The 72089-nt window shown below is 41.4% G+C and overlaps 4 protein-coding genes across 7 annotated transcripts in view; 1 reads left to right on the forward strand and 3 right to left on the reverse strand.

Moving 5' to 3' along the window:
* Nucleotides 1-8523: 8523 nt before the first annotated feature.
* On the reverse strand, nt 8524-33948 carry pax3b (paired box 3b). 4 transcript variants are annotated; one of them, XM_044355195.1, is made up of 9 exons: nt 33494-33948; nt 32656-32891; nt 32410-32467; nt 31754-31897; nt 17819-18018; nt 16644-16809; nt 15647-15861; nt 12213-12492; nt 8524-9126 (listed from the first exon to the last, which is right to left on the reverse strand). In XM_044355195.1, the coding sequence occupies exons 1-9, from the start codon at nt 33576-33578 to the stop codon at nt 9092-9094; spliced, it is 1419 nt and encodes a 472-aa protein (XP_044211130.1). In that variant the 5' UTR covers nt 33579-33948; the 3' UTR covers nt 8524-9091. The 4 variants fall into 4 exon arrangements, with proteins under 4 accessions (XP_044211130.1, XP_044211131.1, XP_044211128.1 ...); XM_044355196.1 differs by having other exon boundaries at nt 12208-12492; XM_044355193.1 differs by having other exon boundaries at nt 32338-32467.
* A 5062-nt stretch (nt 33949-39010) lies between these two features.
* LOC122983441 (E3 ubiquitin-protein ligase rnf152-B) lies at nt 39011-42361 on the reverse strand. The gene has a single exon (XM_044353159.1). The coding sequence runs from the start codon at nt 42002-42004 to the stop codon at nt 41234-41236; it is 771 nt and encodes a 256-aa protein (XP_044209094.1). The 5' UTR covers nt 42005-42361; the 3' UTR covers nt 39011-41233.
* Nucleotides 42362-45530: 3169 nt separating this feature from the next.
* sgpp2 (sphingosine-1-phosphate phosphatase 2) lies at nt 45531-58708 on the forward strand. Its single transcript, XM_044354053.1, has 5 exons — nt 45531-45934; nt 47993-48154; nt 53498-53677; nt 56300-56389; nt 57967-58708. Exons 1-5 carry the CDS (start codon nt 45710-45712, stop codon nt 58510-58512), a joined length of 1203 nt encoding a protein of 400 aa, XP_044209988.1. The 5' UTR covers nt 45531-45709; the 3' UTR covers nt 58513-58708.
* Nucleotides 58709-59361: 653 nt separating this feature from the next.
* Nucleotides 59362-72089, reverse strand: part of farsb (phenylalanyl-tRNA synthetase subunit beta) — a 16305-nt gene continuing 3577 nt past the window's right edge. The window contains exons 9-18 of the mRNA XM_044354052.1: nt 71956-72017; nt 71211-71262; nt 71046-71107; nt 70174-70381; nt 69992-70072; nt 69806-69898; nt 69416-69533; nt 68800-68952; nt 60740-60887; nt 59362-60318 (exon numbers count right to left, since the gene is read on the reverse strand). Of these exons, the coding sequence (XP_044209987.1) occupies nt 59541-60318; nt 60740-60887; nt 68800-68952; nt 69416-69533; nt 69806-69898; nt 69992-70072; nt 70174-70381; nt 71046-71107; nt 71211-71262; nt 71956-72017 (1755 nt within the window). The 3' untranslated portion in view covers nt 59362-59540. The remainder of the gene's footprint in view (nt 60319-60739; nt 60888-68799; nt 68953-69415; nt 69534-69805; nt 69899-69991; nt 70073-70173; nt 70382-71045; nt 71108-71210; nt 71263-71955; nt 72018-72089) is intronic.

Consider the following 72089-nt stretch of genomic DNA (forward strand, 5'->3'; position numbering starts at 1 on the left):
TAATCATTGATGGTGGTTATAATGAATATTTATAAATATAAATTGTAAGAAGTAAAAATGGAAGTTTTGACAACAGTTCAAAATAGTCTATTGCTTCAAGTGGATGAGTTCTGATACCTTACAGTCTTCAATTGTGATTCATCACAAAGTCAGAAGGTTCTTTAGTAGTGGAGTGTAGGAAAACCAACTTTCAGACTTCACTCCATGTCAACTTTAAATTAAACTCTTCTACACCGTTAAATCACATATTCAGTTATATTTTAAAAAACAGTTTTTTTATTGTGAACTCAGTTTAATTAGATCAGTTTGTCAGTTTCACACCAGGTCAGCTTTCATTCAAAGTCTTCCTTCACTCAAAAATATGTTTTTCCTCTTGCTCCTACTGTTGGATGTTTGAGCTTCACTGTGTAGAATGATGTATGTGCAGAGTTTGTTTTCACATAATTTTCATCATAATTTTAAATATTTTTTTGTGAAAAAAAAACTGTATCAGAAATAAATTATTATTCAGATTAGAGTATTTAACATACATCTTAAAACATGTCTGGAGGGGATCTAAATGATCCAGAAAGACTTCTGTCTTCTAATATGAAGACAGTGATGGAGGCTTGTTACTCGTCTCTTTTTACATGTGCTTCAGATTAAAATTATAATTATGCAAACCATAATGAAGACCAGTATCCATTTTAACTACTCCCCACACTCTCTCTGTAGTATTTAAAGGCTTTAAAGCCAAAATGTTATGTTTATCAGGACTGATACAAGTCCAAATATGGCTCAAAGCTGTTACAATCAAATACTACAGCTCATGAGGGATGAGACTGACCCTGTTTTACTATCAAAAACAAATCCAACAGAAACTGAAAATCAAAACATCAAAAATCAAATTAATTAAAAACTGAAAGTTACAGATTAGAGTTAGACTTAGAGTAAACTTTGGGTAAATTAGCACAATGTGTGACCATGTAAAATTTTAAGTTATCTTAATTTTAAGTTACTAAACTGAAGTAAAAATTCTAAGTTGGACAAACTTAAAGGTAAAACTTATGTGAAGCATTTTTTAAATTACCTCAGCTTTTTCTTTTTACAATGCAATTGTTTCTTATTCATTTCATTTTCCCATGTAGTTTGGCAGGGGAACACAGACATGACAAGGAGATTTGAAAGCACTCATATGCAGTGCAGACTTCATAATTAAATACTTACATACAATCGCTTTCTAAAAGAAGTTTCCTTTCTTTGTAAAAGGAAAGCTTCCATTACTATGCTCCTGGGACAGTATCCATCTCATAACCAGAATTTGCTGCTGCTGCTAAGCCTGCAAGCCAAACTCTGTTTTTGCGTATAGGTAAGTTTACGGATGATTTACCATTTTGGAACAAAATTTGTGGTAGATGCAATAGAGCTATCCACTATGTCAGAGAGGATGGAAGCAACTTGAACAGAAAAGGAATCCTAAGCACTCCAACATAAGTACCAACTGATTTCTGAGCACTTATAGGATATGAGATTAGGGGTCATTAGTAGTTTGGTATTTTTTATTCTGCATTGGGTTAAATCTTTGAATTAACATATAATGTATTTGATGATTATAATGTGGGAAGTAGTGCAAGATTATTCAATACTTCTGCCGATTTACACATACATCATAGTCTTTTAAATCAAGATTTTATACTCTGCTGTTAGTAGTAGCTTTTTCCACATCAGGTCAGCAGTGAAAATAAAATTCTTTCACTCTTTTGGAGATCTGGAGAGTGCCTTACATACTTTTATCACTTTGTGTCTTAACTACTCTCTTTACTCTCTTTATCTCACCCACAGGTGGTTCAAAATGTAGCAGCGAGGCTCCTCACGGTTAGGAAGAATAGAAACCATATCTCCCCGTTACTGGCCTCCATTCACTGGTTAACATTATCTGGTTGTCTTCTAAATTTCTCTACACTTAAACCTAAAGGGCTCTTTAATTTCTCTGTTCTTTGATGCTGCTGCTGATACCCTTAGAGTTTCTCTCTGTCTGCTTTAACACAGTGACTGTTACTGTTCAATCCCAACAAATCCCCGTCATAAAATCCATCACTTCCTGTGACCCAGCAGATTTTTTTTTTCCAGGAAAGACCTACCAGTAACAAACAAAGATGATCTGTGTATTGAGCAGTGATTGGCAGTAGGAGATGAAGTAAAAAAAAAACAACATATATGCATTGTTGCCGATTTTTTGTTTTAAGCTGAGTGAAAAGTCTATAAGTAGAAGCCGTGGGTAAAGTCTTCTTAGGCAGAAGTAAATTCACATGAGCAGGGTTTGCCGACAGATGTCTCTATGTTAGTCCAGATGACTGTCAAGAGAGATTATAAAGAAATGAGCCCTGCCAGGAAGTCTGTTTTAACTTCTAATGTTTTCAGTGCTTTCCTGTTTGTGTTTGCAATCAACGCTCAATAACATTAGTCATATTAAAATTGTTTATGGCATGTTATTGTATCATGATATTAACTTTGTTCCTCTAAGTCAGGAGTCATGCTGTACACAGGAGGCCCTGAAGCCACTACTGTCCAGCCTCTGACAGTTTGAGCACCCACAACACTGAAACGCACACACACACACACACACACACACACACACATGCACACACACACACACACACACACACACACACACACAGGACATGTGATGTTCTCTGGGCAATGTAAGCCCCTATAAGAGCAGTGCCAGTGAGTGGCTGAAGAGCGGCACAGCGGTTGTATTGATGCAGTCACGTTGCTCTTGTTTTGCTAGCCGTCATTTCCTAGAAATTCCTGTCTGACTTCATTCTTCCAGCCCTTTCCCTCTGATCTGCGTCACTGTCTGCCGATTGTCTTTTGCCTTTACAGAAAAACACATGCAAGCTGCAACACACACACACACACACACAAACACACACACACTAACACATACTGTATATCACTTCCGCTGACACACATAAAAAAAAACACTGTTCATATTGTGGGTTGCGATCCTCTGCTCTCTCTCCTCCTCTCACGTCATGTCTTTTCTCATCATGTGATTCCATAAAAAGAATGAATCAGTCAGCTCCTCTTTTCTGTTGGTATTTTTGCTCGGCTCCACTGCTGTCAGAACAGTCTCTTGGCTGCTGCGGTTTACCCTTAAAGTGATACTCCACCCAAAATCAGTCATTTGAGTATCAAACTCTTGAATAGTGGCTGTAAAAGGTATGTGGTTTTACATAGAGCAGCAACTGTGGTCGTAGGGTCAGGGCAAGTCATTCCAACATTGACAAGGTTTCATGATGAAAAAAGCTCTCAAAAACATCCTTAGAAACTTTTCAAACTATTACTACAGTATAATTTGCTTCTCCACTGTCCATCCACTGTGTTCAGCATGTTCCAAACACCAATAGTTTTGCCACAATATGGCTAAATTTACAGCTGCCAGCAGCACATTGAGTTTCCAAATGGGCAACAGTTTGAGAAGGAATGCTTTATGGTCAAACACTTAAAGTATGTGTATTTAAAACAGCTATTATCCATACTTTTATATTAACAATGGAACACATAACCACTTTGACCCTATGTGGAAGGGGTCACTCGTAGCATGAATCCACAGAGAATTATCACCTGACTCTGCTGTTCCCATCGGCTTTGCAGAGCGTTTTAGCTCTTTTCAGCTCATTTTTTGGTTTTACTGTTTTGGTTCACTCTAACCAGTGTCAGCCTGGTATGAAATCACAATCCAGACTCTTTTCATTTGTGGTTCTGCAATGGTGGAATAAGCTACCCAGCTCCATACGGTCTGCTGACTCTCTTGGTGCATTCAAGAAACACCTGAAAACTCAGCACTTCCCTGAACATCTCAACACTTGAGGCCTTTTAACCTTTTGTTGATTGTTGAACTTCTTTTATTGTTGCTCATGATATTTCTTATGCACTTTGGCTACTTCTAGTTGTTTCTTACTTTAATTTAAAGAAAAGAAAAATCATAATTCTGGAGGTGTTCGGGGCATATCCAACTGGTAGGAGACCCTGGGGCAGACCCAGAACATGCTGGAGGGACCACATATCTCCTCTAGCCTGGCAACACCTTGGGATCCCCCAGGAGGAACTGGAGGGCGTTGCCAGGGTGAAGGATGTCTGGGTTCCCTTACTAAGTCTGATTCCCGGTGTGGGATAAGTGGCGGAAAATGAATGAATGGATGGAGAAAAATCATCTCATTGCACTTGTACCCATTCAGCTACTTGAGAATTTGTACTACAGGGCACTTTCTAGTCACTGGCCTCTAATGCTTAATTACCTCGACTTGCTTGTAAGTCAATTTGGATAAAAGCGTCTGCCAAATGACAAAATTTAAATGATAAAAATGTTGCTGGAAAAGAGTCAGATATTTCTCTCAGGAGTTCCTGGACACCATAAACAGAGCTAAAAGTAGAGGGAATATTGGACTTACATTCACCAAGTGGACAGAAGCACGACTCCATATCTGCTAGATGTATAAATAAACAACTATTTGCTGACAAGTTCTTCTGATCAACTTAAAAGGTGGTAGTTGTGTTTACAGCTTGTTTTTCATACTTCGCACTGATGGCCCCAATAAAAGTGAGGTTCTATGGGTGCCATTTCTCTCAGTGGACCTAATAAAGATGAGTCCTCTGTCTTCTAGTGTCCCCAATTTTTTTTAGTTATGATCAAATTAATCATAAATCATGATGAGACTTTATTGACAGGGTTAGACTGAATAGAAGTTAAAAAATGTACAACCCAATCTAATGGATCAAAACATGAAACATATTACTGTCGTTGGCTGAAAACCTTATAACTCCTAAATGCCAACTTCTTTCAGTGTCACCTTAGTGAAACAGTGTTGTTTGAAACTTTACCACCATGTTTTTTTGTTTTCATCTAATGGGATCTGAAAGGTTTCCCTAAGCCCGGGAGTAATACAGTTAACCCCATAGGAAGCCAAAACAAAAATGTAAGGAGATAGAATATTTAAGAAATGAGGGCAATGTGTCAGTTTACAGTTGTGTGTTGTCTGTAGGCGACTAGTCACGCACACACCTCCTCCTCCTCGGATGTCCTCCCACTCCTCCGTCGATGTGTTTTTCCATCCGGAGGTCCAGAGGTTAAGTTCTCTCAGCATGTGTTAGTGCTCAGGGCAGCAGCAGCCAGGACCTGTGATGACAGAGTGTGTGAACGCTGGGTAGTGTCAGGGGTTAAGTGTGTGTACAGGGGGTTGTATGGCAAGTTGGGGTAGAGGAGACACCCCGAAACACTTCCTTCCAGACGCTTACCTTACTGATCTGATGTTCTGAGGAGTAACGCATGTCTAGATAAGTAGAGCAAAGAGTAATCAATGAAATGATGCTTGACACACATAAATGCAAACACATTCACATCTACAGAGTTTTCCACTTCACCTAACCTGTAAGTCTTTGGACTGGGGAAGGAAACCGGAGCATCTGGGGGAAACCCACACAGGCTAACTCCAGTCAACTGGTCATCAGATTCAAACTAAAAACCTACTGTGCCAATCATTGAGCCAATGTGCCACCTTCAACTGTTAATATGGTGGGAAAAATTGAGATTAAGTGCTTTTCTCTCTTATTTTAAGCTTTTGTACTGTGTGCACTCATACGATGTAACAAAGAGGCACAGCGCACATGGTAGACATAGAGACAATAAGAACATTTAGGGTTCACACACAAACACACACAAACACACACACACATTGTGAGAATGACAGAAGCAGCTGCTGGCGTGATCTGGAGGTCATGTTAGATCACAACACTGAGGAAAAAAACAAATTCTTTAACCCAGGGGGTTGTCTAAGATGTGAGTTACTGGATCACATGGTTACACAAGGATATGAATGTTTCTGTGTCTCTACAACTATCAACTCACACTATGAAGAGCATAAAAATTAATTATCACCTTGGTAAATAATTGCACTGTAAGGTATAGAACCTTCTTGCTCTTTTGTGTATTACTATAAATAAAATAACAAAATAAGGTAAATGTAATACTTTTGCAATACTAACATTTGACATTTGACAATACCAGCTCCAATAATGGTAGAGAAAAAAGTTTAGCTGCATTTTTTTGTGATTTTGGAAGATATATGAATTTTTCCAATGTGAAATTAAGAGAAAAAATCTGATTATTTAATTTGGATTTATTTGAATGTAGCTGTATGAGGAGCAAAATGATCTGTTGGCAGTTCTACTGCCAGACATATGGCCAACAATCCAAAAATTTGTCATTATCTGGCAGTATGAAATGCCATTAAAATAGTTTCATTTAACTACACTCTGGGGTGTATTAAAGAAATAATAGCCTTTTCAGTGCAGGGGAGGGTTCATTAATAAAAGTAATGTCTTAGCTTTGGAATTTTGCAGGTGTGATTTGTCTTCATCTTTAATGGTATGGACTGATTAAGAAAGCAAACACAGTATGTGTGCGAGTGTGTAGGTGTGTGTCCACTGTACCCACATGTACATGCACTGTGCGCACATCTGTACGCCAAAGTGTGTATCCGCAGTAGTGTTTGTGCGCACCACAGGTGATTAGCGCACCACTGCTTGTACTTTTTCAGAGTGTGTGGGTGTGTGTTTGTTGGCGTGTGTGTCTCAGTGTCCTCTCATTGGATGAATTATTCAGGCTTAGCAAACAGAGCTGACAAGACTATGAGTGATCCTTAACGTTGTTATTGACTTAGACTTTATTTATAGAGTGTGTGGTCCTGCTGCACGAGCTGCACACAGTGCCACCCCTCCGAGGCCTGCGAGCAGACACGATTAATCAGAAGAATGTTATAATTAGGCTTAATACCCTCAGGCTGCATGAACACACACACACACACACACACACACACATATACACACACAGAAACAACACTATATGTGAACATGAACATAATGTATGAATGCATGTGGTGCACAAACACACATACACACACACACAGAGGGGGCCCTGTGTGTGTAAGCAGGGTGGATGGGTTGCAGAGGTTTTTGGAGGGGCTGGGTGTTCTGTTTGTCCAAAACGCTTTAAGGCTTGTTCTCTTCATCGGAGAGGTTGTTAAACAAAAGTCAGTTTGTTACAGTAGCGGGGGTCAGCGGGGGTATTAATACACACCAATGCAGATGTCTGAGCATTTACAGCCATCCATAAGAAAGGCTGTTGTGTTCAGTGTCAAATCGAATGTCTGGTGATCCCCATTTGGCTGGGCCTATTTTGGTTAGAGGGTTCACATGAGCGCCTTCAAAATGTTTGTCTCCGAGTGCACTTGTATTCTTCCACAGAGTGAATCACAGTCACTCGCTTTCTTTTTCTCAAGTCGTGACCAAAATAAACACAAAGACTCCATTTAGTGATTACCACTGGGTGAACAACAAACTGACTAAAACAGCAGTTATTTTCAGAATTTTTATTTCATTATAAATAGTAGTGATAATGCGCTTGTACACATGACATTATGTCATATCGCTTTGTCAGATAATACAAAAAAATATATCAAAGGACTGAAAGGACTGGTTCATTCTAACATAGACAGATGTACAGAACAACAGGGTGCTTGTATGAAGGCAACCTGTTATTCTGAATTAGATCGATAAAGTATTCTTGTTTCTATCACACCCATCACTTGTACAATGTGGAAAGGTTTACAATTACACTTGTGACAATAAATATGTCCGGAATGCATTAGACACCTAATCAATATTTCCTGCTTATGCAAAATGGAAACAAAAAAAAAGGTCCCAAGCAACACAACAAAATAAAATACAATTTTGGCTTTGTCATTCCTGGTAATTGGCTGTTTACGTTGGCATTCCCTTCATTCATTCTTTTCCCCATGACATGTGTGCTAGTACAGCAATTTTAACAATGTTTCCTATTTGTTTTGGACCCAAAAGCCTTCAAAGGCACATGTGTTGCTCCTTTAAGTCCCAAACTAGATCCAGAGTTTAAATCCAAAGGGTTTTGTAAGACTTTCAGAGGCACGTTTTCTTTTTATTGTTTGAATGGTGAGGTTGACTCTTAAGATACATGATATTGCACTTCTGGTCAGCTGGGAGAATGGCTGTCTTTAGTCTAAACTCTCTTGGTCTGTCGGTTTCTCAAGTGTCTCTCGGTCATGACTTGTGACCCGGTGGCTTTCTCTCGCTGGGAGAGGATCTTTAAAGGGTTTTCAGCCTGTGATCGATCTTGCCTATCCCCTCCCCTTTAAAGATACTTCTCCGCCACCGCCCTCTTCTACTGCTCTCTCATCTGTCACTTTCCCTAAAGTCACCCCCTGACCTCCACCAAGTCCTCTCTAAAACTACAAAAGGCAGGGATCCCTGCCTCACCGTCCAAAACATCAATGAGACGGAGGGAGTAGGACAGAAAGGCGAGCAGAGACAGAGGGGGAGGAGGTTTGAATGAACTTTCTCTGCTGAACAGCTGTGGTGTACATTAGAGTTTCTGGTACAATAAAACCCACAGATTCATTCACTTACGTTTGTTTTCTTTGCGTCTGGAATTTTTCTCCATGTGTGGGATGCAGAAATCGCAAATAAATGCCATGTCCAAAAAAATCAACAAAGCCCTTTTCTTTTCCCCTTCAGCAGATACAATTTAGGGATTAATTTGGCGATACATGTAATTTCATATGTACTCATGTGGCCCTAAGATATGTAAACACGTTCCTTCAAGCATCAGCTCATAGGCTGGTAGTCTGTGATGATAGATTTGGGTTTGCTGTCATAACAAAGACCCCACAGACAGAGTCCACGGTTGGTGTTTGGTCACTGGATTCGCTCGCGGCCTGTGGAAAGTGAAGATGGTCGGAGCTCCACGTGTGCTGAACCAACTGAATTAAGCGCTGGTATCTCTGCCATTCATCTGCAATACTGATGCAGCAATGTTCACAGTAAATCAACAGTTTTTGGTCTGATATTCCTTCTTGTGGTCCCTTCTTTTATTTGTCCATTTCTCCACCAAGAATGAATAATGAAATGTCCTGCAGTAGAGAATGTCCTGGTAAATGCAAATTTTGGTCCAGATAATGAATGATTTCCACCGCTGTACACACAAATGTCCCTCTGTGAAGTCTGAAGCTTCTGATCAGGTGATTTCAGGCCTCAGATAAGAAAGGGCACCTGTGAAACAAAAGGATGAGACAGTTGTTAAATTATGACCAGTGAAAAGGGATTTTAAAAAACCAAAGTGAAAAGAGGATAAAGGAGATTTATGGTTGCAATAAATTTTGGGCATATGCTTTAGCATGCCATTCCGCAAACATATGGCTATTGTTAGCATAGCATGTGCTAACAGTAGTTTTGGGTGTAAGGTCAGGAGATGTGAGAACAGAAGCATGCGGACGCCCTTAACAAATACAGCCAAAAGGTTTCTCTCTCAGAGGGAAAAATGCAAGATTACAGTGAAAAATACAAACTTATATCCTATTAATGATGTAGGATATATGCAGTATCAAAGTTTTTGAATATACAACGGTTATGTATTCAATTCCCATCCTCCACATCCAGCAAATTTTGATCACACTCCAAAAACAGTCTCTCAGTATTTATTTGGATTTATAGTCATATTTTATTCATTCAGTTAACTGTTTAATTAGATTTTTGGTAAGTTTTTAATTTACAACATGCTGGTTTAAAGTCTTCTGCACACTGCCAACAATAAAATTCTAGTGGGGTAATTCAAAATGTTTATTTATTTATTGGTTAGCCTTAAATTTGTAAAATCAAAAAAGTACTAGTCTAAAAATATAAATCATCCAATAAAATACCCATTATGTATTTTTTTTCTTTTTTTACTGTAGAAAGTAACTCCCTCCAGGTTGCGTGTCCTCTCTGGCTATGACCCTGATCCCGACAAAAATATAACATTGTAATGATTAAAAAAATGCATGTTATGGTCTCTGTCACCGATTGTTGTTACAGCTCTTTGCTCTAAATGGCTCAGGAATTTGTGTGTATTATGTCTCTGGTTTCTGGAAATCTTGAGTAATTAATGAAAGCCACCGTGGCCAAACAGGTAAAGAAAATTCCACAACAGAAAATGCGGAGAGAAAGACTCTACAGTATTGGGAACGCTGATCGACAGGTGACCTCTGCAAAGTGAAGTGCACAAACACGATGTCTGCTTAGCAACAGAGACATTTACCTAAATAAAAACAAACAAGTAATTCATGGATTACCACTGTTATTTCCGTGAGGCTGTCCAGTGAAAGCTACATGTAGTCAAAATGTACCGCAGTATGGATCAATCCACAGTCTCTTACGCTGCACTGGAACCTGGAGCAGCACTGTTCAACACTGCTTCCCCAGCTGACCTCAGTCCTAGCACCTGTTTCTAATAGCCGCCCTGCCAGAGGCTATTAGGATCCGTCCACCCCCAGAAAGGACCTTTCCTCTGCAGCTCCCAAACCCAACCGCACACCGGCTATCCAGTCGCACTGATTAATCACATCAAGATGGACTGCTCCGGCTTGTAACGGTGTGGAGGTGTAGTGTATGTGAGCGCATGTGTTGTCCTGGTGGCTGCCTTTTGTCCCTGTGTGTGTGTACATGCACAGTGCCACATGCTAGAGGTGGTTCATGTGTGTCGCTCTAATTCTTTATTCTGTCCACTTTGAGATATTTCACCGAGATATTTCATTAGACATTTGCTGCTCTCGGATATTAAGTTAGATATTCATTTGATACCTGCCGCCCAGCAGAGTTACATGCAGTCAGACTCATTGGACCGCTGCCACGCTCTTTGAAGGGCCCGGTTGTCTCGAGGTTGCCACAAGGTCAGTGGATGAACCTGATTGGTCAACCCCCTGCGGACCAAAATTGGAAACGGCGGCCGCTGCAATCACGCTGTGACGGAAAACGACGTTGCCTTCCAAAGTTAGATGGAGATTTGTTTGAAGTTGAGTGTAACCCTTTAGCTAACAGTAATGTAAAGTGAAAAGACCCTCTCATGGCTGGACAGGTAGGTATTCTCTGAGGGCAAACAGTCTGAGGAGGGCTATCACACACTACTGCAGCTACACTTTACCCTGATGGGAGCTGACTCTACAATATACCTGACCACAGATCTCAGTATCACACAGATGGAATCATATCTGCACAATTAACCCCAACACTTGAGACTGCATGCTTGGACCCAGAAAAATGTCAGCGGCCTAAACAAGCAGTACTGCGGCTACCTGTCTGTTGTCAGCCCCATGTTCAAGAGCTTGTGAGTAATTTGTGGTTACAGGGTATGACTCGACCACTGGAATACCAGCACGCTTGATGATCATACACTGTATCGCCTGATTTGGTTCAGACATTTTCAATTTGAATTGAGAGAAAAAAAAACAAAACAACAAAAGACCAGTCAGTGTTTTACTCTAGGAAATGGAAAGTTCTTCCAATTTCTGAATCAGATTTTAAAGAAACAAGTGTTGTGTGGTCACAAGTACACACACGCATGCTGCAGTTGACTATACAAGTTACACAAGCATGTCTTTTACAACTACTGTAATGCTTTGCTACATCATTAACATCATTACAGATCATGCTATTCATCGCTGAATCAAGCTGCAACAACAACAGTGTTGTTTTTCAAAAATGGTCAGATGGCAATTACTTGGGGAAAAAAAAGCCCACTTTATCTGTACAGGACACTCACCAGCCTCCCATAATCAATATGTAGTTGAGTTTCATGCTGGGAGCAGGACACCAACTGTTAAAAATCCTGCCTACATTCTTAAAAGCATGTCAATATCCACTAAAGATTAATACAATACAATTGCACTCACACAGTGAGGACAGAGTCACAGTGGTGGCCAAAAGTCAAATATCAGGCTTTGCTTTCAGATGTCTTAAAATATAGAATATGGATGTATTTTGTAGCATCTTTTTAAAAAAAAAAAGTATTTTATAAAAACATAAATTTGTATAGGCTTACTTTAATGTATGCAGATTTTTAAGTTTAGTTTAAACTTAAAAACTCATTATTTTCACTCCTTTTATGCTGGTGTTTGATTATCTGCATTTGTTTTTGCTTACTTCTCTGTAAAGCTCTTGCTAATTGTTCTATGAGAGTGAAAATGTGCAGGCAAAGATAATAACGATAATAATTTTGCATTTCTTTGCATTTCAAACTATGCCATAACAATCACATGCTTACTCTGGGTATTGAGTGTAGTAATGAAAGGAGAGAATAAAAAGATGAAGTCTATTGACCTTACTTTGTCCGTACTGGCCGTACTGGTAGGACGCCACGTGGTCGACTGTGTAGCCCGGTGAGCTGTAGGAGGGGGGACAGTAGGACTGGGAGCTGGGCAGGGAAGGCAGAGCTGACATGGAGGGAACGCTGGTCAGACCCTCCAGACCCTTGATGTGATCCATGCGCTGGCTGCAGCTGGCAGCCATGCCAGCAGGGGGCTCGAGACCGCCCGTCAGAGGGGAGATGGCGTAGTCGCTTTGTGGCTGATGTGGCACGCCACCCGGGTTCAGCAGACCCATCACCTGATTGGAGGAAAGATGGAAACAAAGAGAGGGAACTTAAAGTGTGATGAGTTTTGGGATTGATTTTGTATTCTTATAGGTAGATACAAATGCATAAAACATGGAATGGTTGTTATCGTAAAAATAATACAACTGCAGTGCAGTTACATCCAGAAAAAAGGGGACATATTTGTTACAGAAAGGACCAGAGGGGCAGCGCATCATATGTGGAGAACATGTTTTCAGTTGTCTTTTTAGTTTCTAACAAGGCCCCATAATACTTTGAATATCTCTCACTTTTAGCGTACAAGCAAAGGAGTGTGTGTTATATGTATCAACAAAGACACAGAGACAGACACACACACTCAGACACACTAAGGAAATCCCCCTGTCGCGGACATCAAAAGGCTCCCAGCAAGCCCGTCCCAGACAGAGATAGCACCAGAAAGGAAGAATTAAGTAATTTGTCTCAGATCCACGGCTCCACTTATTCCAAAATTCCTTTTTGACACTGCTCCAAAAACCCATGGCACAAGATAACAACTTATCTCCGAGAGAGATATGCTGACAAAGATAACGCAAAAGAAAGGTCTCTGTGAGCTCAGCTCTGTTCAGCCTCGGAATAGATTTGCAGTTTGAGAAATGCGTTAGCTCTTGACCTGGTCTTTATTAGCGACCAGATAATCGAATTTGGGGGAATATTCCTTGGCCAGCAAAGGACGGAAAAGAGCCGCAGGGCGAAGTGTTTCAACTGGTTTCAAAACAGACCCGATACCACCAACCCCCTCGTACGCTCGCTGAATTTACCTGTCCATCATCAAAGTGCTCGGTAACCCGTTAATAAGGAATTGAGGCTGGCTTTATCACTTATGAAAGTAACTCTAACTGAACCTGCTACCTTTAAATGTATCATATCCCACCTCCCTCTCAACAGAGCAAAGGCCTCAAGGCTCCTCCAGTTGTCCTAATAAGAAGCAGGTATGCTGCTCTTTGGGTCCTCTTGGCCCTCTAAGTGACATATTATTCTACATCCACACACACACATGGTCCTACTTAAATCATTTCCCAAGTAGGGGAGGTGAATGGAGGAGTCCATGTTGATTTGGAGAGGGGAGTTGTGTTTCCTCTCATGCCCGGTAACATTTTCCTAAAAAATTAACCTGCGTTTTGAAGGTTTGGTTGAAAAAGAAAGAGAGCGGGGATACACTGCTGGCGAAACAATCCGCGGGAAGCAGGGACACACCGCTTCTGAAACTGTTAGATTCTAGTCTGCTAACTTTCATGCTTTTTTTTCTATCTTTTACCTATCTCTACCCATCATCCCCCTCTCTCTCTCTCCTGAGCCTCTCCCTGCCTCGTGAGATGGCTGCTGGCTGGCCCATCCAGGGTGTTTCATATTGGAGTGCTGCCCTTGCCAGCGGCCTAAATCAGGAGCGTCCAGGAGTTAGCGGAGAAGAATGTCGGGATGGGGGAAAACATCTGAGACGGGACATTCCTTCCCCGCCGTATGAACTATATACAAATAAATTAGAACCTTTGCTTTCTCGCAGAGGAATGTTGAAGCAAACATTTTAAGAATGCAATCACAAGAAGCTTCCCTCGAGGCTATAGTATAACGTCAAGTGTGTAGCAGTGTTTATGCACATACACATGACCTTGATGATGCCGTGTTTAGCTGTCTGTATGCACAATATTATTAATGCATGCAGCAGCGTAGCTCTGTGTTTGACAGCATGTATGAGAGTCTGCAAATAGTATTTTCAGAGGAAGGGATCAGCTAACAACACACTCTTACTGCCAAATACCCGTGCAATGTAACATCCAAAAGTAAAAAAAAGTACTATGAACTTATCTGTGAATAAAATGACTTCAGTTCCCTATACTCCTGCTGTATTTGAAATGATAAAAAAAATGCAGTAATCAATCTTTCAATCTAAACAGAAGGTTGAAAAGTTGACTTAGCCATGCTGCTCAACCATGTCATGTAATATTTGTGTAAAAGATGTTGCAAAATCCTTAACTGATCCTCAAAATGTCATGGAGTTGATCAATTATCTACAGTGTGTGTGTGTGCGTGTGTCACTGTAATTATGTGAACCTGTGAGCATGTGTGTGTCTCCTCCTCAGCCCCATCTTCACACTGCTGCGGACTGTTCTCTGAGGAGTAAGGCTGCACCAGGCTGAAATCTCATTTTCTGCCTGTTAGGGTCTCTAACTCCTCTGTCTCCTCTGTCGTACCCTCTGTGTAGGTGCACAGACCTTGGGACTTCATGCCTGGATAATTGTCTGTAATTGTCTTTTCACTTCTCATTTGTCACACACTCAATTGTCCTCTGTCCTTCTGGAGTCATCTCACTTTTTCTTCTCCAGCAGTGAGCGAACTATCCTCTAGTCCTGCCAACAAGTGTGTGATTGTGGTGCGTGCAGTTTATGGTGCAGAGAAGGTGAGTCACTGAATCAGCGAGCAGTAAGGTTGTGCATTTATATACTCCACACCTGGGTGAAATATTACTTGAATAGGATAAAAAACAAAGGCGTGTTTGACTTTTTTAAGCTCATGATTTCTTGTGTGAAGCTGTGTGTCTGACAGGATAAATCATGATTATATCAGCCGGGTTCAACTCTTTGAAATCATGTTCAAATCTAATTCTGCCCAGCTCCAGTGTGGCTGTGCACGTCATGGGTATTATCCATGCAAGTAAAACTATTTTAGTCTCCAGAAATGTGTTCTGTTTCAAACACACAAGTCTTTCTCCTGTCAAATCAGCACACAGCAAAAAGCACTAAGTTAAATCTTCTGACTCTTATTAAGTTTGTATCTTGCTTAAAACAAATTAATCAAATATCAGTTTTCAGATAAAACTGATTTGTTTGAGAATTTAAAATATTCTGGATGAATCAACATTTTTTATCAAATCAAATCACGTGATTGAAACAGATTTTCTTGTAACAGATGAAACCGTGATGAATGAATGAAGTGTCTCACTAATAGATTTGTTTCGCTCCCTTTATGTAAAAAAGATCTTTAAGTTAAATATTTTACTAAACGTCTTATTATATATCTTGTTTTTCACACAGTCTGCTGCTGTAGTGACATATGCGTATATGATATATTCATCCCCATTTGATGGTTGACTTTGAGCTTAAATACACAAATTTTAAGCTATATCCTCACCTGTGGGGAGAGTCCGTTTCCTATGGCGGGGTTCATGGGATTGGCCGGTCCACCGGGGCTCACAAAGCTGTCTGAGTATCCTGAGAAGGAGTGGCGTCCAGAGGCGAGGCAGTAGGCCGACCCTCCGTCTCCCTGTCCTCCACCACTGGTGGCCTGGTGGCCCGAGGAGGGAGGGAGAGGCTGGGGCCGGTGCACCGTGCTGGGGGGCTCTGAGACTACCAAAGGCATGACAGAGAAAGTTAAGATTTAAGATTCTTAGTCAAAAGTTGCAAAACGTAACTGCAAAGTGTTTACTATTGGCATCATTGAAAGTGCAATTAAAAACAAAACAACATAGCAGAGGTGATTCATTTAAGTAGAAGTAAAACTGCTGGAGTGAGTATAAACTAGATTTTTTTTATGTCAAATGTTCAAAATGTATAGAAATTAAATATATTTTAATACAAAAATGAATAATAGGCTAGGCTATTTTAGTTAAATAAACAAATCCAAAATTCTGTTGTTTGAACAAATTAAGAATGGTTAGAAATAAAAAAGATATACTTCTGTCCAAAGATATGTAGGTCAATATACAATTATTTATTTCACAAAGACCTTCAGAACATGCAAATCAAAAAAATGCTTATTATTTACGGCAAGGACATTAACTTAGATCTTCCCTCCATGACCTGCACACTCATACTATTTTAACATGGTTAACAGAGACTAAAGCATCAAACTACAAACTGACAGTCATCATCAAAAATTCTGTAACGCCAATTTTAGTGATTCAATTTTTTAACCTCACATTAATGGTTGCATGTCTCCACAAATTGTTTCAACCACGAATGGGTTTTGGTATATTTTTGAAAACCAACTAGATAAAATGAAAAATGCTTTGTCATTAGAACAAAGCTTTCTTTCATTTCCCATTGAAAGCCTAAAGGGTAATTAACCATTAATCATTAATTCTAAGCACTGAACCATCAACCACTGGTTTAATTATATGAGTTCCTACCTTGTGCTATTGATGAGGGGGGGTAGGCGCTGTCAGAGAGCTGGTAGGGTGGGATGCTGGACATGGCTGAGGGTGGGAAACCCCCTGGGATCAGGTGATTAAATGCCATCAGTTGATTGGCTCCTGCTTGCTTCCTCCACCTTGCCCGCCTGTTGCTGAACCATACCTATAGAAGAAGGCAATGATGTATATGTGCTATATGTGCATGACATGTGCACGTCATGCAAATCTCTCACAGTCCATCTATTATACTAGCAGCCTTTTTAGAGTTAAACACTCTTTATTAAGTAAACTGTAGCTATTAATAGCAACTAAGAAATTACATTTCACACAGTCGGATTGGCTGAAAAATTACTTTTCTCACAGTTCTATCAGAGTTTGAAAATGAAAAGGAAGGTGAGAGACAATATGAGAGAAAGATGTGTGCGTGCATGTGCGCGTGTGTGTGTGTGTGTACCTGCATGTGTGTGTATGTGTGTGTGTGTGTGTGTGCATGTGTGTGCATGCGTGTGTGTGATGTGTGTGTCATGGTTGGGGTTTGTGAGTGAGTCCATATGGACAGAGCTCATGCTGGGTTTGCTTACACTTCCCATATGGAGCCTGTGGAGGAGAATTTACTGGAGTCCAGATCAGAAATAGGAAAGTCTGGATTGGGCCCCTGGGAGCAGAGGATGAGAGATGTCCGTGTGTGCGTGTGTGTGTGTGTGTGTGTGTGTGTGTGTGTATGTGTGTTCATGCTGTTGTACGGAGCAAACAGCAACCAGCAGGCTGCCTTTAAATGGTAAGACAGTGTGTAAAGGCACAATATTTACATCTTAAAGTGTGTGTGTGTTTGTGTGTGTGTGTGTGTGGGGGGGGGGGGGGGTTCTCACAGTAAGGACAGGTCATCAATGGTGTGTTGGTGTGTTAAATCAGGTCGGGGCAAATATGTAGAGCAGAGTATTGCTGCCATCTTGTAAACATTTTGATGTTTTGTCTTCTGTTAAAGGATGTCATGGTTATGTGGTAAAATTTACAACCCTTAGGCCTATAAAAACTTTTCAAATATCCATCATATGAATTTCCTGTATTTAACAAGCTGAACTCCGTTTTTATCTCTCTTCAGTTCCTGAAAAGCTGACATTCTGTAGATACTGACACTGGCGTATATACTGTATGCATGTGCCCTCTCGTACCTGCACCCTGGCCTCGGTGAGTTTGGCCCTCTGGGCGAGCTCCTCCCTGGTGTAGATGTCAGGGTAGTGGGTTCTCTCGAAGGCCCTCTCCAGCTCTTCCAGCTGCTCTGCTGTGAAGGTGGTCCGACTGCGCCGCTGTTTCCTTTTCAGCGGCAGATCAGGCTCCGACTCCACATCCGAACCCTCGTCTGAGTGACTCGCTGTTCAAAGAAGAAGAGAGAAAAAGAAGAAAACTGTCAGGATCACTAATATGGGATGTTTAATCACTTGATATGATGAAACTTTCTTCCTGATCACCCTACATACACACATTCACACACACACACACACACACACACACACACACACACACACACACACAGTTTTATTCAGCAGTTTATATCTTCAGCAGTTTAAGGTGACCATTTTTGTGATTGGTGGTAGCTGTGTCATCAACTTAAACCACATATAGAGAACTGCTTTTTTTTCCTTTTCTTAACACACTCCCACACACAAACACACCATCAGGCGATGGTCTTCCTCCCGGTCTTGTGGCCAAACAGACCTCCATTCAGAAGGAATATTCCAAGCCGAATAATCCCACTGGACAAGATTCCCAGGGCACCACAGGGGGACTGGTGGACTAAAAGCCACACAAAAGGCTAATTTGGATCCAGGGGCCATTCTTTATGCATGTGTGTGTGTGTGTGTGTGTGTGTGTGTGTGTGTGTGTGTGTGTGTGTGTGTGAGTGTGTGTGTGTGTGTGTGTGTGTGTGCCCAAGCGCCCAGTTAGCTGGATGAAGAACAAACTGTCTGTTCAGTCACGTGAATGCTGGTCTACTTATCTAAAAGAACTTTCTTTTTCTCTCTATCTCTTCACAAGTTCAAGTATGAACTCAAAGTTTAGACCGTTTCTGTGGCAGTGATGCAGGTGATAATCAGATATCATAGTGTGATCAAGTCTCAAGTCGGTATCAAGTCTTCAGACACATTTTAGTTTCAGTCCACAGTCTAAAACGAGAACACCAAGTTCAGTCTTACATCAATTTTAAGTGTAAAACCATGTCATAAAAAATAAGTTAGTACTAATTTAATAGCTGAACTAAAACAAACATCTAGCTGTTGAAGACAAGTCTTATCTTCATATATGAAGTCAAGTTTTGATGTTGCTGCTTCTGCTCCTTCCCCTCATGACACATGCAAAAGGTTAATTAAAACATCATTCAAACTTCACCGTCATTGATATGGAATGTGGGGCTGCAATTAATGATTATTTTAATCATTGATTATTTATTATATCTAATGAGTCATCATTACAACTTTAGAAAATTGTGGAAAATGGGCCCCAGGTAATGTTTTCAAATTGTTTATTTTTGTCAGTCCAATACCCAAATTTATAATGATATTGACTCATAATGACTCACCTTTTCAGCATCAAATGACTAAATATCCTAAATACAAGAAATACATAACATGTGACTATTTTTGACTCATCGAATGTGATCTTCAGCCTGACTGAGCTGCAGCGATATTATCGCTCCTGACAGCTTTTGTGTGTCTACTTTTCATCTCTGTCTCAGATCAGTATTAATACTATTGTGAACTATGTTCTATAAGCCAGCAGCTTGGTTTTTAACTCAGCAACTTCAAACAATCCATTGGCTCCCTTCTAAGTTCACCAAGGCCAAAGCGCCCACTTTTTGTGTTACACTTAATTAATTCCCCCTCAGCACAGGGGAAGTTTTGTGTGCAACACTGTATTAGTTCCCCCTCAGAAGCAACAATAAAATACAAGAGAATCCAAATAGCTCAGGGCCCCTCATGTGAAACTGATCCTCTCTCCCCCTTCGGCGATTTTCTCCTCGCAACACCAATAGCAGTGGGAGTCAACTTAACATGCATTAGGAGCAAATTGGTAAAGAAACATTCAAGCATGAGGGAGGCAATAAGTAAAATATTTTCAAAGGGGGAGCGAGAGAAATGGAGACATTGCCTTAGGCCTCTGCTGAATATCTTGCAGTTTTGCACACATAGATTGCTAGCTCTTTATCAACCTACTTGTTCAGCATTTTATCACTTATGGCACACTAATATACTAATATACAATATACTACCATACTAATGAACAGGATGTTCACCTTCTTAGACTGATGCGTAGAAAAGAAGAGGAAATTCAAAATGACCACTGTGCGGGCAAAATTTCACTGTTTTGGAATTTTTTACAACTAGTTCTTCGTCACGGTAACAAAAGCTTTCCAGTTAGCAGGTTGCTGCCAACCAAACAAACACACCGACATTTTATATGGCTGGTGTGGTTCTATGGTTTGTGTTTTAGGTGGTGGGGAAGGAATTTGGGGTGTGGAGTGTGGGGCTTTGGAGTTTTGGACAGGATGGCTGAAAAACAAGAGATGAGGCCTTTTGTAGCCTCCCCCTCCAGTTCCTGGAGGAGGGCCGCTAGGAATGCTTTTTCGCTTCCCCCGACTTTAGCAGCATGCACGTTCCTCAGCATTTCACAGGGATTTGGGCCCTGGGAAAGCTGAGGCGGCCGGGAAAATCCTTAATCACTTTGGAATTACCTATCGGTTATGACTGCTACCGGGGTTTTGAGAACTTTTCAAAAGAAGCGACAGAGTGGCACCTCTAAAGTCTCAAGATTGTAGTCCTGATACTATCCTGAATCAGATCCGTTATAGAGGACTCATTTGTTTCACTCGCTTCGTTGGATAGCTACATCACTTGATGTTAAGATACAACAAGATAAGACGATGGGAAAAAATGATAATGGTGTCTGTGGGGAAGCACCGTCACTGCAACATAATGATACTAAGAGAGAAAATGCATTGCGCCGAACAAATTACAGCTGACAAATAAAACATATTTTTGCTTAGGTGGTAAAAAAAATGGCTTCCTGCATGTTTTAAAAAGTTGTGAGACAACTCCAGACTTGCACATTTTCAATTCAAACTATAGCAAACTCATAATTTGCCCAACAAACTCACTTTTTGCACTTCTTCAGCACGCTACCCTCCTTAAACAAGCACCACCTACTCCTCCCTCTTCTCTCTCTCTTTCTCCCTCCTTCTCACCCCCTCTCTCTCTCTCTCGCAGCCTCTCTTTGTCTCCCTTCTCCCCATCTTTCTCTTTTCCACCCATATTTCTCTCTCTGACTCTCGGGCTCTTTGTTGCTGCAGAGAGCTGAGGTCTTTGCCGGCGATTTCCACGCTCCATCTGTGGAATCCGTCATGGCTCCCTCGGCCCTTCACAGTAGAGGGCTGTCACCTGCCCCACGGGGGAGCTGGAGGAGGAGGGGGGGGGGGTGGGCCTGGGGGGGGGGCATAAAGAGGCTCCGCAGAGGGCTAGTGGGGAGGTGGGGGAGATGGGGGCACAGCCAGGGGCATTCTACTCCTTCCCCCCTACAAAAAAACCCTTCCTCCAGAGGGAACTGTAAGAGCACCTGAGGGGGTGAGAAGGGCAGTGGAGAGGGGCAACGGGGGCTGTTGTTGCCGATGTAAATGTACCCGTGGGGATAGTCTTTCTGGGCATCTGTGTTGGTTTTTGTTGTTGTTTTTGTTGTTGGTAGAAGCATAGTACATCCATGATTTGTGCATGGACACTAGTTGAGGAGAAAGGAAGTACGTCCCTCCCAATGAGTTCCCCCGTCTTCTCTCTTTACCTCCTCTAAAAGATTCAAATCCCCTCAGTCTCTATGCTTAGTTCATCTTTTATTTCTTTTCAGCTCATGTACAGCCATATGAAATAAACTATACCAATCATTCTTAAAATAATATTCTCAAAAAGTAAGTGAGAAACCAAACATTAAATGAGTGTGCCTGGTCTAGCAAAATATAGCAATTTTATTGAAAATGTTAAAAAAAAAAAAAACAGATAAAAATCCCTGTGCACCTCATAGCTTATTTTTTGTATTTTTTAAATGATGTTCCCATCAGAAAGAGGGTATTTCTTACTGTGCTGTGGTGTCTTGCAATTGAAAACAACTTTTGGGCGCGTGTGGACATATAATCTGTGTGAAAATCAATTAAAACTGATCTCATGCTTTTATAAAATGTGGCTAATCCAGCAAAAAAAAATAAAAAAAATAAAAGACTAAAAGTGATGAGCCTTCTGCGTAAGACACGTTGCATATAAGCTCCCTACAAGTGAGTGCCTCTCATGGTTGCTCTCTATTAAATGCAGTTACTTTTGCTGTTGGGTCCCAGTTTTTCCGACATCCTAAATTTCTTTCACCAGATAAGAAATTATACATTTTCACAACTGCTGAAATTTGTAATAAAAACATAACGTAAAATACTTGCTGTATTTGTTTCTGTGTTAGAGGACACTGCAGTTTGGTTTGCAGTAAAACAAGAACTTAAAGAGCACAAGCTTGTTCTCTTTAATTACATCTCTGAACTTTGTTCTCCTTATTTTATGTTTTCAACTTTTTTCAGTGATTTAAAGTTAATTCCATTGCACTCATGTCCACTCAAAGCATCAACCACATTCCAGGTCTAAAATATAATGTCATGTAAATTAAAGTGGCAGGTGATGAAGATTCATGGGGTGACACATGGGCCAGAGAGAGAGAGAGTTTTGGTTGGTAAAGTTGTGCCAAGACAGAGGGCAGCCACCCAATCACCCCTGAAGCTCGCTACTCCCCGCAGCTTGGCTCAGTAGCTCACCCATACACACACACACACACACACACAGAGAGAGAGAGAGAGAGAGAGAGAGAAAGCCTGCAGTACTCCAAGCACATGACCTTCCACATGCATGTACACAGCGCTGGGCTTCCCCTGATCCTACATGCATTTTAAGGCTACATTAATCGAGCTTGTCAGCCCTGAGGCGTCCCTACTTTGGCGTCCGTTAACAATAAGAGTGTTCAAGCACAGGCACACAATACTTTCCAACATGATCTTCGTAACAATTAAATATAATGCCAAACCAGCATCAGGTCATATATTACCTCTCTTACCGAGACAAAGAGGAAGAGAGAGGGAAGAGTACATGTGGAGAAGTGGGTGAAACCTTTCCCCTGCTTCCCGGATCTTATCCAACCTTGTAAACCTGTGGTTTCAGAGTGCCCCATTTGCCGTCATCGCCTCGCTATCCTCAAGATCTGATCACATCGATTTGGCACCGTCAAATAGCCTTGGCCAATCAAATTATCCACTCTAACCCTCATATCGCTCCCTGCCTGTATACATATGCTATATCTTAAAATGCTGTATTTATAGCCCCTGTAAACACTTGACTTCTCTCTGTATACTTTTGCTCTACCTCAGCTTAAAGGAGTGGGGGGGTTGCAGACGTGGTACTGGCTCTTGTCGGTTCATCGAAATATGAGAAAATATGAGCCTTAAAAGGGTAAAATTATCTGAGCGGAGAAGGCCTGGAAAAGCAGCCTCGGCAAGATCGCCCGGGAGCCGAGGAGCATTAAGCCGCAAAATAAGAGAGAAGCAGTTGGAGGGGGTGGGTGGAAGGGGTTAGAGGAGAAAAGAAAGCTGTTTAATTTAACCAAACTGAAGCCCTGAGATGCACACAGTGCATGGGACTCCAAGCCAAAACAACCTCTCCTGAGCCAAGAAACCCCAAAATGGCTCCCGCCACGCAACGCCATCCTAGAGAGGAGAAAAACAAGGAGGAGAAGGAGGAGGAGAATAGAGGATTTAGCTGAAACAGACTGTTGGAAAGACTTCGGCATTCAGCTGATTTTTTTTTAAGGGGGGGGGGGGGGCAGTCGAATGGGGACACAAAGGCTTAAATATGTCCACCGAGACATGAGACAGTACGCTTTGAGTATGTATGCATGTGTGCGTGAGAGACAGAGAGAGAGGGAGCAAAAGGGGATGTGTCCAACTTGGATTTTGGGACTTGGGGGAATTGACTGACCATATGTGGGCTGTTTGCACCCCTCTTCGCACATCCCAGTAACTCTTCTGGGGCTTTGGTTAATAGTGAGGGTAAATTGAGGCTGTGACACGTTGCCCACCCCCCCTTCTCTCCACCTACTCCTCTCAAAAAACACAAAACAAAAGGCAGAGGAGACAAACGCAGCATTTATTTGGGCGGGCCGACCATGCTGCTCCTATTCAGGAGCTGGGGGACTAAGTGACTGGCCGACTGCATTAAACAGTATATAGAAGTCAAGGCAGGCAGATGCTGGGCCGGATAATGGCTTTACTGACAGCTTATGGACCCATCTGCGACTCTTTCTGGTGGGTTAAGAAAAAGATGGTGTGTGTGTGTGTGTGTGCCAGTGGATTTTTGTATGTGTCAGGGGTGGGGGGGGGGGGGGAGAGGGGGGTGGAGGGTGAACTCACTTGACTTGCTAAGGAGGAGTTTCAATCTTCACAGCTGCCCTGTAAATGAGAGTGTGCCAGAACTGCGTGTGTGTGTGTGTGTGTGTGTGTGTGTGTGAAAATACCAAAAACGAAGTGTGTGGACCTACAAGAGCAAACTGTCATCGATCACAGCCTTGTTACGCTGCAAAAAAAAAAAATGACATGACAGGGGGTTTAAAGGAGGAATCACGGGAGTTGAAGGGGATGTCGGGGGTTATGAGGAAATGGTTACCTGTCATTTGTAGCTAAATGTGTTTCTAACCCTGTTTCCTGTGTAGCGCTGGGGGAGAGTGACCCTCCGCTGCCCTGTGACCCTGCACTTCTTCTCTGTCTTTTAACTCTGAAAATGACTCACAACTCAAGTCAGTGGGGAACATGTAGAGATCCAACAAAGTGAGCTGTGTGCACATTAACTGTCATTCTTAGTTTTCTAGGTGACAAGACGGATGTTTGACAGTTTTCGTCTCTCTCTTCTCCCTGCTGTCGGACTGCCCTCAGTAACTATGGCAGTCATTAATATTGAATGTTAGAGAAAATCATTCTGTACGGCACAAAAGCACAACATAATGTTGGACATGAAGTACTGTCCCCTTTAAATCAACATCATTCTTAAACAGTGTCTGCCTTTTGAAAAGTAAGGGATTGGATCCACTGCAATTTTATATGAATTTCTACCGAAATCTGTAAATATAAGCAGATTTAGTTAGACATGTGGTGGAATACTGTATAATGCTGCATTCATGTGATATATGGGTAAGGGCAGACCTGAGTTTCCTACTTGAAAATACTTCACCCAACTCAACTTTCAGATGGTAAATATCACTAAGGAACTCATGGTTTGGCGGTGCAGACCTATTTGAACAAGGGAATACCTGTAATCATGTTTTACAGAGTGCTGCATTCATTCATTCAAAAAATCCTGAACAAAATGTATTATTTTCATCAGACCCTTCATTAGCTTACACTGTAAAGCTCCGAGATCGATGTGATCGAGTGTCAAAACAAAAGTCTATGATAAAAACCTCGCCTCTATATTACAAAAGATATTCCCACATGACACGGCTACAGCATAAACACACATTTTAAGCCTCTTTCCTGATGCATCACAAAAGCTTCTGAGCTAATTAGTTAACAAATGAAAGTCAGGCTTCATCGCTCAGTTGATTGACAGCCGCCTGTCCCCCATCAGCAGCATAGATGCTGCATTTACTGGCCTCTGGCTGGCCTCTGCAAACTTTGACACTCAGCCCTAACCCCCGCGCAGGCCAATACTCACGCATGCACATACACACACATTAAACGACAGCCACACTCGCAAACACGCAGACAGATGCATGAAAGCCATGCACAGAGGAAAACACACATGCACTCACATTCTTCCTTACTTTCTCAGAAACACACACAAACACACACATGCACATTAAAAAACAACCTCTCTCCCCCTTTCCCCCCCAGCTGTTGTGCCTATAGTGCATACTTGCAGCAGATAAAGAGGGGCCTTATTCTAAGGCAAGCCATTCTACTTGACCTTCGCTGGGCCTTTTCACTCTTTCACTCCCTTCAAACCGTCTTTGGGGCTCGCTCACTCTCAGCTCAATGTGGCTAGTCCATCACGGGTGAAGGCTGGGGCGCTAGAGCGGGTCTTGAAGGGGGAATACCCCAAATACCCCCTGCCCCCCTCCCAGTTCCACACACACACACACACAAGCACATACACACACAAGCACAAGCCCCCCATCCCTCCCAAAAATCAGCCTGACTTCAAAGTTGGTGTGCATTCATTAATTGCCCTTTGAATTGATATCAGAGGGTCACAATAAGAGTGTGAAAGGAAAAAGAGGCTTTAATGAAGCATAGAGCAGCCATTCATTTGCAGATAACTATGTTTTCATGCTTGGATAGTCATCATGCATGGGCTTATTAGAAAAAACTCACGAGAGCGGGAGGAGTGCGGGATGAGGAGAGAGGGACAGAGAGACAGAGAGAGCCCCAGGGTAGAGGAGAGTGATTTGGTGCTCGCCACTTGGCCCTCGTGCCCCCCTTTGCCCTCGTGCCCAGGGACTCACTGAGTGACACATTCATTCTTTCAACGGACAGACAGAGCCCTCTTCACCAGACACTTGGCTCAGGCCAGTAATAGCCAATAGCTATTATAAGATCCACCAAGACCTTATTGGTCCTGTCTTTGTCAGATTTGACGAGACAGAAACAGCATGGCAACATATTCAAGAGAGAAGGGGGGGGGGCTATCATGTTTAATAGCTCATTCTGTGTGCAAAATTTCCAGAATCACCTTCTGCAATTTTTTATTTCTCTGGACTAAAGTCACAGCATAGCAGAATGGTGCTTCATTCAATAAAATGCTGTAAGTGAAAGTGAAAACATATGTGAAGAGTCACTAGCAGATTCTTATCTTGGAAAAAAAATTGGTTTATCAGTGAACACTTCACAGTTCTTACAGTTCCACTGATCTTCAGATAACTGTGAATAGCTGAGGAACAAAATAACGTACGTCAGTCTCAGCTAATGCTTAAAAGCCTCTGCAAACACCATCATCACACACAAAAACACACTGTGCCTTCTGTGCTCTCGGCTCATTCTCTGCCTCCACCTCTGCTCCCTCGCTTCTTCCTATCACTCCCACAATCCCCGCTTTCCGCCTCTCCTCTGCCCTGGCATTGATCCAGTCTGTGCCCACATATTACATTTGCAGCACGCCATCCTTCACCCCGAGTGGCAGAGAAATCCAAGTTCTTCATTCACTCGCATTATTTACACAAACAAAGTCCTGCTCCGTTTCTGTGACAAAGCCAGCTAAATCTTTATGGCTCTTTCATGTATTGTCTGCTCACGGTTCCCTTTTGTCCCCCGGCCATTGGCCTGGGCCCTGGATACAATGAGCCCGGGAGAATGGAGGCAGATTGAAGGAATGCGCCTCAATAAACCTAATTATGACATGATGACTGCGCTCACCATGGTAGGGGTTTTTTCAAAGATCCCGGGTTTATTCAATTAGCCCTTTCCAGGATCCCCTTTCACCAAATAAAGTTATCCCTTTGACTGTTTGCATTGCAGAGTGGAATGTGTGTGTGTATGCATGTGGTTGTGTGTGTATGTGTGTGTGTGTGCGCACACACACACACGGCTGGCCTAAATGGAAATGTATCAGCCCTCAACAAGGCTCCTCTGTATTATCTGGCTAATTTCACCTAACGAAGTATGGACTCTAAAAGATACACTGTGAAAATGTGAAGCAGGAGGAGGAGGAGGGGGGGGGGGGAAGGGAGGCGGGGCCACCGTGACTGTTTTAATCATTAACTTTGTCTCCAGGGTTAATTACTATGACGCTGGGAGTTTGGTGCAGCTCAGCAACAGGCCTGGAGGGTCAACTTTACTGCCAAATACATAATATTTGACAGAGAATGAAGGAAGGGTGGGGATTTCTGAGTATGAATTTATTACTTATTGCTTGGGGATTTAGAGGGAAAATGTGTTTCAAGTTAAATTTATATTAGATATTAGATAATGGTTGATTTGTTACTTAATCATTCAATATTCAATGTGACTGAGAAACAAGCTGTTTTTATATGGCCCACATTTCTAATTGTGTGTGCAGTGCCTCTCTCACAACTGTAAATATTAATGTTCTGAAGCCAGCACTGGAGAGAGCCAACAGGTGATAAAAAAGTAGAACTAAAGAGTTTGGTTAGCATATTATAATATTATTTCCTTATTACAGTAAGCAATCATTGAAAGTCTTTGTTGTGTGTTTTAAATGTTAGTTTTATCCTGAAAAAACATGAGTGTGTAATTTTCACCACATCTTTGGCCTTATGTCTGATATGGTGTTATTTCTCTGATAGGATGTATTAATTTGACATAGCTTGTGTTGAGTGTGTAGTGACCAACTTTACAAATGAAAAATATTTCATTTGGACTCAGCTACTAATCTGATGAATAGTTGCCGCGATATTTATAACCATGACATTTTGAAACTGTAACAAGATATATGAATAATCAACCCGCAAAAAGGTAAATAAAGGACATAATTAGAAACGTTATGGAAGTGGACTGACTTTTCTTTGTTTGGGCCCTGCGTTACGGAGGATGGAGCCCCGATATTAAACGAGCTGTGCGCCGCAGGCTGAGAGAAACAGAGAAAGAGTAGGAAACAGAGGGAGAGGGGCGGTGTTGCTCTCCAGATGAAAGTGAGATGAAATAAAAGAGTCGATTTAATCTGCTTGAAGAGATTTGGGGAGCAAGTGGAGGAGGAGGAGGAGGAGGAGGAGGGTGAGTTTTTCGGAGTTGTGCGCAGCACAGGACGGGTGGCCGGGGCCCCCATTGTGAAGCGGCGCTCCGGGCCAGACCGGGGCTCTCCGGGGAGAACATTGGTCCCCATTCACCAAAAACACTCTTTAATACACTCCCTCCGTCATTAAATGTGACATAGCACAATATCGACATCATTTAGAAGACATTATTAATGTTCGAAAGGGGCAAGGCCGGGACTCATCAAAGAATCAATAATAGATCATGAGTTACAGACTGGAGACGTCTGAGTATGAATACCGTCACCCTTCAAGACGAGAAGGCCACTTTGTCTTGTTGACCAATTAACGTCTGAATATTATGACAAACTCAGCAATTATCCAGCATTCATCAGAATGAAACGGGTAATGTTGCTTTTTCTTTTTTTACAGCGCTGGAATTACAAATGCAGCAGGACAGGAAGAAATGTATCCAGTTTACTGACCATAAAAAGTGTATGCATTCACATCTTATAATGACCCAGCACAGAATCTAAATTAGAGCTCGTGTTGGGTGAAATGTTTCTTACCGACTAGTCAATTTGGGACTTTTTACTTTCTCTTCCTCTCAAATATGTGTTCGCGCGCCCGGGAGGCATGCGCCATTATCAACATTTCCTAATTGCGAGTCATCCCACATTTCGATAGCCTACTTTTGAAAATGGCACATTTTAAATCGAGTGTGTTGAATGCGTACTTGTGCGCGTGCTTGCGTACCACAGCGTGTGCGCTAGTTTGGGGGGCGAGCACGCATCTTTTGGGCTGTACGTGAGTGGATTTCAGAAGCCTCAATTGTCATTCTGAATGGCAGTCGGCTTCTTTAGACGACCCCAAAAGGAAACATTTTGTAGGTGAAAACGGCCATTTTCTCTCGGTGAACGGGCCTCTAAACCGTGCCGGAGCGCTCCCTGAATAATTCATCCTTCATTGCGGCCTCAAAATGTGTTTTGTCGGGCTTTTTTTCTATGGAGAAGCTCTCCTCTCCCCTTCTTTCTCTCTGACTGAATTATAAACAGGTCGCCTTCTTCTTTAGCGGCGGCCAAAGCTGTTTCCAAGCTGGCCTTTTGTCCGCGCGCAGCCCAAGCGTGAGCCCCAAATAGACTCTCGCGCCTTTGTCTCCCAAGTTCATCCTTGAGCGTCCAGTTGTGCGCGCGAGGCGTGTCTTTGTGAGGAGATGGAAACCGTTGAACAAATGTTTGATCAACTCATCTGGGGGACATTTTGTCTCCTCAGACTAGAGTCCTTTATCTCTCCTCCCCTATTTTACCGACGCAAAGACGAAAAAAGTGCTTACAGGGAAATGGTGGGCTAAATGTTGACATTTCGCTGCTGAAATGACTTTTCAAAGTGGAAAGAGAAGGGGTGGAAACTGTGGAGGACATGTTTGAACAACTTGGGGTGACATTCAGTCTCTCGTGCCAAAAGTAGATGGATAGCCTTAACCTATAGCTAATTAAATAATTAGCTTAGCTCATGCGTAAGTGTTGAAATATGAAATATGTAGCTAGTCTATAAACAATATCATCGCCAGCTCGAAAGTTAGACTGAGGTTAAATTGTCCCAGAAATCATTACTTCCACTGTTTCCCCCTGGAATTAGCCACCCTGTGCACCGTTTCAAGCAAGTGCATTTAACTTTGGGGTGGGTGAAAAAATATTTCATCGAGGAAAACGATGACATTACACATAACATGTTAGTAGCGCAGTTTAGTTTCGTCTAGAGGAGAGGATACATGTGTCCATTATGGAGGTTGTATAATCATTTGGAAATAATCACAAACTAATTGACAAATTGCTACGTTAATGACGTAGTTAAAAAATAAAGAAAATAAAAAAGTAATGTAGATCTAATGATATTCAAAACAGGCTAGTAGGCCTGGTGTAGTTATAAAGTAATTAGCCCCAAACCACTTTCAAATCCCTAATTAAGCTACTGCCTGTGAGACGAAATTAAGAAAAATGTCATGTCTTGGCCAGGCCTGCATCACTTTATAGAGTTTTACATGACAGGGTTTTCATAAAAAGTGTAGGCATGGGCCTAAACTGCAGAATGCACAACTTTAAAATAGTCGTCGTTCAATTTGTTCAATAGCAAGAAAGAAAAAAAAAAACAAGTTTCGATTAAATGAGAGAAGTTCACTTTTTTTTCTCCGAGTGAAAAACTTAGTCTGGCCTGTTTATCTACTAGAAAAGTCCTGAAAATGACAGAAATGCTTTGAAAACAAGCTTATTTATCTTAGTCGTTTAATTACTTTCACTCATTTACGAAAAATATGATCTTAGGCCTGGATGACTTATACAGGTGGTCACTTTTTACAGTGGACGCAAAAGTTTGAAAGACTAATACAAACGGATTTGTTACACAAAATAATGACCAAACTATAAACAAATAACCTACCAACACACAGGGCCAAGACATTATTAGACTATATTTCATAATTTATGAAGGCATCAGGCATTATATAATTTATTATATAATCCACAAGAATGCAACAAACATGCAATTCTTAAAGATGTGTAAGATGCAGACCCATTGTAACATGACTATTCAACCAATCCGCTTTTAAGACACCGCTGAGCACACACACACACACACACACACACACATACACCCTCTCTCTCTCTCTCTCTCTCTCTCTCTCTCTCTCTCTCACACACACACACACACACACACACACACACACTGAAACGCACACTCTCCCTCCTTTCCCGCACAGAGCTATCACCTGCTGTTTGATTTACGGTATGGCCTCATGGGAAAAGCATTAGCAGGAGAGATATGGTCGATAAAGAATTCCTAACAAAGGACGACACACACTCTCCACCCCCATCCAACAACTTTACAGCATGCTAAAATTTCACATAGCAGCTAGTTATACGACGAAATAAAACCATTCTTCTTTACACCCAGCTCAAAGGCAATCAACAGGTAGCAGGTGTGGAGCCTGATGTTTCTCCAGATCCCTTGGGTATTTTTTTGTTTTATTTTTTGATTTATTTTTTTTTTTTTTTAGAGGTTTCTCTGCAAAATTGAATTAAATGTCTCTATAATTTAATTTAGTGGAAATTATCCCAATTAGAGAATATAGACTATAAAGTTTTCAACCTCACCACTAATATTTCCCCAAGTACAGCTTAAATCAACATGTATCATTTATACAAACAGAGTCCCTGACAACATCTGATCTAACAGGACTCCACTGCTAATATGTGTGTCCGCTGATATGACAAAGATAACCCCAGCGACAGTTAACAGCCAACTCTTCACTTCCACATCAGCAACAATAAGTAGAAGAGTTCACTCACATCTGTCTCCTAAGATGCCTTCAATGCTGTGTTTGGCCCTGCGCTCGTTGTCCTCCAACTCTTTCTTCTCGATTTCATCCTCATCCTCCTCTTCATCGCCTTTCCCCCCGAACTTACTCCGCATGATGCGACTGATGGAGCTCACTGCAAAAGTTTGTTCACAAAGTAGAAATTATTTACAATTTAAAAATAATAATAATAATTTTATAGAGAGATAGAAACTATTATGGTACAAAATATAGACTAATAATCTGAAATAAATAAGCCTTGAAAAATGTTCTAATTCTCTAAAAATTAAAAAGAAAAAAACAGAGAACACGAAGGGGGGAAAGTTGTTTTCACTTCACTTATTTTTTGTGTTTTATTGTTTATTTAGAATAAAACATTGTCATCTATGATAATCTGTTGTAGTCGAGGTTAAAGTTTATAGAATATTATGGTGAATTATTATTACCATGAATAATAATAATAATAATAATAATAATAATAATAATAATAATAATAATAATAATAATAATAATAATAATAATAATAATAATGTAATTGTAATACATGTGAAAACTTTCATTTCTGCCCTTTTTTACCTGAAGGAACGTTGTTGCGGTCACATATCCCATCCTTCAGTAATTTATCCCGAATCTCCCAGCTAAACATACCCGGGTTTTCCCGCTTGTATTCTTCTATTCTCTTCTCTACGTCCGGCGTCGTTCCCTGCTTCAAAGGTCAAAAGAGTCGCAGTGTTTATTTACTTTGTTGTGGCCCTTGGGACACAATGCATTGCCTATTATGACTTCAAAAATCAACAGGTAAGATTTGGTATCTTCTAGCATGCATGAGTGTAAACTTTTGTATAAAAAAGTTTTATAAATCTTTTTATCCCTGCAGGAGCTTTTGGTCCCTACCTTGGGTTTGCTGCCACCGATGGCCCCGGGTCTGATGGAACCCGTCTCCTGGTACCGGCACAGGATTTTGGACACGCAGCCGTGTGAGACCCGGAGCTGTCGAGAGATGACGCACGGCCTGATGCCGTGGTGGGCCATCTCCACGATCTTATGTCGGATGTGGTTGGGCAAAGGTCTGCCATTTATGAAAACTCCTCCGAGCTGGTTCACTCGGCCTTGACCCAACGGAGTAGACACTACATTTAATCAAAATACGAGAAGAACTTGTCACCAAGCAGAGCCTGTGCATGCTGTAAAACTAGACCACGAGGAAAAGTTCAGTTTTAACTGACTCCAAATAAAACTCAATACACCAATGACAAGATATTATAGATAGAAATAAGTTCTCTTTAACCTCTCCAAAATAGCAATATAATATAATAAAATTGTAAGCCACAGCCTACTTTGCAGCTATAAATGTAAACTGAAACAATGGCAATATTTATTAAAATATAAAACAAACATTGAATAAACTATAATTGAATATAGCCTGCAAAAAGTTTGCCAAAAGATGCTAAAGTTATACCAAACACTGTGGGAAGTAAAGAGTAAAATAAGTTACAAAAGTAGCAATAAAAATAATGAATACACGGCAAAATATATTCAGTTCAGCTTCTTAACAAGTGAAATGTCATTTAAGCTTTAAACTCCTACAACTGTGTGGAGAGTGAAGAAGAGGAGGGCAGCCTATTGAAAAGAGAGTGAACAGTGACTTTTGACCGACTTTCACTGAAACACAGATATCTATCTATCAACATCCAGGGCAGTAACCCGTCCGCTTGGCAATGTGATGCTTTACCTTCCAGTGGGAAGCCACTGCGGGGGTAGTTCTGAGCCAGCGTGGGTCGCATCATCCTGGGTATTGACCCCGCCAACGCAGTCATACCTCCACCAGCCCAGTGAGTACAGATACCTCCTCCTAACGGAGAGGCTGCTGCTCCAACACGGAGTTAAGACGTCGTTGAAACCGCTTTGCCGCCGTGAAAAGCTTCCTGGAAGGTTAGGCTCGGTTAGGGTTAGCCGCACCCGGGCTAAAACCAGGCAGTGTCCCGGGACTACCACAGCCCTCTGAGGAGTCAATTCTGACGACAACAAAAGAAGAAAAAGGGGATTGTTGGTTAAAAAATAGTCAGTTTCTCGTTTTCACCACTTTTATCCGCTAGTATTTGGGGGTTTTGGAAATGTAGTTGCCACGGCGGTGTAGCCAGGACGAAAATATTGTTGTTGTTGTTTGTTGACACCGGTTCAAAGTGAGAGGAGACAGTCAAAAGTAGCGGAGCTCTTCTCTCTCCTAGTCAGCGCTCCCGGCTCTGATTGGTCGAGTGGGTACAGCCGGTACGCGGCGGTGAGCTGTGATTGGCTGAAGCTGAAAACTTTCCTCCAATCACGGGCGCTGTCACATTTCTGCTCCGGCAGGACAGGGGCGTCAATTCACTAAAGCAAAAGCTATGGCAGAGAGTCACTGCATGTACTGTTTAACCACCAAATACTCGCAAAATCCCTTTATGTGTCGAGTGAACTGCAGGCAGGAAAGTGGAGCAACATATGATGACTGACGAGGTATAACCTAATTATTTGGTTAATGTGGTAAAATATGAGTTTGTCATTAAACTACTTTGCACAGACCCACAAACTGGTCCTGATGTGAGTTTTTTTTCAAGTAAATTACTGTTGATGAATCATTTCCCCTCTTTTCTAATTAAAAAATACTAATACGGATTGGAATTAATAGGCTCCATAGATTAATGGTAACCCTGATTTCAATGAATTTAGTCTACTACACTGACTGACAGAAGCCCTAAAGTGTACTGCAATCCAATAACACATAATAAGTACATTTCTATAACTTTTACATGTGCAATATTTACTTTTTCATATATCTTACTGAGGTGGACAAAATATTAGAAACACTTGTTAGTCCAATACGACTCTAGTGGCCTCAAAATAAAATAATAAAAACAGCAAAAAGTGAAAAGTAATATATAATTACTGCTGAGCTGCTTCATTGCGTTAGGATTATTTCGTTGCATTACATTTTACTTATATATATATATATATATATATATATATATATATATATATATATATATATTACTTATATATATATTACTTTACAACTGACTTCAGCTATGTATCTACTATTTGATTAGACCAAATTCACTGACTGACAAACTCTTCATATTTGGTCACTTTATTGCACATATATGGCATACTGCATATGCACACAGCACAATGTTCCTGGCATTACTTTGTTGTCGGCTCTACAGTTTCCACTGAATTTTGCTTGCCTCAGCTCTCCATAATATTAATTAAACCAAAATCAAATCTAGACTCTGACCTTATTCAACTATAGTACAGTAAGTTATATAGCCTATATTCTCATGAGGCAAAAACCGAGCTGAGTAACTCTTACCTTGAGCTGATAAAACAAAAATAGATTAATCACTGAGATTCCTTTATTGCAATTTTTTGTCACCACTCACCACGCACCATTGTGCTTTATATCATCTCCAAACTGTTGAATGCATGCTATCGCTCACGGCCCCTAATTTGTTTCCACCCCATGCCCTCATATATGACACAAATGGTGCTAAAGTGTGCGCAACTCAAGGAATTTATTGTGGTTTTCAGACTGAGCTCCAGCCAGCCGAGAACAGTCCGAAGTGGGACGTGCGCCACAGCAGGATACGACGCCAGGGCGGCTGTAAAGCCAGTCTAGCTCTGTGTCACTATAGAGCGGTGTGTATATTCATCCCCAAATGTCTCATGATCAATATTGTCACCGCCGCAAAAAAAAAGAGAATGGGGAAGAGAGGTGTTGTTTCTTTTAAAGTTCAGCGTGCTCTTCTCTTTTTAGGAGCTGGGTATCGTGGGTCATAGCATCCTTAGTCCCTAATCAATCACTGAAGCAAAGGTTCCGCTCCTGAGCTTTGAAATCAGACAAAAGCTCGTTTTACTTCACTGTCCTTCAGCCGAAGAAAGCCGTCCTCATGAGAAGAAGAAAGAGGGTTTTCAAAAAAGTTTTTGAATTTAATCATGCTGCAAAGCCTCCTGATTCAAATTTAATTCTCCTTAATTTAATTTAATTCTTGATTTTGCACACATGGCAGAGCAGCAGCATGGTCAACCCTTCCTCACGTCGACCAGGTGGCCTTTTAAGTAAGCAGTCAAGGTAGAATTCAAGACGATAAACAAAACGATAAATATATAGATTTTTGATCAAATACGCCTATATAGAAAAAAATATTCCGTAGATGGAAGGGCAGTCGGAACTATTTTTTTCCCACCTCTGAATTTGTTCAAGCAAAGCCTTGAAACCTTCGTGTGACTCATGCAAAACAACATCACCAACTGAAAAGCTCCCCACGCACCTGATCAGCACTTTCATGTCTCAGCTCACTCACCTATGGGCCACGGAGCAGTAACGGGGGCCCCAACGGGGGGGGACCCACCGGGCTTACTATCATTCACCTTAATTTACGCAGGGAAGAGGAATCCCACAGGCTTTAAGTACTGTAGGTTTCAATTAACATTCACCTCTTTGAGCAGCTTCTGACAAAACGCACTTCAAATGTTGTCTTTGCTGTCAGAAACGCGCGCGGACAATGGCTGGACGCTGGGTTTAAAATAAGCAGCGCGTACGGGGGGGTCTTTCACCTGCTAAGGAGACTGTCATTATCTGCAGGCAGAAGATTACTATCATGCCTAGAGATAATTGAGTCCTGCAAGTTGTCATAACACGGCTTCAAAGTGAGGGGAAATGTGAGTTTGTTTTTAACTGATTTTACATTTGTAATGAAGCTGATAAGCCTTGAAGAATTGCTTAATTGCTATATTGTTGTAGATCATTATTTCAGCCTATAATTCATGCCAAATTGTCGTCAAATGAGCGGTGCTATTAGAAACCTTTGCTGACTTCATGCAAATAAAATGAATAGTTAACGCTTTTAAATGTTTTCATCAGTTTGAGTGACAGAACACATTTTAGAATAAGCTGACTTATAGTTGGACTGTACGAGATGAGAGTTATGTTTGCTCTGAGTAATTTTCTAAAGGGGGGAAACCATCAGTCTTTACGCAGACGAACGTGTCGATTTGGGAGTATCAGTGATCTTACTGAAATTGGATATTACAGCCTAGAAAACAGAGGGGGCAAATGGAAAACAGAGAGAGGCATGATGCATACCTCGGCCTTTTTTCTTTTAAAGCGACACTGAATCTCCGTGTCCAATCCATTACCGGAGGATGAAATTCAAAGTCAGAAATCTCGCTTGATGAGAAATAAATTAGTTGCATCACATGCTGTGCGTGGAGGGCATTTACAAACACATATTTGTCAAATCAATTAGTTTCCATTGCACCATGTTGGGGTAATAATTCATACAGTGATAGGCAGTAGTGGACTCTAGTGCTGTGCATGTGACGTATGAGTATTTTTAATTTATGCTACTTTATACTTCAACTCTACTACATTTCAGAGGGAATATTGTACTTTTTACTCCACTACATATACCCGACTGCTGGAGCTAGTTACTTTGAAGATTAAGACTTTGCATGTAAAATATTTGATCAATTTATGAAGTGTGATGCACTGTTATAGATTAAGCAACAATACAAGCCTGTAAAATCAGCTCCACCGTGACAGTATAAATGCTTCTTACACGATGATGGCTCAGTAATAATATTGCAGTAATACAGGCCTAAACCACAACCTGAGAAGTGCAGTTTTGCATAATGAGTACTTTTATTACTGATATTTTACGAACATTTAGCTTCTAATACTTCTATTTTAATTAAGTAACATTTTTGAATGCTTGATTTTTATTTGTAATGAGGAATTTTTATACTCTGTTATTGTTACTTTTTTACTTCTTCCACCAACTGGATGTACCTGCCAAACGCAATGTAAAGAAAAAAACACAACTGTATATGTGAGTCTGTAGAACAGAAGAGTGTTCAAAGTGAACTTATACACTTTATTGTATTTTTTATATCACTTTAATATTATTTGATAGAAAAGTGAGTATACAGTGACGTGTTATTGTGCTCAATTTATATTTTTGTTTTTATCAGTAGTAAAATCTATGTAAGTTATACTTATACATTTTTAAATATTAAAATGAATTTATTACACAGTTATTACTATATTATTAATACGACTTACTTTCTACTGACACAGTTTAAATGTTTTAAAAGTTGTGCTGAGGGTTTCATGGTATAGCCTAATAGTTTTGATGTGTTACTGAAAACTGAATAAGTATGACATGTGGGAATACAAAACATCAGAAAAAATAAGTCAATATACTTGATGGGGTTTCGTTCTGTATTATATTGTCAAATCCTTGCGTTCGTTGACAACGTCACGTTATGTTGCGCGAGAGTAGATAATGTGAATTTCTAGTATCCTCTTATATTTCTGGTCTACATAACTAGTAATACATCTAAATGTCTAATGAAGTCCATTACAATTAATTTGCCCAGCCTCCTTATAAAAATATGTAGTCTGATTTTGTTTGTTGTCATGGCTGATTTGCAAACACACACTTGCCTCAAACTATTTCCCAGTAATGAGTGTAACTGTGGCTAATTGAAAAATATAGTTAGCCTGTCAGAAACAATAGACTTTAGTGTTTTCCTACTTTGACCAATCAGTTGAGACTTGTTTACTTGTTTATAGTGAAAGTATGAAAGAGAGGAAGGAAGTATATTTCTGAGGCTGTGTGTGTGACAGCTTAAATTTATGGGGCATGGAAGTCTCGGTTAATACATACAGTGTATGCCCTAAAGATGAACCATTAATTAGACGGTGAATGGTGAGCATGTGTTTATATCTATTCTATAAACCGACGGGCAAAAAAAAAATCTTTTAAAGATTTTTATGAGGGAAAAATCTTGTGGCTGAATGGCTTAATTTATGTCAACTAAAAGGGAGCCTTGTATGAGCAGGTAAACACACTCTGAAAAATCTCACTGTGATATTAAGAGTACATCAGAATCCAGGACGTACTGCAAAAAGTATTTACTTTTAATCAAGCTTTAGCCACCACACGTTTACACAGCTAGACCTACATGAGAAATGCAGCTAAACACAGAGTTGACACTGAGGGGTGGGATTACTCTTTTTACAGCATGTAGCATCCTTTGTCTTCCAGTAGGGGGCATATTTGATGCACAGCAGGATGCTAAATGTGTCAAGTTGGATCATATTCAGTTATTACCAGTCATTATGTAAGTCTGAGCATGATAAAATACAGCCTTGGTAACAGGCTATTCTATCAGCTGTACTGAGACAATGAAGAAATGCAATGGGTATCCACGTTTCCTTTATTACTGAAATGTGTTTATGTATGTAAAACAGCATAACACATAAAGACCATTTCTCTGTGCAAATACATTTGGTACTTTAACAACACCCACAGATTCTCATAAAAACCAACAACATTTTCTAGGTCCTCTGAAATAAATACAATATGCTTACATTAGTCAAAGGTACCCCGTTACTTGTGTCAAATAAGAGGGTGAAAGTGCATCATCTAAAAGTTGGGAAAAGGCTGAGTAGGATGATTGAAGCAAGCGTGGGAATCAGATTGAGTGGGGTTATATTTAAGAATCATATTGAACTGTTTGGGGGTTTTTTTTGTTTTTTGTTTTTTGCGTTTTCCCCCCATGAGCGGTGAGGTAGGGATACTATGAGTGTGCAAGGGAAATAAGTGCTTGGATTAAAAAAAAAAAAAAACACTTTGGTGTCCGAATTGAATTCCTCTCAACACTTAAATGCTGACAAGAGGGTCAGGGAGCCAGAGCATAACGCAGGAGTGCAATTCACATGCTCCATGGACCACAACACGTTTGTCAATGCAAGGGTTTGCCATAGTCAAGAATGTTGTATTATAAATAAATAATTATATATATTGTAGCAACAATGAAACATACAGAATTCACCAACGGTTCACAGTAATATTCATATTACATTTTCCCAGAACAGGCCCTTGAGTTGCAGCTTTTTTGATTTTATTGTGTTGTCTGAAGCTGATTTCACTAAAAAGTTAATTCAGTGTTTGTTATGGTACAGACTCACAATGTAGATAATCCAAATTATATTATGTTTTGCTTGGTAAAGTTGAATATTTGAATTGTGCAGGTACTGGCTGTATAGTTTATCACTGTAATCTCAGCCACACAGCTGATGGGGCTCTTTCCAGAGATAATTATCACTCCTGACAATCTCAGAGGGGCCAGAAAGACACCAAATGTATCCTTTTATGAGTTGTTCACTGTGTCTGACCTGTCAAGATACAGTTACATTAGATTCTCACATGTGGCTTTTGAAGGAAGCTGAAGAGTTAACTTGGACTTGGAAGCAGCTGAAGGTGGACTTTAGCCTGGATTACCTGTTAAAACACATTTAGACACCCATATCTTTCCCAACCTTTCTTCAAAGCCAGTTGCAAAGACCCACATTTTTCATAAGTATAAAAAGGTGCCGGGCGGGAGGCAGCTCCATGTTGGAAACCCTGTTTTCAACTTCCGACGTGTAAATGATGTGACAGAAAGAGGAAATCCCTGCCGACACCGCAGCTGGATGCTGTCTGTTACAGGGGGGCCCGTGCATGATTTTGATCATGATTGCAGTGACGTTTGCTTCATTCAGCAACGAGGTGAGGCACACAAGTCAAAGAAACACATTGTCCCTTCAATTAAAAAAAAAAAAAAGAAAGTAAAAACAAAAAGCATGGCCTTGACCTTTCAGTAGCCTAACATGCGCAAAAGTAGCCAAACACAGGGTCAAAATCACAAGCTATCACTTTGTATCCCTATGAGCTTTGCCAGATAGAAAAACCTGGAAGAGGTGCAGTTTTCATTGTGACAGAGGAAACAGTGCCATCCTGTAGGACGAGTTAAAGCACAAGGATAAGGAAGGTCTTCAAGACAGGCTGATCACACCTAACCTGTAACCACTCACCAGCTCTCTAGTACTCGTGGACTATTTACAGTTTGGATTGTGGACACGACTTATTTGTAATGGAGGCCCATCACCTGAAAACTCAGAAGTGAACATTTGCCAAATATCTGTACAATACAATAGTGCTTTGTTGAGATATAAGAGTGAATCATCATGGACAGTTATCATACAGTGAGTTGCAGAGTGGTATATGCATATTATTTATCAGGATAGGGTGGGGAGGGTGTCAAACCCTGGAAATAAGCACTTCACATTCAGTCATCAAGCCAATCACAGCTTTACCCAACATCAAGTGGTCCATGTCTTGGACAAGTTCACTCATCAGGACACCCAGTCAACTGGGCCCACTCCAATTTCAAGTGGAGGAAAAGATTATCAAGGATCATGTTGGTGTCGGCCTATTGCTCCAAACAGCAGGAAGGCCTTTGGGTGTTTGCTATACTGATAAAAGGCCATTTAGGACGATATTTATACCTAGAAAAAGTAAAGGGAGCAGGAGTATCAGTTGCCAGTATATGTACATAACCACACACCCACAGTACAACATCTCCATCAATAGTCACAACCAGCAGCCTATCAGGCGTTTCTCCGGGAGTTACTGGTGGCGGATGAGCGGCCTGTCTCATGGTCTGGTCTGTATTTGAGCCAGCAGATCAACCATGTGACGACCACCGAGAACATGGCCAGGATGCTGGCTACCGACAAGCAAATGGGTCCCGCGGGCGAGGGAGGAATGCTGTGACTATGCACAAAGATCAGGCCCATGAAGAGCAACACCAGCATGGACAGAAAGGAGAAGATCACGCACACGCAGCCGGTGGTCAGTGCCACTCTCTTGCAGCTCTGACAGCTGTCGTAGCGCACTGAGTCCTGGGAGAGGGTCGTGGCCGTAGACACGGTGGTGGACGGAGTCGCCTGGCTGGTGCTGGATGTCCCCGATGCCTCCTCCCGGCGGAGGGCGACGAGAGCCGGGTGCAGCGGGGGAGGGTACGGCGGCAAAGCGTCCTGAGGCAGGGGGTCCGAATCGATGTAGAGCGGAAAATCCTCCGTCACCTTGGTGTTGTTGGGCAGGTTCTGTATCCGATAATCCGGCACTGGAGTCCGGTGGCGACAGACGGGGCAGCTGATGCGCCATGGCCGCTCCTCCCGGAGGTGAAGCGTGTTCAGGCACTCCTCGCAGAACGTGTGCAGGCACTCTAGGATCTTAGGAGCCCGGCGGTCAAGGTCGAAATAATTGTAACAGATTTTGCATTCGTACTCCTCGTAGGGAAACGCCGAGGAGGCCTCGCCGGGGGGTTCCGCTCCGTTTGATGCCAAATCTACCTCTGCCATGTCATCTTTCGCCATTCACATTCTCCGGTGAACACAAAGGGAGCTGGCGGACAGATGCTGATGACGGCGCACGTCTCTCCTCCTCGCCCCCTCCTCTCCTCCCTGTTCATTGAAACGCCATCATCCCCGCAGACATTGTTGATGTGTTTTTATAATCCCCACAGCGTCCTTTATGAAGAGCGGGGCGCCTGCTTCTCTAGTCTGAATGATCGGGATCCCGGTTAAATATTAAAAAGCTCTCGTTTCGTGTTCGGCTGTGTGGGAACGGATGATGTAATGGTGGTGACTCCGATGCTAGGGCTCATCCATCCAGAGAGTCCGAGCATCCCACAAACAGAGAGAGAGAGAGAGAGAGACAGAGGAGAGAGAGAGAGAGAGGCGGCGGTGTGTCGCCTCAGAGTCCAGTTAAAGAGAAAGAGAGAGAATATGTGTGTAGGTGTGTGTGTGTGTGTGTGTGTGTGTGTGTGTGTGTGTGTGTGTGTGTGTGTGTGTGTGGTCCAGGTATTCCTCATGTTGTGGGGACATAAATCTATAAATCTGTTTACACAGTCATGTTGTGGGGACTCGCTTTCCTTATGGGAACAAAAAGCAAGTCCCTTTAACGTAAATCATTCATTTTAGGGTGAAGACTTGGTTTAAAGTTAAGGTAACGTTAGAGTTATGTTAAAGGGGACCTATTATGCTCATTTCCAGCTCTTTATTTTTTTCTGGGACTCCACCAGAGTAGCTTTGCATGATTCACAGTTCAAAAAACTACAGAAAAAAAATCTTATACTTGCCATATATTCAGCCCCTCAGTTCAGCCTCTGTCTCTTAGGGCAGTCTTAGCTCCTGTTTCTTTAAACCCGCCCTCCAGATGAGCCTGCTCTGTTCTGATTGGCCAGTCGTATCAGAGTCATGTTAGGTTTCTGATGATGAAAACCCAACATTTTCCCTGCTTTACTGTTTCATATCAAAAGCTTTTAAATGACTAAATAAAGGGAGACTGTTATTGCGAAGAATTTACAGAATATTAAACATGTTCCTCACTGAATTAGCAGCGCTTTGATAGCAGCATTAAAAACCAGTCGCCACAAGGTATGGAGATATATTTGGAGCTCTTTGTTCAGCGGATCAGTTAGAAACAATGCAGGGAGGAAAAGTACAAGCAGAAACAGCCGCAGTGATAATGATGTTTGATGAAGATCTGCAGACGACCAGCACACCTCCAACAGGTAAACAACTTATTCTACTTTGCCCTGCTGTGAGATAGAAAAACACTCACAGCGTGCGGGCTCGACTTGAGTAATGGCTCAGCATGACTATCCCCAAAACAATGGAAAACACCATAATGTTAGCGAAGTAGAGCAGTGAACTTGCACGCTGTGCGTGAAGCAGATGACCATATAAAGAAATCCGTCACAAGCCGACATTGGCTCAGGCTGAAAGTAGAAAAAAACATTGGAAACCGAGCGTTCAGAGCAGTCTGAAGCTAGTGCTTTTTGCTCACAAGGATTACTTCTACATACGTTTACCTCATTATTTGACACTTTGGCCACATTTAGTATGAACATCTGACATTGTAACATTATATATATATATGTGACTGAAAATAAGGAAAAGCATAATAGGTCCCCTTTAAGGTTAGGGTTAGGAATGTGGTGGTTATGGTTAAGGTTAGGATAAGTGTCCAGGAAATGAATGTAAGGCAACGAAATTTCATTTGAAGAGATGGAAACACAATTGTTTGTGTGTGTGTGTGTGTGTGTGTGTGTGTGTGTGTGTGTGTGTGTGTGTGTGTGTGTTGTTGTTGTTTTTTTTCAGTCCTCTTGCTGTGTGGGGACCAGCTATGACAGCCACGCAATTACATAGCCTACACAATGCCAGACAATAGAATGCACTAATTTGGTCAACTGGGGGCGTCAATTCACTGTTTCCTGTAACAAAGTGCATCTTAACTCAGACAATGTGCCACCAAAACTTCCATTTAAACATGCTTTGTCTTGCATTACAAGGGAAAGAACAGAACAGTGTCAGTAAACTATATTATAAAATTTGATAATGGAAGGGGCTTTGCTTTCTCAACCATGTAAGAGTGTGGAGGCTCCAGACATCTCAGCATGGTGCTGTAGAAAAACATATATTTCACGGAGGCTTGTAATTTGACAATCCCCTATTTGTTACTTGTTCACTGCAACAACTTGAAGGTACTTTTAAACACAAGTTTCATTACTGCCTTTCGGTTATCTAAAATATCTTTATATTAAGTTTTACATCAAGTAAAAATCACTGAGACTGGACTATCAATTTTTTTGTAATAGTCAAAAGCTACATAGCTATAATGCACATTATTGTTTGTTTACATGTTATGATAAATATCCTGTGATTCATTTCTCTAAAAGTTATATCACCTGCTTGATAAATCAATGCTTGTTGACATGACAAGTGCTGAGTGGATCAATTGTTAGTTTCAGGACCTGGAGAGAGAATACAGTGGAGGGAAATATAGTTCTGAATCAGGGGGTCACATAACAGTCCCCATACACATAAAGCATCACATGCCAGAAACCCAGGCAGGAATCTTGACCTTTTATGAAATTATGCTTATATAACTGTCTGGGAGACATAATAGTGGTGGGAGTTGATCCCTGTGTTGTCATTGTTATATACTGGCTAATTTGGGCAATTTGTGTCTCATTTTTTCCAGCACATTCAAGAACCTGCTGAAAGACTCCACTTTGAGCATCACTAGTCTGAATGATGCCTGGAGAGAGCTTTAAGTAGATCAACATGTACTGTATATCTGCTCAGAGATGGTCTAAATGTTGCAGCTTTGAAATTACTTTAAGCAATTAGCGAACAATTACTGGATCTCTGTCAGTGGGAGATTGATAACAGCCCTGTAACAACAGGAACAAGTCTAGAGCCTGTGACATCCAGTTGATGATGATAAGGGAGGATCATGCAGTCTCTTATTTTACTCGAAACATATACCTATATTTTTTTTAAAACAAGCTAATAAAATTAAATAAATGGAATAAAAATAAAAATAAAAAAATCTAAATTCCATCATGCCCTATTTCTCTCTCATCCACATACACACATATGTATGGACATTAAGTCTTTCTCATGCAAGTACTGTATTTTGGCACATGATTGGCAAGCAAATGAGGAACAACAAATTACTGAATCAGAGGACTATGATATATATGATTTGAGGAAATTTTTTTTTCAAAATGTTCAAAATACTGACAATTTATTGCCTCCTACTTCTTCCCAGACTGCTCCCAACCTTTCAGCCTTATTTGGCTCTATTCTGTCATTTATCAATATCTTTGTCGTGTTTTAATCCCACATCAACCTGGTTTTGGACCACGGGACTGTCTACTTACCTTCTAGGTCTTTTATTACATCACTGAGTTCAGTTCTCGGTAATGTAAATACACAAACTCCACAAACGCCCCTTGCTATCATGGATGGCCCGTGCAATAAATCCTCCTTCCACTTGCTATAAATACTTGTGTGAACCATTTCAGTATAAAGGTCGGGCAAACGTTTACCAATGATCGGTCTGGCCCCTTCTAGCCCCGCCCCCTCGCCTACACCTGTGACACACAGCAGCCGCACCTGCTCTGCACCCTTCCCTTGTGATGCGCCCCGCCTGGGCGAATATCACCTTACATTACCTATCCTGCTTACGAAAATCCACATCAAGCTGCACTGCTGCCTCATTCACCTGACATGCTGGAGCTGTTGGCTTACCTCCATGGCCCGGAGCTTGTGGCCGGGTTCCAGAGACGATGCGGACTCTTCCTTGTCGAAGCCGCGCATCACAGCCAAGGGATGACGCGCGCTCCGGCAACCCCGGACCATACTGACAAACCATGTGGACAGCTGAAGACGAGATGGGACCACCAGGACAACAATTCAAACTATAAATACAAGGGAAATGGATGTACCGCTGGTGTAAGTGTTTTACTGCAAAAAAACTGGTTATCTCAGTGTAAGTGAACTGAAACTTAAAAATTAAATTTACTCAAAATAAGAAACCAAAACGTCTGCTAGAGTGAGATAGCCTGTTTGCATTTGATTCCCACAACATTAGTGAATAATTTAGAGGACTGAATGGACCTTTTTTATAGGAAAGCCCAGCTTTGCCCTTTTTTTTTAGCTATAACACTGACGTCAAAGTTTTTACATATAGGAAGTAAGAGTAAACCACACAAATTTGAGAATTTACTAAAATGAAGGTTTAGATTTATCATAGATTGTGCATACCAAACTCTGACTGGCTTTTCCCGTTTGTTAAGCTGTTTGTGTCAGCCCCCAGATCCTCATCTGCACAATGACAAGTTGTTTACATTCTTCTCTGTCTCCCTTTTCTTGGACAGGCTATTAAAGTGAGGAGGATCACAGTCCTCCTAAGACTTTCTGTCTTAGGAACTTCCGATCATGATCATAGATCATGTAAATGGAGCACCTAAAGAGTGTCTTTAAACATGGTCTCTGCTCTATCGATTTTGACCGTTCTTCTTTTCAAGTGCCTCTTCTTAGTCCCATAACTTCATGAAAGTGCACTACTAAATTGCTTGACTACTCCTTTAGAGTTGGATCTTGATACTTAACAAAGACAATGACCATAATAACAATAGCTATTTTGTATTTGTTCATGTGCTTAAATCAGCTGAGTAAAGACAAACTATAGGTTTTGAATTGCAGACTCAAAATGTGAGGAAAGAGCTGCAAAGATGATCTGGATGTGTCAGCAAGATTAGCTGGGATATCTAAATGATACCTGATACCATGGTTGCAAAACTGAGTACACCCCTTTTACAATATCACTAAAATGTTAAATGATTCGAAATTGTATCATGTTATAATTATTGTAGTGTTTTTAGGGTGAAGTGTAGGGTATTTGATCCTATTTGCAATTAGAAACAGATTAGATTTCCTGAACAAGGTTAAAGAACCTGTCAGCACATCAACTTTCTCCATTAAGGTCTGGATTGTGTCTAATGAAACATAATGGTAAGGAAACATGGTAAGGAATTGCCTGAACAAGTAAGAAACCCATACTACCCATACTACAAATAACAGAAGGTGCAGTGGCCGTCCTCAAAAAATGACAATACGCACAATTTGCTATTTATGCAACCTTGCACTGAAAAACAGACGAGCAAGAGCTTCTGACTTGGCACAAGGATTATGTGTGGAAATTGGTGTTTCAGTGTCTGCTCAGACAGTGGACAGAAGGACATTCCATGAAGTCAACCTCTACAGACGAAGTCCAAGAAGAAAACCATTGCTCACAAAATGGCACAAAACTGCAAGATTAAACTTTGCCAAAGAACATGAAAAGAAGTCTGATGAATATTGGCAGCACATTCTCTGGTCAGATGAAACTTGTTTGGATCAGATAGGGTCCAGCATGTTTGGCGTGGACCTGGCCAGGACTACCACAGTGACTGCATAGTGCTGACCATGAAACATGGAGGTGGGAGTGTGCTGATATGGGGCTGCGTGAGTGCAAAAGGTGTAGGGGAGATAACATTTATAGATGGCACTATGAATGCAAATTCATATACCCAAATACTGAATGAAAAGATGACTCCCAGGTTGGCAGGAGAGGAATTTTCCAACATGACAATGATCCCAAACACACTGTAAAAATCACAAGAGAAAGAAAGAGATTTTAAAGAAGAAAAAAGTGAAAACTATGACCTGGCCAAGTATGGCCCTGACCTGAATCCAATAGAACACCTTTAGAGTATTTTCTCATTAATGAAGCGTGTGCTTTGTTGCAGTTTGTTCTTAAATATAGACCTTTGATTATAGATTAATTAGTCAAACATTCTGTTTTTCAAGTGAATTGGCTTAATTCTTCTTGGGCTTTGTCTAAAAACAAATAAAATTGTATTATTGAAGGGATTTGTAAATACTCAACATTTTAGTGATATTGACAAGGGGTGTACTCAGTTTTGTTATATACTGTATCTCATGTTCATAGGTGTTTATTCTGTACAGGGCTGCAGCAGGCCTCAGTATGAAGTCAGGAACTGGCTGCTGCACTTCCTCTTCCTGTTCTCGGCCGGCCTGGGGCATGAAGTCTTCTACATCACCTGTCTGCCCTGCATACACTGGAACCTGGACCCCTTCCTCTGCCGTCGCCTTGTCAACATGTGGACTGTGAGTCACAGCGACATAGAAAGTGTGTGTGTGTGTGTGTGTGTGTGTGTGTGTGTACATGTCAGTCAGACCACCTCAGCATGCTCTTGCGCCAGACTCCAGTCTAATGTCCGTCAGTTACACAATGCCACCTCTCTTCTCTCTGCAGTTCCGTCTCTCTCTTCACCTTTCAACCTCCTTTCATCCTTCACTCCCTCCAGTGACCTGTCTATGACACCACCATGTCCATATATCCCGAGGCCTGGGGCCACCGGGGCCAGGCTGACCGGGGCCCCTGACATGATGAGAGGCCACACATAAGGACACATCAGTGGAAAAAGACTGCTTGGATCTCCCCTTTAGATGTTTGTTCTGACAGAATCTAGCGCAATACAAGAGACCCTCAAAACATGTCAAACTTGTTCCCAGAAGGAGTGTATTTGACACTTCCAGAGACACACAGACAGACACAGACAGCCATAAGCCCTCACTCCTGCAGAGTGTGTGACGGGCAGTTTGTTTTTGTGCCCTTTGTGTCCCCGCCCCGAGCGCTTGGTGGGTGCCCTGTGTCTGAACCCCTTGTTTGGCCCCCCCAGGGGTAGAGATAGCATTCTTCTGGCATCTTGGCTGCACCAGGCCCCTGTGTGAACTCCTCTCAAACACACATAAACACCAATACACACACATGCACGCACTCCCCATTTCGCCTGCTAAACACACTCATTCCCCTCCCTCCAGTTAGACATTACCAGCTTTACCCCATGTTCTCCTCCCCCTAGTCTACCAACAGAGTGTTTTATTGGCCTCATCAGCACTCTGAGCTTTCTCTCTCTGGACCAGCCATTTGGTCTGTCAGCCCTCGGGGCTCATCACCCCGCACTTCTAACTTCCAACAGCACCCTGCCATTGTGCTGGTGGAGTTATCTAAGGTTCATGGGGGGCTCTCTCCTCTCTCCTGTCTATCTTTCTCACACTCACACACACACACACACACACACACACACACACACACAACTCACGCCAACGATTGAAGGGCACCCATGCAAATTAAGACTTGTATGCATGAGCAAACGCATTACAGGCCCATGAATGACACACACTCATTCACATACACACACACACGCTTACCCTTGTGTCCTTCACTACCCTCTGTTGGCTTTACTTGCAAAGTGACTTTGGTTGACTTAGAAAACAATGACTGTCATTAACCATATGGTCATGAATTACATTGCCCTGTTATATGGTATTACTGTAGTGCAGCGTTATGCTAATCATACACCTACCTGTGCTGTTTGGAATATCGGGACTCTCAGGTTATACTTTTACATAATGACACATAGGTCGTACACTAAGAGATGGATATTTGGAGAATGTTTAGAGAGAAACTAAGCATTGAGTTCAGGAATATTGGTATGTTGGTACAAATAAACTGGGGTACGTGTCAGGTTTTACCAGCGTACTTTTTTTAATGTATTTTTGTCATTTTTGCCTTTTTTTTAATCCTTGAAAGTGTAGAGAGAGATAGAGAGGCATGGGTAGAGAGAGGGATTAGCCTTATTATGCTACATGTTCATAATACTTTAAAATAAGCAGAAAAAAAATATTAACAAAGCTTAGACTATAAATAAGGTGAAAGACTGTATTTATCAGAAAAGAGTTGCTCCACTCTAACAGAACCTCTACAAAACTGTGTGTGTATGTAAATGAGTGTGTGTCATTATTCTGGAAAAAAGAAATCTCTATAAAAGAACACAAGAGGATTGTAAGTCAATGAGCAGGTCAGCAAAGACTGAGCACAACTTTAAAACTGGACCCAGAAGAACAAGAGATTCTGCTGCCTAATTAAGGCTATCTCAGTAAATTGCAGAAACTATGCTGCGGGGATTTGGGATATTGGCTTAACACTCATATTATGGAGGAACTTCTTGGTTTAGCAGGGCTGGCGGCAGTATGACTCCCAAAATACCCATTTGCAGTTGATGAGTTCCACAGTCACTAAAGTTAAAGTAGTTGCTCTGTAATTTAAATGGTAAATGGTAAATGGACTGTACTTGTATAGCGCCTTTCTGGTCTTCCAACCACTCAAAGCGCTTTTACACTACGAATCACATTCACCCATTCACACACATTCACACACTGATGGCACAGCCACCAGGAGCAATTTGGAGTTAAGTGCAAAATAATCCTTATTATGTGTAAATATTATCAACAGTGTATGAGAGTAGAATTCTAACTCTATTTTTTAGTCACTTAGAGGTCACTTAGTTCAGTTTTTTTTTTTACCTGGCCTGTGTGATGCATCACAAATATGAACTAGTAACCAAACCCTATCATGTCACTATAGGCAAAAAACAAACGTGTGTGTGTGTGTGTGTGCACGGGTGTGTGTTCTCCACACAAACAGTGACCTGTGCAATAGCCCCTCTTTCCTACACACACACTCTCGCTCACTCCACATGATCCACATGTTGACAGATCAAAGTCCAAAGCCACACTAGCCTGGGATCAATACACTTATTCATAAGAAAACATGCACACATACACACTCCAGTGGGTGTGTGTGTATGTGCATTGTGTGTGTTGACCTGACTTTAACTCTTCCCTTAATGTGACCAGACTGTCCCTGGGCCTGGCCTTTGATGTAACTGGTACAAAGACACCAATGAGAGGCTGGCACAGTGGCTGTACTAGAGGCAGTTGAATATGATGTTTGTGTTAATGGTGAGTGCAGGGGGGCAGGGTGGGGGTATCATATCATGCAAGCACTTGAGCTGGTGGGCAGCTGCATTGTTTGAAGGCAGAGGATGGAACATAGTAGATGATGCACACAGTACGGCTTGTTGTATGAATACACAGTTGTGGTGAGTGGATGGGGTCAGATGTGCTTAATGGGTTCAGCATTGTGTGTCATCTGTTTATTGTCCACTTCATGGTACCAATTATTCACTTTGCTTGTGTGTAGGTACAGTGTAGTGTAGGTAGATGCAAATATTTGAATAAGTGTTACATTGGTGAGGTGGAAAAGAGAGGTTTAGCTTTTGGAATGAACAAGGCACTTATTGTGGAAAAGAAAAAACTCATTCTCTTCATTTTCATTATCTTCTTACACTGGCCAAACGTATGTGGACATTTGGTTTGGGGCTATTTAGGCACCGTTGTTCCAAGGTAATATAAGGAAGATTAATACTACTCTCATGTAAAAGTATAGAGCTAGAGCAGGGAGTTGATTAGCTTAAATTAGCAAAAAGACTGGAGGCAGATGGAAACAGCTAGCCTGGCTCTCTCCAATAGTGTTAAATTCACCTTCTAGCTCCTCCAAGTTCACAAATTAACTCATTGTTTGTTAAAGCCATATACACAAACAGAAATATAAAATATAAATGGTTGTACAGGGGGCTACATGTTATAACTATTTCTTTGAACAGTAACAGAGCGCAGTAATTTCCAGGAGTCTTGACGTCATTGTGAGGTTACCAGGCTAACAGTTCTCCAAGAAGTGGTTAAGGTCAAAAATTTAAATTTAAATTGTTTAATATAATAATATAATATATAATTTGGTTTATGACCGAATAGCATACATGTAAAAACTGAGATTACAATCAGCCTCAGCTTTACTTAGAATGCTAACACACTAAACTAAATTGTTGAACCTCTGTCTGCTAGAAATCAACAGGATAGCATTGTCATTGTGAGCATGTTAGCATGCTGACTTTAGCATTTAGTTAACTGCAGCCTTGTAAAGCTGCTAGCATGGCTGTAGACTGTAGACTAGCTAGTTATGTTTCTGTTTGTGTATATAATAAGATACTTTTTTTATCCTGAGGGAAATTACGAAATATAGATGAAACAAACAAAATGCAATGAATATGAACTTTAGAGCTGCTGTTATGTCTGTTTTTGTTGTTCTAAACTAAGTGTTTTTGCTCCAGCTCTGTATGCACAGACATGAGAGTGGAAGGCCTAACAAGCTTTTAATAACTCTTGGCAAGAGTGCAAGTAGCAAATTTCTGAAAATGTCAAACTATTCCTATAAGGGAAATCTTAATGCTATAACAGATGATGATATTTTAGACAGAACACACAGCCCTAGCCTCAACCCCATCATGCAACACCTTTGGGAGCCAGGCCTTATTGCCCATCACTGCCTGACCTCACTAATACTATTGTGGCTGAAGGGGAGCAAATCTCTGCAGCCATGTTCCAAACTCTTGTGGAAAGCTTGAAACCAGGAGTGGAGTCCATGGTTTTGGAATTACATGTTTAATGTTCAGGTGTCTCTATGCTTTTGGGCTTGAATTTCAATCTCTGCCTCTTTCACTTTCCTGTCTCTCTGTCTACAAGCCTCTCTGTCTCTTTTTCTACAAGTTGCTGCAGTAAGAGTGGGTCAGTGGACCTACTTTTATATCTCATTTGCCATGGAAACAAGCATTTCCTGATTGCAGTGTCAGTAGAGATGGTAATAACAACCTCTCTATTCTCTCCCTTAAACACACACATTAGTGTCCTGCTCCCTCTCTCTGCACTGCCTCCTTGCTCCTTGCTAAGACAGCCATTCATTAAATATACAAGGCAGAGCTTTAAATAAACCTGGAGCTGGAGCAGGCTGCCCCTTCCGAGGGTCGCTGGGGATCTCATGAAAGAGAATAGGCAGCACATTTGGCAGGACACACACACACCCCCATACCTATACACCTCCCCACACGTACACCTTACACTGACTGTGTCATTGTGTCAAGAGCCCTCTATCCAACTGAAGACGCTGTGTCAGCAAACCCTGCCTTCTTCAATTCTCAGTTTCTTACAATAGATTCTGTTACCGTATGAGTGCAGAATCTGCACTTTATACCAGGGTGGGTCTCCACTCTTGGCATTTTTTTCTTATTTTTTTTATTGAGTGGGAATGGTGATTACTTATTCATAAGAGTGTGTGGTTAGTTTTAGAACATAGCTTAACCAGGATTTTACTTCCTCTACTCATTATTTTATTATCATCTTCTTCCATCTCTAATTTCTGCTTTTTGCTGCACTCTACAGTGCTCTTCTGTTTCACTTTTTATTATATAATTGTTATGACGCTGTAGACTGTTTTTTATAGCAGTATAGATGATAAATTAATACTGTATGAAGCCAACTATATTGGGAAACAAGAAAATATCCCACCGCGATGGTTGAATTACTTAGACAGAATCTCTCAGGTTCTTTACCTTTAGAGTGCTAGATCAGATAGATCTAGTTGCTAGCCATAGATTTGATCTTCTATTTAAATCCTCTATATTCTTTAATCAAGGCTCAGTGTTGCACTAGAGAGTTACCATACAAAAAAGACTGCTCTTAAAGAAGCACCTATCCTTTCCCTTTCCTCAGTTGGTGATGTACATCGGCCAGGTAATGAAGGATGTGCTAAAGCTGCCTCGCCCTTGCTCACCCCCTGTGGTCAAGCTTGAGACACGTGTCGATGCTGAATACGGGCTGCCCTCCACCCACGCCATGGCTGCCACCGCCATCTTCTTCACACTTTTACTAAGCGCCCCCTCCAGGATACAGGTAAGCATCACCAGTAGCTGTTATTAAATTCTTTGCTGTTGGGAGACTGTGATCAGGTGACCAAAGTCTCATACATAGGTCTTGTGATGCCACCTGAACCTGCTTGATTTGCTAAAGTAGGCAGTAAAATACATTTGAAAATCAGAAAAGAAAGTCAGTGGAACCTTTGAGGTTAGATTATTAGCCACGGTAACAGTTTGGCTTTATGAATGGTAACATCAGTCTGTTGGTCTGTCAGTCAGTCTGTCCAGCACAGACTGAAATGTCTCAACAACTATCGGACGGATTGCCATGAAATCTTGTACAGACATTCCCATGGTCCACCAGGAGGTCAAAGTGTTCACTTATCCTTTGAAAAATGTTATCTACGAAATTGATTAGCACAGACATTCATGGTTGCCAAAGAATTAACTGTATCCTAATGACTAATGACAGATGTTTTATCTGATGACGCCTCCATGAGGTTGGCATTTGTGGTTTCCATTTGAAATGTCTCGACTAGTGGATGGATTGAAATGAAATTTGGTATAAGCATCCATTTCCTCCTCAGGATGAATCATAATCAGTTTAGTGATGCCCCAACTTTTAATCTAATGCCATCATCAGGTCAACATTTTAATTGTCTGCAAAACTAATGACATTCCCATCAACTTCAGCTGCACTTTATGTTTAGTTCTGGTTAGCAAATGCTAACCTGCTAAAGTAAGGTGGTGGAGTATTATATCTGCTGAACAGGTACAGTAACATTGTCATTGTGAGCATATTAGCATACTGCATTTACATAAAAGCAAATCTTTGCCTCACAGAGCCTCTAGCATGGCTGTAGAGACTTGATTTTGCTCAATAATAATAATAATAATAATAATAAAAATAATAATAATAATGATAGAGATTGGTGGCATACTTGCACACACAGAAACATGATGAGTAACAACACCCTACTGTAAGTCAGATCAGTCTAAGTGAGCTCTTACCTGTCAGGAAAATTAGATCAAGTGGCTGCACTCCAACTTGTTCTTGATGAGTAACTCTAATTTTATTGCTGAAATTGTAATAGTAATTGGTTACACCGCTCATTACTATGAAAATGATATTACCGCCACCGCTGCAAATGATGTTCCTCTCCCTCATTAGAGCTTCTGCCTTCTGAGGCTAAGTGGATGTTGAACTATAATTCTGACACTGTGTATCTCATTAGTGGTGCTATTTAACTGCCATTGGATTTTATTGATTCCTTTAGATTAGTAGGGCACCAATCCATGTTAACTTGGTCAAGCCAATTGAGCTGCTTCTCTCAAATCAAAGTAACACTGGGAGCCTGTGGATGGCAACTTGCTCACTGGTAGCTGAGTGGAAAGAGGGGAGTGGCCCCGCTGTCCATCACTAAGTCCTGACTGAGCTGTTGGACAATGGGCAGGGAGGGGCGGGGCCAGCAGTCACCATCAGTCACCATCAGCTATACCCGTTGAGCTGCTGTTTGGTCTTCTGATGGACTCAACTGAGTCAATGACTGTCAGTTCACGTCTCCACCTCCCTCCTCCTCCTCCCGACTCTTCCCCTCTTCATGTCTCCTACTCTACTGCCAAGTCAATAAAACACTCAGTGGCTCAATCATAGGCTGTCTTAATCAAGCTCTGTGTTTTAATGAAGAACTGAGTGACTGCTGAATCCTTCAGTCAGTACTTTACAGGCTCTGCAGCTGTCAGGGCTGATTTGTGGTTGGATCATTTCAGCTATTTGCTGTCACATTTTCTTACAGCGCTCTTCTCAAGGTCAGAGAAATCATCTCAACAACCCGAGACACCCGTGTACAGTAGAGCACTTACATTTGGTCTGAAATTCCTCAAGGATTCCCCTGAAAGAAAAGAGAACGCATAGCTACAGATGAGTAGTGGGCTGTTTTGCAGAGTGTCCTGAATAGCCACAAGGCCTCGGGGCAACTCACCCGGTTCCCGGAGCAGGTCAGAGGTCACAACAGTCAATCACAGAGTGACCCCCTCCTGTCCCCGGCATCCTTTGTGGCCATTCAAAAAAAAACTCTCTTCATGAACTACCAGTGAATAGGCTTCCAGCTGCAAAAGACAGGAAAAGACACAGGAAAAAAGGCAGGGGGTGGCACAGGAGGGGAGGGTGGAGGAGGTGAATGAATACACAAGGCCTCTCTTCTTACTGTTATTGAAATGGAGGGGGGAACAAAACCTGCGGCCATAGGTAAAGGAGGGAGGGCAGAGAGAGGATGGAGACAGTAGAGGAATAAAGGAGCAGTGACTTGATGACGGGCAGTACGTCAAGCTGCCAGAGTGGACAACTGGCAGAGAGAAGACTTACATGTCGCCTTTTTAAGAGGATTGATGAATGGATAATTTGATCACAAACTAACAGGAAAAAGAGAAGGATGGGTGAAGGAAGGTTAAAAAAAAAAAAAAAGTAGAGGATGACTGTTGGGCCTGCATGAAGGAATGTTAGGAATTTGAGGCACATGTGACGCACAACATTCCACTTTCACGGAGTTCATCTTTTTATCACTTAATCAAGGAGGGATGTTTGTTATTGTGTGTGTGTGTATGTGTGTGAGGTACTTACGTATCAGTCACTGATCAAAAGTATGTTTTTGTGTCTCAGTTCCAGTTCGAGGTGGGTCTGCTGCTGGCTGTGACGCTGTCGTCGTTGGTGTGTCTGAGCCGCCTTTACACTGGCATGCATTCAGTTTTGGTGAGCTAGTCCCTCTGCACACACACACACACACACACACACATTACAGCATAAAACATTCAAGCTCAACGCAGGATTCATTATTCATATCTGTGTCTAGTTAAACTGTCTGGTGGAGGCTTTGACCCAGAAGTCTTGATTCAGCAGGCACTTTATGTTGCTCTTCCTTTCACTGGAAAATCCTGACACCATAATAGTGACAGTTACTTCTAATTAATTTTGTTAAAGCACACATTTATCAGGGCAGCTTCACCATTACACACTGCTTTAAGAGACAAACTGACCACGATTTATGCAGGAAATATTATATAATGCACAGAACGTTTCTGGCAAAGCCCGTCCTCAGCATGCTTACTGTTAGACACATGCAAGTGGCGTCATATGTAGACATTAGTTGGATTAGCTAACAAAATACATCTGGTGTATGAAATCAATAGGACCAGGAATAGCCCTTTTAAAAAATCTCAATAGCAACACAAGGATATAACAAAATCCAAAGTTTCCCTGTGAATCTTCACAAAATTAATTCATAATTTATATCATTATGTGTAAAAGTATGCAAAAAAAAAAAAAATCAATCCAAAAAGCTTTCCTCTGGAGCAACAGTGTGTTTCTATTTCCTCCATGTTCTGGCATATTAACCACCTCCATTTCTATAAATCTGATCCCATTAAAATGCTGACTGGATATTTCATGTCTATGTTGTGAATAGCACATTTATGTTAACAAATTGTTGTTCTAGTGCCCTTTTGGTTTTACCAACATAAATGAAATTGCATATAAACAACACGTGGATATGCAAATGTGTTCCCTTTGATCAGAGATGCAATTATGACATGGGAAATTACCATTTGGAATATGAATGGAAAAAAAACTTTTTCTTTTCTTTACAGACAAATTGGATTTAACAAAATAATCTCTCAGATTGGGAAACCTCTTATGATGAAACATAAAAGGCATGACACACCTGGGGAACACTCGATAGAATGTGCCAGTGATTTTCTTTCCTTTTTTTTAACAAATTTTTAATATCACCAGAGATGGAGCTGTAAGTGTTAACAAAAGTGGTACCCTGGAATGAAGGCCTTATATTTGAAGATAATAACACTCTGTGTTACGAACTCTTTGACAGGCTAAATCAAGGGGCGTATCTCTGTAACCTCTGTCCTGAAACTATCCACATAAATGCTTTGCATGAACGTTAAAGGACCCCTTTGAGGGACTGACTGTAGGGTAGTGACTTCCCCTGCACAGTGACCAGACTTCAACAAATCACTGCGCCTGGCGAAGAAATAGTCCAGCACATAAGCTGTGAAACAACCACCTGTAGTTTTACCCTTTTATTTATGTTTTAAACAAACTATAATGTATTAATGTTTAACCTTCAGGCATTTCCAGGTGGATTCTGTTACCTTTAAATAGTGCCAGGCCCGTTGTTTATAATTAAATAGACAAATATTGGAGTTGTATCGATTTTCTCATCTAACTTTTAGCAAGAGACAAAATAAGCATATTTCCTAAAATGTTTAACTATTGCTTTAACTGTTCCTGATGAAATACTGTCGTTCTGTTTTCAGGATGTGATCTGCGGCGCTTTGATCTCAGCCGTCCTTATGTTTCTCACATACCCCTACTGGGAAACTTTCGACCATTTCCAGCTCACCAGCCGCATCTCCCCCATCATGGCGTTAGTACTGCCCCTCTTCCTCAGCTACACGTATCCAGAGCTGGACCATTACAGCACCACCCGGGCGGACACCACCACTATCCTAGGTGTAGGAGCCGGGTGCTCTATTGGATACTGGGTAAATGAGCAGCTGGGACAGACATTTGAGCCCCAAGGGGTGTTGCCTGTACCTCTACCCACACTGACCTTAAATGTACTGGCATTAGGCGCCACCCGCTTCCTTTTGGGAGTCTTAGTATTGGTGGGAACTCGGCAGGTGGTGAAAACAGTGAGTCTGCAGGTGTTGTATTCATGGTACAAAGTACCAAATAATGACCAGAGTGCCAGGAGGAGGAAAGAGATTGAAGTGCCGTACAAGTTTGCCACATATATAGCTGTTGGACTTGTTAACTCTATACTGGTCAATAGGGTCTTCATTTTACTGGGGCTACTATGACCTATTATTACAAGACTGATGTATGGTAATCTGAATTTGCAATGACAAAAATGTACCTCATATTTATTTCAAATGATCTTTTATACACGTGTCATTGCTTTTATACAAGGAGCTCCCGCTGGGAATGATTCACAGGAGGGTACTTGTGACTGACCTGTAAGCAACGTATTCATGTAGCAATAAAGATTTTATGACTTAATTCTCAGTTTGCTCATTTTCTAAATTGCTTTGAAGCATTTTTTTAGCACTTTCTCATTGCAAACTTCTTGAAGCAATCTTACACATGCTGAAAAATATCCAACTTGGTTGAAGGAAAGTAATTATAAGCACATCATGTAGCCTGGGTGTGAGGCTATCAGGAAAACAGCATAAATGAAAAAAGGTAACACTTGCACACTTGCTCCAAGGGAGAACACCAACTTGGGCTAGACAAGCATGTACCAGTCAGGACTGTCAGATCAAAACCAGTTTGACTGAAACTTAGTTTCAATGGCACATGTCTTTGCCCTCTAAGGCATATCACTTGGCGGGTTGCAACAGGCCATCTGCTACACCATATTCTGGTTATGTGGAGGACCAACAGCACAGGAATGAAAGGGTTAACCTCCCTTTGCTACAGTAGAGTTTGAAGGAATGCTGGAGCACCTGTCAGACTTCATTTACAAGATGACTTGTTATCTGCCCAGCTCACTTTCATATGGGAGGCTACTGGCTGCAACAACCTCCCTCTGAATTGGCAGTACAACAAAAGATCTTCCAGCATCAACAGATATAGTACATATGTGGAAGTTTGTGCGCTTGTTGCCCGATAAAATACAAATACAAAAAAAAAAGATTCAAAGCACTGCGTCAAAAGTTAGAATGGCTTTATTGGACGTTGTAGTCTTTTCAAATGAAGGACCTGAGCTTTGGTTATTGTTTAACATGGACGTTTGAATAGTGGTTGAACACTGTGTTTTATACTACACCTATCTCGAGCCAACATCAGATGGTACCATTCAGTGAATTCATAGCAGTGTGTCTGTGATTCAGATCTTATTGAAGGCAGCCACATCCACAGACTGAACATATTCCTCGAAGGCGGTGATGGCTTCCTCCAGCAGGTCTGTGCCGACTTTATCATCCTCCACCACGCATCCTATCTGGAGCTTCTTGATGCCGTAGCCCACTGGGACCAGCTTGGACTGCCCCCACAGCAGCCCGTCCATGATGACGCTGCGGACGCACTCCTCCAGCTTGCCCATGTCCGTCTCGTCGTCCCAGGGCTTAACGTCAAGCAGGATGGAGGACTTGGCGATGAGAGCTGGCTTCTTAGACTTCTTGGCGGCGTACTCGGCGAGGCGCTGCTCCTTGATTCTAGCTGCTTCTGCGCTCTCAGCCTCGTCGTCCGAGCCAAATAGGTCGATGTCGTCATCGCTGGTGTTGTTTGTTGAGGCGGGGGGAGAGGCTGGCAGGGCAAACTGACCCTTAGCTAACGGGAGGTTGGCTCTTTCCCTCTGGAAAGACTTGATGTGATTGTACCAGCGCAGGAGGTGGCACAAAGTCTGTGAGGGAGCAGAAGGGATGGTGTCAAACACTGCTGTGTCAGCCTGGGATGCGGCAAAGCCCTCGATGTAGCTTTTGTCTGCCAGGAAGTCATTGAGGGCTTTCAGACCTGCTGGTGTGCTCATGTCACCAAACACAGTTTTTGTGGCAGTTGGGCGGGAGACCGGGGCCTGTAGGGATTCATCTTGCGTGGGGAACTTGTGCTTGGCGACTTCCTGCATGGGGACGTCATGTGTGAGGGGGATTTCAGCAGTGTGGCCACTGGAAGAACCAAGGCAACAAAGCAACAGGTAATGAGTCATGGAGCTTAATTACCATGCACTAACCCCAAGGCACAAGTAACCTAAATTAAGATCAGGCATGCATGTACAAGCCCACACACAGATGCACACCATTCACGTCAAGAACACAATGGAGTCTTATTAATTTTTAATTCTTCTGACTTTAGTAAAAAAAACAGCCTCATTCCTCATATATAGTCCAGATAGGTCCGTTTTCTCATGCACCAGCTAAGCAGATCATCTGCAGCACACTTCAACCACATCACCAAACATCCAGTATCTTTATAACAAATTTCAAGCCCGTATATTTTCTTTATCAAACTAATTGTTTTCTGTTCTGAGAATATAAACTGCTCTGTATTATCTGGGTAGAGGTTTTAAGTTTAGGAAGGTGAAATCACAGGAAGGGCTCGACGTCCATCTCCAGGGCGGAGCAGGGCATGGTCAGCTCGAAGCGGTTGATGACATCTGGATGGAGGACCCCGAGACGCCCGACGCTCTTTCCATGGACAAAGATCTCTGCGCAGCGCCCAGGGAAGAAGGTGCAATCTGAAAGAAGAATAAACAAACAAAAAAATATATAAAATGAATCAATGAGAGGAGGGTTCCAAATGGATTTTGGCCTCAGTTCCACCAAACTAATATTAGGTTCATGTGATTAAGCCGACTACACCTACACCTAGCATTGACTCGCTTAAACCCACATTACATCCTTTTGTGATATTAACATCCTATCAAAGCAACAATTATCACCTTGAATAGCTTGTTTGCAATCGATGAGTATCCAAACAAACTATTTTTGACCAACGTGTTACTATCCAACATGCCATCTGTTTGATCAGGGTGTTTCTTGGATCATTTTTCTAACACTTCACATACTTGTTCCATGAATAATTGAGGTTTATTGCTGAAGCAGTGGTTCTTTAGATTTTCTTTCTTTAAAGGATCAATGACATCCTTAGTGTGAAGCGTTCAGCTTTACAAAGATCAGGAGTCAGTCACAGTGTGGGAGGTACCGTACTGCCCTTCTTGTAGGTGCTTCCTTGATTTTCTCTTGATAGTCATTCATTCACCCCCATCAATTTATTTCAAACAAACCCAACACCTGAGAGGCATTGCTTCCTGTGCACCAAAGAAGTCCTTCCAGACACTCCTGGACTGGGTATTAAGCTGGATGTCTATAGTTTAATATCAATCATTGACAGAGCAGTAAAATGAACACTGTTTATGAGAAAATGTCACAGGTCATTACTCTAAAGCAGCCACCTCCAGAAGCGATGTGACCATAATTGGATTTTCATTCTCGGTCACTTTCACACAGATTTCTCCTTCTGATTAAAATCTGATGGTCCAGTACGTATATCACAGTCATGAGTAAAGGCCACTGAGACAAATACTTCAATCCAGATGGAATAAAAAGCCTCCATCAGTAGTGAGATGGAAACACTCTCACTTGTTGACGTGAGAGGCGTTTGCTCACTTTGTTCAAAAATACTGACATGCAAACAGACAGAAAGACAGACTTGTCAGAGATTAAACAAGATACAGGGGTTGCTATGACAACAGCCCCACACGCAGAGACATGGCATTCTCCCATAGTGCATCGCTTCTTCCCACGCTGCCTTGCTAATGGGTTCCAGATCCCACTGCTTAGATGTTAACTCATCACTATGGATGAAGGCTTACAAAACACAGTGTGTGTGTGTGTGTGTGTGTGTGTGTGTGTGTGTGTGTGTGTGTGTGTGTGCGCTCGCGCATGCGTGAGGAGGCAGCTAAAGAAGGGAAATTCAACCATTTATTTCACTTGCCTTTGCTGTGTCTGTTAGGTGTATTAAATCGGTGGAATGTGCTTGCGTCGGTTCACACGTCATCTACTTGTACCATAAGCGGGATGCCATGGCAACTATATAAATAGCTCTGGTACATCTTAAATAACCAATCAGTCAATGAAAATCCTACACTTGAGCCAGGCCACTTTCCGCCCACTCGCCTCCAACTTTCAGCAAAGCTTTCAGCAGAATTGAGAGTTAGACCAATGCATGAGATAGCCACTAGAACTGGTGGATATTGCTATTATAGCTTTCATAATCATTTAGTCAATTGGACAGAGAAATCACACAGGTTCTTACTGGAGCTAGGAAAACCTGCAGAATACCTCATCCTGCATTAAAGGTATACTATGCAGGATTTTCCTGAAAAAAACAATGTATAGACTCATACAAAAGTAATCCCTCTCAATCATCACTTATGACCCACTAGAAGTGTGTGGGGGTGTATTTATCTGCAGAGACCCTGTCCTCTGTCTGTATTTTATTATTGTTTTGCTCTGTTCAGGACACTTCTGGGTGTCAACCTTTGGGCAGTGTGTGTGTAGCTCCCAGCCAACAACAGCGTGCAGGGTGTGAGGTCGGGACCTGTAGCGTAGCGACCAGGTTACATAGCTGTCTCCATCTCTCTCCTCTGCTCCGCTCTGCTTTCTGTCTCATCTATTTACTAAAGGAAGGAATATCTGTATGTATGTCTGTCCTTCACATATATCTTGAACTGCTGATCCAATCGACTTCACACTTGGCGGAGAGAAGAGTGACACATGAGGCGTTCAGGTACATTGTTGAGCATAGGTCACCCACGTTTTGGTAGAGCTCAGAGCCCAATACACGACTGTAGTTATGCACGTAAAACGGAGCAAATACTTCACGGGCAGTTCAAAACCAGTTTGTCTCATATGTTCCGAGACTGTGAAGCACCACAATAGACAAAGCACTAATCTTTGGAGCAAACATACCCACTCAAACCAAACTGAAGGCACAGAAAATAGGAATGATCTAAGAGCCCAATATGATTGATCCACTTTATTTTAGGATGCACATTATCTTATTTTTAAATCCAACCCTTATTTTACTTGAAATGAGAAAAGAACATTTACTATTAGAGTACTTATTACATCTGTGTATAATAGAATGTTAGTTTCTTTCATGTTGTTTGCTGTATATACTCATTCACTCCTCACATCAACTGTATTAACTTTTCTATGCGTTGAAAGAGCGGCCGGAGGACAAGCAATCGGCCCATTCCGAACAGGCACGTTTTGAATGGGCACTGTACTAGTGGATGTAGAAGGAGCTGCAGGTCTGTGTGTCTGCTTGACTGAGGGCGGGGCTGAGCTACACACACGCAGAGCACAGAGGCCATAGTGGACAGATCAAGTTCTGCATTCACACAAAATCCGGCAATGCAGAACCTTCCTGCAGGGTTGTGCAGAGATGCGGGCGTGTTTATTTGTGCTTTAGAATGTAACTGCCGTGAAATAATCAGAAAATAACGTTTTATTTTTATTTGATTCACAGCTTTGTTCTAGCCAGTGCTGTTCATTCTCTTCATTCACTCTCTAGCTTGCTCAACCATCATTGCTCTCTCTCTTTCTCTCGCTCGCTCGTTGAGCAGGGGAGGAGGAGTTTACAAACACCAACTGACAAATCCTGCATAGTGTACCTTTAAAGAGCTGCTAAGTAGGGCTGCAACTAATGATTCTTTTCTTTATCATTTAACCTGACACTTATTTCTCTTGAATAATTATTTTGTCAAAAAAAAATGTCTGAAAATTGTGGAAAAAAGTATGTACATCACAATTTCCAAGAGCCAAATGTGACATTCATATTTTTCTTTGTTTTGAATGTCAATGAATGTCAAAACACCCAAAGATATTCAGTTTACAATGATATAAAAGCAGAGCGAAGCTGGAATTGCTCACATCTGAGAAGCTGGAACCAGATTATGATTGGCATATTTATGAAAAAAAAGATTTCTGTTACCAACTAATTTCTGTTGATCGTCTAACCGATGCTGCTCTACTGCTAAGACAGCTAAATGATTACTAGTATTATTGACTTTCAAGGGATTTCAATGTTGAGCTGTAGGGTTTTGTTTGCCATTTTCGAGGCTTTTCAATGCAGAGAATATATTTCTTGAAATAAAATACTGGGATGTGTTGAAAACCATCACATTTAAAGGCTACCCAGTTTAATTCCTGGTCTAGTTTTTGTGGTTTTGTCCATTTCTTTGAGTTTTCATCACATTGTGTTCACTTAGGTAACTTCTAAGTTATGTGAATTCCGTGACATTTCTAAAACAAGTCAGACGGGGAAAACAACACAAGCAGTGACAATGTTAAAAAATGAGACTGGCAATAATCTATAATTATGTTATTGTCAACAAATCCCACAGAAAGACCAAAACCAACAATGGGTTAGTCTGTCTTTTAATACGTTTTGACAGGTCAAGAATTCATACATTCATTTTTAAAAAGACTAGCTAGGCAACATCATTTCTAGCAAACAATACCCAACAGAAGTTAATAGTGCATTTGCAGGTTAAAACACATTTGGTGCTCTAGCGAGTATTTCCAGCGGCAGGTTTTGACTACACAGACAATATTTGTTAGTAGGTTCAGTTCATTGTTGGTTTTAGTCATTTAATAGGATTTGACAATAAGAAAAATATAGAATATCACCAGTTTTATGCTTTAACAACAATTTAGCTAAACACTTTGTTTGGAGGTAAACCTGAAACTGTGTGCATACAACTACGCCAAGTTCAGTAGGTTTAACAACGAGGCCAATCTGTATGCTGTGATGTATGTTTACAATGGACAGTTTGGGTAACATTACAGCTCTCTTTCATCCTCTCTTGTTATTTAACACCTGTCTAGTGTCAGCTCATGTTTCTGACTTCTTTTTAGTAACATCGCCTGCCAGATCTCAGCAATTAACTTTTGTCAGTACTATATCATTACAACATACTTAGATTTAAGACTTAAGTTGTAAATAACCAGAATTATCCTTTACCAGCAGCAAACTGAAGCCTTCAATCACTAAACAGTACCGACCTTCAAAAATGCATATAGGCTGACCACTTAAGGTCAATTACTGAAGTAAGAGGAGTCACATGAACACAGGCTCTTTCCTAACAAAGGATGTATGGTCCAAGACTTGAGATTGGACACAGTTGTTAAGTGAAACATGGGCATCTGTCTCTTAAGTGGTTTCTTCCTCCACTTGTGATCCCCTTACTCGTTATTTCATGCTTTTCTCCCTGCTGACTGGAGGAAGCTCAGCTGACATGTATTCCCTTTGTGGACATGTGAGCCACTTACTCTCACTGTGCTGGGAGTGATGGTCAGTTAGCTGTAATGCTGTTTTACCTTGGTGATGGACACATCCTGAGGGTGTGAGTCTGTGTCAGGTGAGCTTTTTAACTGGGTCAAGACCTCGTAATGGGGTCGAGGACATGCTGACCTATGCAGTGAGGGATTAGGCTAATGGTGCCTGAAGTGTGGAAAAAAAAAAACGGCAGAAAGGACTGAGTGTGTGTGTGTGTCCAGTGTGTTTTGCATTACTGTGAGAGCATGTCCATTTCAGCTCCCTTTTAAGTGTGCTCGCCTGTCAGATGGACAGTCTGAGCACCCATGGGTGGGTGTTATATGTCCCAGTCTGTCTCGCTGCTCAGCACTGCAGTGGGTGACGTGACTCCCATGCACTCTCCCACACTGCAGACTTTACCAGCTCTCATACTCTTTCTTGCTTACGCCTCCAGCCGTCGCTCTGTCGCTCTCCTGTCACCCCCACCCCTCTCTTTTTCTGCACTCTCTAGTCTCATATCATGTCTTCTTCCGCTCCCCTGTCTGCCGTCCCCCTTCCTTGCTGCTCTCATTCACTGATACTTGAGCCCATTGATTTGCAGTCTGAATGGGCCAGCAGAGCCAGAGTGGATATCCTGCAGTGTGACCTTGGAGCATGCAAGCCAAGGAGAGGGGGGTGGGGGGGGGGTATGGAAAGAGGAAGCACTGATAGAGGAATCCAAAACTCAAAAATGATGTATGAGAGTCTCTCTGGGAAAATAGGATTCGAAATTCATGCGGATTGGCCCGTGTGGTGTTTCAGATCCTCCAGCAGAACCTTTCTGATTAACTGATCTCACAGGAACAGATCAGCCTTGCTGGGAAGATGAAACCTCACTGAGTCACACCGCTATCTGCCATCCAACAACAGGACATGACAGCCATCACATTGTAGTTCCATTTAAATGTAACTTCATTGCGAGCGTTATTGTGCCAGTCATATGTCAGCACAGGTTAATGTAACCGGACTGTGAGAAATAAAATTAACTTGCGCAGTGTGTACAACAGCCTCTCAGAGTAAAGCTCATCAAATCTCTCAGGAGAGTGCTGATGCAACATGACTCATGCAGCCATCTCATCCATGATGACTTAAGAGAGAAAACCTTTAAAAACTTGGAAATGTGCACTTTTACTCAGATGCATTGCATTATTAGAGACACCGTGAAGTTGTCTGAAATGAGTTCTTGGCCCATAACCTATAAACCACAAGTGCTGATATGACACCTTTGATTTTTATTGAGTGAAATGATGACAGGAACATTGTACGTCAACGCTATTTGGTTTCCCCTCATAGTCTGGAGGAGAGAGAACGGCATTACCCTGATTCATTAGGGAAGGTGAGGCCATTGCTGATTTTGGAGGTACAACAGAAGACAAATGAAATGGAATAGAGTGAATTGTGGCTCAGAAGGAGTAATAAGCCAGTTTTACCACAGATGTTAAATTGCTTTCAGAGAGTTTGTAAAGAAAAAAAATAACACCTGTTTCTCCTTACTTTGTTGTCAGTTTTTCTGAAGTGGTTTCTATTTTAAATGGGTTTAAAACTATCAAATGCCATCACTGTGTGCAGTAAGTTATAAACACATTCTACTAAAACCCCTGAAAGTTGCCTATTGTTTACTTCCCTGCTGTCTCCTGTCTGGACTATAAAACCTTTAAGACTCAGTGTTCAACAACTGTTATGGCCAGCTGGAAACATGAAAAGCTGCAGTTATCCCCGTTAATTAAAAAAACTACCATTTTATGTAAGTAACATGCAATGCCATTGCGCACATTCAACTTGAAGGTGTGTTTTAACATCTGATGGCTTTAGAGGTTATCCTTTTTGTTATTAAAAAGGTACCCTGTGGAGTTTTCTTGCCAATAAACAGCTATGTTTATATATAATGTTTCTCACTTTCCTCATAACACATTTGCAAAGCTGATTTTTGTAATATTTTTAATCCGGCATTGTTTACATCCATGTTTGCTAACTCGTGGTTGTCTGCTTATCTGCCTTTGTTGGCGCATCGCTATGCTACTTTGAACTAGTGTCATGGAAAAGCGCAAAACTAGCAACAGGAATGTGTATTGTGACACGTGAATGTGTGCATGATATGAACAAAATGGGGACCCTTTCTTAAAATCATTGCTACATACCACCACTAGTAGTCAAAAACTCTACAGGTACCTTTAAGTACTTCTGCTATCAATGAAAAAAAACTAATTGGAAGATGAATGAACAATGTCAAGTTACACTATGAAAAACATTAGAAATTGGTAAATTATTTGGAGCTTCGGAAATAACATTCCCGTGCTAAAGTGAGGTTAGCATCACTGTTAGCGCTGTTAGAATCAGTAGTTTTGACAATAAGCCATGTGTCCATTTGCCCATATTTGTCTGGATTTTTGGAGAGACGTTAGCAGAAAGCAACAGATGAGAGCAGCAGAAGGGGAATATTTCTCATTTGAACCATTCTGTTGTAAAGATGTACAGGGAGTGTATCCATTTGGAGTGTTTATAATGCTGTGTAAGAGTTGACTCTGGTTGAATGATATGGGTTAGTGAATGAAATATCAAGACACATTATGAGTTCAGTAACTATACTGCCTAAGCAGATTAGACTAGATCGATCATTAAACTATGGTTTCCCAACAATTACATCACAACTTACAAATTTGTTAATTTGCTCAACGTTTAAAAGACAAATAACCAACGATCAAATTTATATCAAATTACAAGTCTAATTTCTTAAAGACGCCATTACTGTTAACTATTATTGTACGATGAAAAATGAAAATGTAGTTTTGGGCTTCTCTGCTTTTGTCTCCACCACAGAGATCAATATTAGATGTTTTTTAGATGTGTATGCCAAATTCTTTGACCAGCTTCTCCACAGATCTAATCTAAACTAACCACCCATGTTGCAAGAACATTTTGAATTGAAGCAAAATTGTGCATGTCACTGCCATGGAAACTGTGTCCCCCTCAATAAAGATTGGGTGCATGATGCCTTGGTAACAAGCACTACAATGCACAGACGCTGCTAGTCATAGACTAGATTTACATAATCTCAACAAAACCTTCCTGTTAACCTCACGTGACCACGATTCATCTGTTCACCAGCTTGGCAAGTAAATAAACAAGTTTTAGATCAAAGGAGCTAAAAATCTGTCACTGGGATTTTCTCTTCACTGCATGAATCCCGTCTTAAGATATTTACCACCAGAGCTAGCACTTTAGTACCAGTACATTCCTAAAGAACTGCTTGTTGGTTTCCACCCCTGTCCCTCCCAGTGCTTTACCGTCTGCAGCCTGGATGTGGTAGCCGTCTCCTCGGGCTGACTTCACCTCCAGCAGCTGCATTGTCCGGTCCAGCAGGCCGTGGATCACCTCGAAGCCCGGACTCTTGTTGTAGTAAACGGCACAGAAACGCCGGCTGTTCCTCGCCCCGACATCTGGTTGGTGGGATGAGGGGGAGTGTTAGGGATATATAGAAACCAATGACTTAGTGATATATTTACTCAATGTATGCCATTCATCTAGTGATATGATAAAAATGACTATATTTGCCTTATTTTTATTGATAATTGTCATATTTATGGCAGATTAATAAACTGGTTGTCTATGGTAGCCTGAATGGATCATAATGTGATACTTTTGTCAGATTCCTCATTTACTGAAAGCAATAATTCAAACAGAGTTTTAGCATCCCAGCGTCTAAATGATGTTTCAGGGACTATTTTCAAAAAAAACTTGATATTTCACATTGGAATTAAAAAACTATTAACCGCTTCTGTTAAAAAAATATCAGTATGGAAACTGGATTTCATACCCAATTTTAATGGTGTGTTAGGCACAGTGTGTATGTGTGATGTAAGAGAAAATGATCTTCATCACTTCACACATGCAGATGCCTACCTTTGGTCTCATCCTTCAGCACCACGTCAGATATCTCAAACAGTTTGAGGGGAAGGGGCATCTTCCTGTTGGCAGCTATGGTTTTCAGCAGGCCTGGCAGCAAGGTGGTGCGTGCCACCTGGTGGAGAAATACAGTAGTTTGGTTAGAAACATAGCTCAAGTCTGTTAGAGACTAACAGAGTGCCCTCTTGTGGAAAAATAACACTACAACTTATGAGAGTGTGAAACACCCCTCACTTGGTTTCTGTTTAGTGTTTGACTTTCCAGTGTTTTTTTTGGCTAAAGCAATGTTCTAGAGATAACAACACTGTTGTACATCTACATCTAAACTCCTGAAACAATCAACAAAACAACAAACAATGGTTTTATTTATGGAATACTCTACATTACCTGGAACTCTGCTGTCTTGGGGTTGGAGATGTGAACTGCCCTTGTCTCTGACATCTTCTTCCCAAGCTTGTCTGCTATATCTTCTTGAGAACACTACAGGAATAGAAGGGAGAAAAAAAACTACTTTTCGTGGCATTTTCATTTTCATTCATTTGATTTTTTTTTTTTATTGCGTCTCTTTCTTACCAGGGCAAAGTTGAGAGCCTCTGTGAACCCAGCAGCTGCCAGGTCTTGTCTCAACAGCTCTGTCAGTTTATTCAGTGGAAACTATGAACAAATAAAGACAAATACAAACATATTTGATGAGATATGATGCTATTTGGTTAAACACACATCAAACATGCACACACAGAAGCAAACCCATGTACCTGGTTGGCTACAGTGTAGGTGCGTGGTGTGGTACGGGTGATGTTGTTGAAACCGTAGGCCATGGCTGCATCCTCCATGATGTCACAGGCGTGGATGACGTCCGAGCGCGTGGGTGGGATCTCGACCTCGATCTCGTCGCCATTACCTGTAGCTTGGGATCTCAGGCACATCCTGGTGAGCAGCTGGGCGATTTTCTCAGTTGACTCACTGTTGGGAGAAAACAAAACACACGCTGTTCGTTATAAAGTGTGAATTATCATGTTTCTGATGATGCACTGACACCATGGAGCTGTGGAACAGGAAGTGCTTTTCGAAGTAAAATGTGATGAAGTGGATGAGCAGTGAAAATGTTATCAGATAGGAGGAAATAACTTCAGAAATATAACAAGGGCAAACGCTGCTAAATACCAAATTTAAATTATAGCTAAGAGCACAAACAGCTCCATCTTGCTACCCTAAAAGCTAGAATCAGGCTGGAAGACACAAGAGTTGAAAAGTGTAACTGTGTGTAACAAGAAGAAGAGCACAGAAGCAAAATCTTAAATGAAACCCGAGAATATTGAATTAATCCCAAAATAGTGAATGGATAAATGGTACACACTTTATTTGATCATGTCTGTGTGTGCGTGTGTTCTTTTTTTAATAAGCGTGCTGTAAAATAGGCTTTAGATTAGTGCTAGACATTCATAAAGTGTAGGATTAGTCGCAGGATGACTGAACTCGATTGTACAGGTCTACCAAACGAAACCGCTAATTCTATTAATTTGCTTTGATATGTTGATGAAAAATTTGCAATTAAAACAAAATGCAACCCATGTTTACCCAACAATTTTTACTACCAGTTGGTAATTTGATCAACTGAATGACTTACTTGATGCCAACTTTGCGGTTGATAAACTCACTGGACATCTTCTCCTTCCTGTAAGCCAGCTCCTAAAAGTACAAACCATGAAATGAAAGCAGATAATTAAGAGAAATTTATGCCACATTAAAAAAACAAGACAAGAGTAGAAGATGATTGTAGTGAATACAGTACTGGGTAGATGCAGGTCTTGCCGTCTGGATACACCACTTCAGCCTCCTCTACCCTGAAAGAGCAAGAGAGAAGAAAATACCACCCTCACTATCGTCCTCCAGTCATTTATTGAACTTTTATGATGGAATTGGATAGATTTCTATCACTTCATTTGAAGAGAATAGATCAATATCTATAACAAAGAGCAGAGAAAGAGAGTCTTAGAAGAGTGGATTAGTATTTGACATTATTAATAGTAATCACTGTTACTGACTGTTGGCTAATGCTAGCAAGATTTCATGCTGTTTGAAGATGAAAAACTGCACTTGAAACATCGCTGAAAGATGGTGGTTGCCACACCCAAATAGCTGATGTCAGAGCTGGGTCATTTTCAGCAAGACAAAGCCAACAGGAAGTTAATAAATGAATTATAGGGCATTAAAAAATGGGGGCAAATCTTAGAATCTGAACGGTGTATTCAACTGTGGCTGAAAGGCTTTTAAGCAGGTCCAGCTGACAGCTGATGGAGAGCAGCTGCAGCCGGGTGTGGCCAGTAGTGGGCAACTAAAGCAAGCCAGAGTAATTAAACACATTTCCATTGCTCTGTCAGCAAAACCATTTTCTGCCCTGAGCATGTTTCAAAATGATTCACAATAATCAGATGTTTTTAGTCATTTTGCACATCAACATGCTGAGATGGAATCCCAGTTACTGTCTGTCTCCAGAGAGATGAGAAACCAGCATACGAGACAAATATGTGACTTACGTGAAAGGCTGTGAACAATACTCGCTGAACATGGTTACCATCATGTCCAACACGATCTTTGCCTGGAGAAACACGGTCAGGTTTAGTCAAACGTTCATGTTAACATTGATACAACGACTTTTTATGTGATTTTT

The sequence above is a fragment of the Thunnus albacares genome, chromosome 6, assembly GCF_914725855.1.
Source record: "Thunnus albacares chromosome 6, fThuAlb1.1, whole genome shotgun sequence".
NCBI lineage: Eukaryota > Metazoa > Chordata > Actinopteri > Scombriformes > Scombridae > Thunnus > Thunnus albacares.

Excerpts from the sequence above, each read along its gene's own strand:
- LOC122983441 (XM_044353159.1), bottom strand. The coding sequence starts at position 42,004 with ATGGCGAAAGATGACATGGCAGAGGTAGATTTGGCATCAAACGGAGCG.
- pax3b (XM_044355193.1), bottom strand. The coding sequence starts at position 33,578 with ATGACTGCGTTGGCGGGGTCAATACCCAGGATGATGCGACCCACGCTG. Across the intron at positions 32,892-33,493 it reads CAGTGGCTTCCCACTGGAAG|TGTCTACTCCGTTGGGTCAA; the intron begins GTAAAGCATCAC and ends GATTAAATGTAG. Across the intron at positions 32,468-32,655 it reads TCGGTGGCAGCAAACCCAAG|CAGGGAACGACGCCGGACGT; the intron begins GTAGGGACCAAA and ends TGACCTTTGAAG.
- sgpp2 (XM_044354053.1), top strand. The coding sequence starts at position 45,710 with ATGCTGGAGCTGTTGGCTTACCTCCATGGCCCGGAGCTTGTGGCCGGG. Across the intron at positions 45,935-47,992 it reads GAAATGGATGTACCGCTGGT|GGCTGCAGCAGGCCTCAGTA; the intron begins GTAAGTGTTTTA and ends TATTCTGTACAG. Across the intron at positions 48,155-53,497 it reads GCCTTGTCAACATGTGGACT|TTGGTGATGTACATCGGCCA; the intron begins GTGAGTCACAGC and ends CCCTTTCCTCAG.